Consider the following 72,089-nt stretch of genomic DNA (forward strand, 5'->3'; position numbering starts at 1 on the left):
ACACTCTCATGCAAGGTTTCTCATAAAACTAGGTGAGATAATGCAGAGAACTAGGCGAGAAAGTGCATGATCACTTGTTTCTTGTGCGAAATTCCAAATCAGCACAAAAATTGCTTTCACTCCGGAGGCCATAACTTTCACATTTGGACTCCAATTGACTTTTTTTGAAAAGCATTGGAAAGACATCGAAGAGACCTAAAACATTATGGAGCTCAAAGAGTCCAAGAACTAAGAGTAGGGTCACCACTCAAGATAAAATACAAAGGCACAAACAAACATTTTCAGTTACTAAGACAAGCAATAGACAAAACGGCCAAGCAAACCAAAGAGTACACATGCCCAAAATGACATAAGGCATGAAATGAAAGATAATTCACACATTGAAACCAATATTGCTCCTCTTTCACAATTTCATTAGTTAATTATAACACAAGCATTAATTCACAATGAAATTGAAAGGCTTCAAAGTAAGGGTCCAAGAGTAACTTACCATAAACAAGTATATATCTTTTTGAATTTATTTTAAGAATAACATTAAGATTAATCATCATTTACACAATCTAGTTAAATTAACAACTTTGCATCTATTACAACCACACTAGCATGTTCTTATGATATTATCCCTTGTACATACTACTAGAGGTTCGAGATGAACATCATAGAGTCACAACACACAACTAGGCAACATTAAAACATGTAGAATAGTCACCATGAAACATAATCAAAAGGCCCAAATGGGGGAATTTTCAGCTTCAATAGTAAATATCAAAAAGTGCACATTTCAACAATAAGTCAAATGTGACAACTATCACAAAGAGAGTGATAGAGAAATTTGATGACTATTCCAAGAAAGGAAAATACTAAAAACCAATGCTAACCCAACAACATGAGGAAAATACCTATAGCCAAATGAAATAAGGCATAAATCAAATCATGTCACATGTGATGATTGAGAATAGTCACACAAAAGGGATAAATCACCACCCAATGCTAAGGAATACATCATCCGAGCAGTGCTAAAGAACACAGTCACACACATCAATTAGTAACCATCAATAACCTCATGCATATGTAGACTGCATTAATTTTCTTAATTATTTTCCATGCAATGCAACATTTAGATATCCATCAATTTTAATACATTTTCCATAAGCTTATGAATCAATCAGATTGAGTACTTAAGTCATTAACCCAAAGGATCTAATGCAAAACCTACTTCTTTGCAATGATTCCCAATAAACACTCATTTCTCAATGAAAGGAACCATTTCATTACTATAATGACAAAATACATAATCACAAATAAGATTCATTTATTTACTTACAAATAGGACAAAATAGGGAAACAATGCACCTTACTCCAAAAGGAGAAATAAAAAGAGGCACTCCAGCCAACACATGGACACCAATCAGTGACTCCATTCAATAGGGTCACACATGCAACCAACCAAAAAAGGGTACACCGATTCCACTTACAAAACTAGGAAGTCTCACTTCCTTCTCCACATACTACTCTAGTTTTATCTACGAGACAAGAAAGTCCATCACAATAGATACCAAAGAAACAAAACTCTTGAGCTCTCACCAAGACACTCACACTCACTCAATCACAACATCAACCATATGGACAACATATACACAAAGATCCCAATTTTTGAACATGAGATCGGATACCAGATGTAATGCCTCACCCAAGATCCTTAGAACAATGATGAAATATTAGCCAAGATTAAAAAATAATAATTACAAGTATAAGTGCACACAACACCATCATACATGGATCAAAAAGATTGCAATGGAAGACTTAACCACCATCTTGACAACCAATGAATCTCCAAACACCACTACCCAAACTGACACAACCAACTAAAGGATGAAAAACTACTATGACAATAGAACATAAAATCTTTGAACTGCAGAAGCAAGGAAACACTAGCAAACCCAAATGGTACTTTAAACACCAAATGCATTTCTTGAAAACTAGTAGGGATACCCCTATTTTTCATGCAAGGACAATAGCCTAAAATAATCTTATGCGAGGAAGTGCAACACTACCTATGAGGATCTACCTTTCGCATGAGGAAATTCATCAAAGGGTGCAAGGAAGTACTTGGCCCAGCAATCAAAGTACCCCAAAACTGGTGTGGGCTTTCATGCGAGAAAGTGCCAAAAGCCACATGAGAAAACCCAACACACCACGCAAGCTTTTGCATTCTCAAGTGAGAATGTACAATTTTGCGCAAGAACCCAAGATAGTATGCTAGAAACCAAAAAGTGAAAAAGTAAGGATTGAAATTCCTTCACACCGAGGAGTACGAGATCCATATATCGAGGAAAGAAACTCAATCAAATAACTGTAAGATGGAAATCCAAAATTTGAATCTAAACATTTAAACATAGTTGTGAAGGGAAATAACCAAAAGCAACATCACAATGTACAGAAGCAACATTGCAATGAACTAAAAAAATGAACTAAGTGCGTGGTTCCTCCCAACCATAATAGCATCATGAGACCTCAAAGGCCCTAGCCATCCCCTATGTATAACAACTCAAACTACCAACTAGATAGTCATAGTTGCCTTATAAAGACGTAACTACTAAAGTGTAATAACATCATAAGAACATGGAATCTAACATGCTAAACCAAAAGCAATAGATACTCCAACTAAGTAGATAACATCATCTATTGTATGTTGAATATTGAACATCATAAGAAGGGAATGCACCAATAAATTAACATCATCTAAATAAGATATACAAGCATTCTAGTGAAAGCATAAATCACAAGAAAGCATACTCCAGAACCTGAAGTACTAAGTGAAAACATTCAACAATGGTTGCTCTGAGATAATAGACTGTCTCTATACATCGGTCCCCTACAGTGGTATAGGTAGCTATGCCTCCCAACCCTGTGGAACCCTTAGGTCCACTCCCATTGTGCTGATGGAGATAATGATCCAACCATAAACATAGATAAAGAAAAGATCTATGGCTAACACTCATGCCAAATAGTAATGATGATTGAAACCAAGATCATGAAATAATGCAAGTACAACAGGTCCTAGTTAGACAATCAATGCGCTACTAAGTAGGGGCTAACATCATGAAGAGTCACTTGGCATCCAAAAGCCCAAGCCATTTTTGGCAGCAACACTCCCCAACAAAAGGCACACAATCTGGGAACCACATTGCCCAACAGAACATGCAAAAATTCCATTTTTAATTATCTTAAATTTATTACCACCCAATATTTTAATTTAGTTATCACTTATATAAACTTCTTCTGCCAACCAATGAGAAATAGTCACCAAGTTGTGAGATAGAAGCCCCTCCATGTGCTACCCTACCCTACCCATGCTCATCCAACGATGAGTGCCCATAGGCATGTATATTCCCAACCCAACCCCAAGTGATCATAACTTCCGACAAGTCCACGAAAGATCGAGCCTCACGAGTCACCCAACAAAGGTACATGTACGTACTTGTGTATGGTGCACCACCATCACAAAGATCATAACACAAGGACCGAATGAGAACACAAGCAAAATATCACTCAACCAAAAACAAGCTCAGGAGGACAGATTCTACATGAATCCCAAGAACAGTAAAACCATACATCATGAACTTGCTCAACCAACCTCAATCTTGGAGTATGCATTCTATATGAATCCCACTGATGCAACAAGACCAAACATCATGAACTCACTCAACCAACCTCAATCTAGGAGCACAGATTCTACATGAATCCTAGTGTCCACGAACACAATAAGAAGGGTCCAAAGAAACAACAATACTAGGTATAAAATCACTAAACCAAACACAATATCAGGAGTATAGATGTGACATACATCCCACTGCAAACATAAAGATGTAATAATGATCTAACTGGCTAGGTCCATGACCAACATCATGCTAAGAAAACCTAAGAAAATAGGGTGACACACAAAACAAGGTAAAAACCCCAAAACTTGAAAACATCAAAATTAAAACCTACTTGATCTTAGGGCACAAAAGCCACAAAATCCAATAAAATTTGGGTTTTGACACCATATACAAAAATGGCCAGCATAATGATGCAAAACCCCAAACCCTCATCCCAAAAATTGGGAAGATGTTCATACTCGACCAATTGTGTAGAACCATCAAATAAAAATGAAGGGAAGCAATAGTTCTCAACCTCTAGACAAATAGCTACCAAAAACATATACATAATTTGAGCTAAAACAAGAAAATTGGAGAGCCCTACTTGACAAAAAAAGGGGCTAAAATGAAAATCAACCTGATAAAATAATAATCCCATGAAAGATATCAAAAACTACAACAAAGCAAGGTCTCCCCGAGCTAGATCCAATGAGACTAAACTTGCAAAGATCCCACACTCGAAGCTCTCCCACTGAACATAAATGCAATCCTTCAGAGAATGATTTCAAAAAAAAGCTCTCAATTTTGTATTTTGCAAAAGTGAGAAGTCTAAAATTAAATTCCTTTTTGGATACCTATTTACTTGTTGAGTGAATAATGGATTAGGGTAACTAACTAGGTAACCTTGTTAAACCCTGAATCGACCCAAACAAAAATAGGCTATTCCAAGTAATTGGAATTCATCTAGGGAAAAGCTGCAAGAAAATTAAAATCAATTAAAATAAAACCCAAAAACCCTTAAACCAAAAATCACAGAAACCTTAACAACTTTGTGACAATGCAAAACTCTAAATGCACAAACACGTTCACTAGTCTAATCACATAATGCAAATGAGTCTAAATTTATTAAATTATTGGAAGGTTTAATTAAAAAATTAAATAAGATACATCAACCACACAGGGATGACATTTGTAAAACATGAATAGTTGAATCACTAACTCCATGTGACATTGCCAGGGATATAAATCCTACACACTAAAACACATGATCAAGTGCAACTGCATATAATAACTTACCCGGAGAAATAGATACATTAAATAAACTAATTTAACCATTTATTCAATTATATTGAAATAATCTATTTACATCACTCATGCCTGCATATAGCATAACGAAGCAAGAATAAAGTAAATAACTATAGCATTAAATCCATCACATAACATAATCAGAGGTATGTCCAAATATTGTATAACCAAATATCATCATAAAACACACTGTCATCTCAAAATGGCATCAACATGTAATATGATCAACTGAACAACATAGTAGTCTAACATCTATGATACTAAAATCAAAGTATAACATCCAACCCTTAGGTCATCTCAAATGTAAAACATAACATGAGTAACAAGTATCTCTCAGATCAAAATATAACAAGTTAAATATTCGCAACACATAACTAATGAATCCAACATGGACAATCCATTTCTAATTATTTAAGAATTTAATAATGGTTGTATAAACAAGATGAAAAGGTACTTAAAAAACATAAGCAAACAAAATCATAAACATGACTAACCACTGCTACAGGACTCTTGTCTAGTGTAGTAGGATAATAGTACACAGTGCAATCTTTGCACACATCTTAGGGTGATCACGAAACGACATCATGATACCACATTGATCCTAGTAACCACTGGCATAAATGTTAGTGAACCATCTAACATGTATCATAATCTTGCAAATCAACCATAAGCATAATGAAAGCAACTGATACAGTAACATAAATCTAGTCACTTCAAGGGTGTAAACCACTCATGGTCCCAATCATGATCCCTTCTCAAGGAGAGATCAAGAAGGTTGCATCCATCGGGATGACTTACATAAGTCAAATGTGAGAGGCACTACAAGAAGGCCTCCTTTTATAAAAAAAATTAAATCAAAGTTGAAAGGGATGATTGCACACTATGAGAAAATGATAATATTGTACATTTGCCCCCAGGTTGAAATCAACCTTGATCTCGACCCCGGGGTGTTGAATTCCAAGCAATGTTCCCAAATCTAAGAAATATTACACAAATTGGGGTAAACACAATGTAATATGTAGGAAAAATTGTCAAAAATACATTTAAAGCATGATTTTTGTGATCAAAAGAATAAATAGGAAGACATGCATATAAATGGATGCTAAATTAGAGTTTGGAGCAAAATAATAGGAAGAAAAAGGACCATGATTTAATTTATTAAATGTAATAAAGGGTCCTAATGTACCAAGCCATACTAAGGAGGGATAAATAATTTTACAAAGAAAGTGTACAATTTTTTAAGACGATAAAATTGGAATCTAATAATTTTTCAATTAAAAAATTAGAATTTAAACACATTTTAACATATTAGTGAGTGCAAATATAAAAGTATGCACAATTATATTGGATAAGAAACTCAGTGTAATCATAAACAAAACACAACATCATCCTATATCTTAACATGATCTAAACATAAGCATAAAATAATATATTTTAAGTTTCAAGATGAAGTAACTGAGGATGGGTGACAAAAGAGATTATAGGAAATTTTGTCAAAAGAAAGCATAGTAAGATAATTAATTACCTAATCGTTAACCTTTCCACTTAGTTTATCAAGAACAATCTTTGAAGGCTTACTTGTCATTCAAGCAATGACACGAAACAAAGTATACGTGTCTATATTCCATTCAAGGGACATATTTTTTAGTTTCACTCCTTGTTATTATTATAGAAGCTTGTATATTTATATTAACTCCATTAAAGAGAAACAAATGAGAATTTATTTCTAAGGCAAAAAAGAGAAAGTAAGAGCATTTCTAGATTTGGCAACTTGGAGTTTTTGGATAAATCTAATTAGGTTTCTAAAATGAGTGGTGACATGGTGTGGATTAAGCCATCTAGGATTGAAGACTATGCAAGAAAACCTTGTACCTATATGGCTTTGTATGAGGGGGGCTTGGTTCCTTTCATGGAAGCTATGGCACGGTATGATGATAATGTATTGTCATAGTTTGTTGATTCCTGGATGGATAGATGGGTCACCATTAATGACATCTCCTTCCATGTGAATGAAAAGATCATTGCTATGCCTACTAGTTTTTTCTATAAATGGTTAGAATGGTAGAAGGTTATGAAGGTCACTGGTGAGATGAGCCTAAACAAGTTCTTCAAAAAAGATGAAGAACTTGTGAGATTTAGGATGGGTTTAGCCATGAAGACCTCTCATCCCCATAGAATGAGGTATGTTTTGTTCTCATAAAGTATCTAATTCTAGAAGGTAGATTTGGTATTTGTTACTACTACCATTTACCACTCCTAAATCATTTTAAGCATTATGATGAAGCTTCTATTCCATTGTTTTTTTATGTGGTCTTGAAGTTACTATGTTTGAGGTTAGGGATAAATAGAAAAAGGAAAAAGTTATACTATTTTGCATTAGGGTCTTATACTTTGCCTCTATAATTTTCACTTGGCCTTTTCTCCACCATGTTGCATTGCATGGTTAATGACTAGTCCCATAGATTCCTACTAGCAATGGTGGGGGTTATTTTGCAGCCCCCATTTCCTAGCCATCCCCTTCTTGCACCCTCCTAGAAACTCTAAAAAGAAGTATACGATTTCATATGGGACCCAAAACAAGCAAAAGCCAAAAATGGAAAATATGGAGGAAATTGACCTTGTTGATTCTGAGGATGAAAATGATGGTGGTCAAAGGAGATTAGGTAGGTTGGTTAAAAGGAGGACCAAAAATAAACATAAGACCTATAGAAATTTGGAGATGAATGAGGAGATAGGGTTGGAAGCTAGTGAGAAGGCAAGGAATGATAAAAAGAGAATGGGGAAGGAGGAAGAGGATGCAAAAGTGGGTATGAAGGAAAATGACTCTTCTTCAAAGGAGGTTAAAACTAAGAAAGAGAAGAAAGTCAGTTAAGACACTACTCATGTGTTTGCTAGCTTTGCTATGAATATAATGGACTTCAACTCTAATGTTATTCCTTCACTTTGGAAAGCTAAGGATACCTCATCAATGATGACTACCTCCCCTCTAAGGATGAAGAAAAAAGAAAAGTTTATGTTTTCCACTGACCCTTTTGTGATGCAGGTGCTAGCATTGGAGATGGCTAAAGGAAATTATGCTAGGAGCTAGGAGTTGTTTGGTTTTTGTGGTTTGAAATTCCATTCACATGATATTTAAACCAAGACATTTTTAGATAGATACCCACAAAATCTCAACTACCCAAAAGATAATGAATATGAAGCTTTTAGGTCAAAGAAAATATGACAAAATTTCACAAGAAACACTTTGGTGTCCCTGCACTCCTAATTCCATCATTGGTCGACCTTAACCATAATTTCTTACCCATAAGAAAAAATCATGGCCCCTTCACTTCACGCCTAGGGGATTATGAAAAATTTAGCAACTTTTAGATATATAAAACTATTTTTAAATATACCAACACTAGTAACAAAGGTTGTAGAGTCATTTCTATAAATAAACAAAATTTGGAAACAATTTTGGTGGAGTTGATCCAACTGTGTAAAACTAAGTGAGGAAGACCCCTGATTTAGTCTACAAACTATAATTCATAATAAATTTTTTCCAAAATTGGGTTTGCAATGACCACCTAGGTAAGCGAAGGGTTTTAAAGAAACACCCACAATGAAAGGATTTCTAGGGTGTAGGTTGACCTAGTCAACCACTTCTATGCTTCAACCATGAATAATCCTTGTATGTATATGCATAAAATTGATAGAACTTGAGATGCTATAGTGATCATAGCTGGGATACAATAGTAAATAACTATACAATTTATTCATTATTTTGTAGTTGAGTATTTCTTATAGATTCACCATTTTTCTTTCTTATTATATATATTCATTACTGGCGCTATTGTCTCATTAATACCATTCATTTTGGAATGCAAAATTATTGTCATGTACATTTCATTATTAATTTATATTATCATAGCTCTTTCTATTGATTCATATCCTATATATATTCTAAATTTTATTGGCACATGCACCAAGATTGTGTGCAAAAAAGTGGAAACTGTGAAAAAAATTCAAAAGTGCACATAACACAACTGTTGTTATGTGTAGTTTTGATCAAATTTCAATGAGTCTTGGCTTGTTATTGAGATGAGAAAAAAAGTTTAAAAAATTTGAACTTTGAAATAACATGACAACATTATTAAGAACTAGAACTATTGCTTCTATTTCTCAATAACCCCATTGGGTTATGAAGAACCAAAAGCAATGATAGTTGGATATATAGAGAGAGGGTGGGTGAAGGAGATGCAAGGGAGGAGAGAGAGAGAGAGAGAGAGAGAGAGAGAGAGAGAGAGAGAGAGAGAGAGAGAGAGAGATCAAATTGCTCTATGGATAATTCCATAACACTTGTCACTTCTCTATCTGGAAATTTTGTTTTTGAGTACATGTGCATTGGAGACCTTCTGTCACTACTTGAACTACTAGTTAATGGTGAGTATTCATCATCATTATCATCATCATCTAACATAGACTCACATGCCTATCTTACTTCTTTCTTTGGTTTCTTTCCACTTTCTAGCTCTTTAGTGTGAGGCCTCACCCCAACCCATCATAGCATAGTGATACATTACTATTGTTTTGATATTCATGACTCAAGATGTCGAGACATTATCTGATGCTTAGAACATACTATACTATTTCATGTTGTGTGATTTTACTTTTAGATATATTTGATGTTTGTCATTTAATGTTTCATGTATATGTATGTTGATGAAATCAGTAAATGTAGGATTGAGACTTTGATTTAAGAGATTTTAAATGGTTAAGAATTAAGTAGGATGAAGAAACCCTTATTGATGTATGTTTCAATTTATGTGAATTTCTGATATGTATACATATATGTACATGTGATTTTACGGGACTACTGATGTGTGCAATGAGTGTGCAGATATTTTAGCCAAAAAATCCTACGGAGGGACATTATTGATCTCTATGTGATAATTTTGGAAACCTTGTTGTTCGTAATTCTAGTATTGTATTGTGAGATGTATGTATGTATCTCTCAGTGTTCAGTGAATGTTAGTGTTCGTAACTATGTTCTTTTAGTGTTGCTTGACACTCATAAATTGTTTATGTTCTTCAGTGTGCTAATTAGGGTTAGTTGTGTAACCTTTGGACCCAAGTTGATTTAAGTTAGTGTCAGTTTTCTATTTGGTTCTTAATCGAGGTTAGTCATCCCTTAATTTGGATTAGTGCTTAATTTGCATTGTTAGAGTTGTTAGATGGTCTTATTTTATTCCTAGCTTTTGTTTGGCTCTAAACCTATTTTCTAAGGCTTAAAATATGAAATAATTATACCCAAAGGGTATGGGTATGGGTTAGGGGTCTTTTCCAACCCCTAAGCCCCTTTTATTGACTTTTGAGGCCACTCAAAAAGTCTCATTTTGCCTTTGTGCGAAAATTCAATATGACCATCATGAGTTACCTCACCTCCATTTAGTGTTTAACCATAGTGTGGGTTGAGTTAGGAGCTTCTAGATTTGTAGGTGGGTGGGTGAAGTTATTGATCCCTTTGGTGGTTGAGTTTGAGGCTTATTTAGAGGCCCTTCTTGGACTAGTGGAGATTGTTACCCAATCTCTACATTTAGAGAGGAGTCTTGGAAGATTGGAGAAGGAAGGGAAAAGCTCTACTCAAAATTGTTCATTGCCATTACCTCTTTGTGAAGGTAGGAATTCTCATCTTCCTTGTGCAAATTTTCATGTTTGTTTCATGCTTATGCTACCTTGTTGTTATGTGAATGTTTGTATGATTGTGGGTATGTTGGGAAGATTTGAAAATCATGTTATTTTGGATGATTTCCTTTCATGTTTATGTTTGCAATTTTGAGATTTTTTTTGCAAGGGTGTTTTGGTATCACTCACCCTTGGATAGGGAAAAAGTGACCAATTTTGGGAAAGGTTTGTTTAGTTGGACTCCAACCAGTGTAGAGTCTCTTCTCAGGATGAGAAGAGGGAGAGAGGGTAGGGTGTTATGGGCCCCTACCCGTTAGCACAAACCTCGTATGAGTATGGCATGTTTAAATGGAAGAACAGAAGTTCTTGGTTAATAGCCCCAATTGGGCATCTGATTTGGTGTTGTGCTTGACTTCTCCTATTGGAAGAATCCACCTTTCCCTAGTTTTGATTCATTGTGAATCATATTGTGAAAACCTTGTATGAATATGCATGTTTGAATTGTTCTTGGTCATGCTTTTGGTCACCTAATCAGATTCTATTCCCTCCATGGTTCTTGAATGTGTTGTAGAAATCATTATGAATCCCTTGATGAGGGTCATGAAGAAAATTCAATTAAATTTTTGAAATTGGGATTGATATCCTATGTAATTTGTATTTCAAACTTTGTTGTAATTGCAACGAAGCTGGGTTTTCTTCCTGGTTCTTTCCCAGCTGAGCCTTTGAATCAGGTTTGCCAATAAAATTGGTGTTTGAGTATAATTGGTTATCATGTGATTTAATCATGATTTAAATTTAGATGGATGCATATGAAGAATAGGATGGAATTGATGTTGATTTAATTTGGCAAAATTTCAAGTTTTCTTATATGTTGAAAACGAAAATTTTGATCATGTATGTAGTTTCAGTTTTCTTGATTACTAGAATCAAAAAATTATTGCATTAGTAAAAAAAATGAATAATTCAAATACTTGGTATGTTAAGGTTGTAACAAGTCTTTATAGATTTTCATTAAAAAGAAATTAATGACAAAGGTCGAATTATTCCAATTTAAGTCATATAGGAGATCAATTGATTTTGGTGTCATTGTGACTCAATCTATGGTATAAATGTTTTAAATCTATTAAAAAAAAACCTTAACATATAGACCAAAAAAATATATACATATACCTTGCCTTGTAATCTATACTAAGAAAATTTTTCAAAAAAATGCACTCCCAGGAGCAAAATTGCTTAGTGGAATTTGTATGGGAGACCATTTTAATTTGAAATGGAACAACAGAGAATATTCCTTTAATTATCCTTTTTTTTAAAATTTTGAAATTAAACAAAATAGAAGAAGACATAAATATACATGATAAAATTATAAAGGAAATTTAAAAAAAATAAAATATCTTATAACATCTTATCCTAAATATCTCCTCACCTATAAAACTTTTTGAGTTTATTGCTTACCCATTGGCCTTGGTGGACGTTAGTTTAGATTGGATTTAAAAAGGAAGCTATGTCCAATCATAATCAAGGTTGTCTTGATGGGAGGGTGACATCACCCTGCCACCCTATCCCATCCCCATCTTCCTCACCATATCTAGCACTCAATTTGGAAAGGAAAGCATTTTTGTGGGGTGAGTTTGCAAGTTGCCATAAATCTTGAATATAGCTGTCACCATCTTTCATTCCTTTTTCCCCTTGTCTCTGCTTATGTGCTCCACTTCTTGGGATACGTTCCTCCATCTTGGGTCGCGTGGGTAGATGTAAGGATGCTGTCATGTCAGTGACATGACATGATTTAAGGACTTTGGTTGAGTTTTGTTTGTGTTAGTAAAGTTTGCCAAGGAAAATCTGCTTTCAAACTTTTTCCCTCCATTTAGTCAGCGTACCTTTGTAATGTGTTGAGTGGAGGGGCACTAAATTGTGTGGGGCCCTAGGGAGAGGTGTAGGGGTCAAGTAGCTAGGGTTTTTAGGAATCCTAGGTTAGATTTAGGATAAGTTAAATATAGGTTAGCATGGTTGTTAGTTAGTTAGATTTTTATTTAGTTTAAAATTAGTTTAGATGGGTTATTTTTTTTAAAGTATTAAATTTAGTTAGTTTCTTTTTATTATTTAAGTTTATTAGTATTTATAGCGTTAGTTAAATTAATGGTTATAATAGGAAATTGATTAGTCTTAATTTAAGTATATAGATATAAGTTAGTATTACTGAAATTGTTGATAGTATGTAATTTAGAATCAAGGCTAGTTAAATCGATATTTATTTTTGGAAGGCTTTTAATCTTGAAATGTAATTAGTAGATTTAATTTAGGTAAGTAAAGTTTAAATAATTAAAGATAGTTTGATTTCAACTCATTCAAATTTAGATAGTATGGGTGTAATCGTTCTTTTAGATTTGTTTTCTTTTAATTAAATTTTAAATGTATTTAGTTTTAGTATTGAAGTTAGTCTGAAATTATGAGTATTAATTGAATTGAGATTTAAGGTTATTGTCTATTTAAAATAAGTTTAAATGTAGATGTTATTTGCGGAGATGTTTCGTTAAACTAATTTTGAAGTCATCTACATCATTATTTAAAGAACTTTTACTATACTGTTGTATAAGGAATGTAAGAACATAATTTTATCGATATAAATCTAATAACGAAAGTTTCAAAACCTTAACGATGTATTTATCCTCTAGAGTTTTAAACTTAAGATGTATCGTAGTGAACCTTCACTTCTCTTGCAGGAGATCAGATTTAAAACTTAGACCATTTTAATTCTTAATTTAAAAAAATAAAATAATATTGTGTGTTTTTGCCCTCGTAGTTTGGGCATGACATTTAGGTCATTATCTATAACTTCTGTCATGGTTCCAAGAAGCTCTTCCCACTTTTTTTGATTAACTAGGTGGGATTTGTCTCTTAATCCTATGTAATTGTTTAATAGTTTTATTCTTAACAAAATTCATAACCAGATTCTCCATAGCTAGTTTTCTTCTTGATCACTACAATATTGTATCCTCAACTGAACATTTTGTAATCAATAAAAAATATAATAACAATTTTATCTTGGCCAATCCTTTAGACATATGATTGAGCGTATAGATCCACAAAATATTTGAAATCTAGATTTGGTAGAAGAATAGTATTAGATCCCCAATTTTAAAATTTCATCACCTAGTAAATTTTCAAGTTTGAATGGCACCATTTGATAGTTTTTGTTGGCACCAAGAACTTTTGAAACAATAAGTGTTTTAAGGAAAGAAAACCCCCATCATCCTCATAAGATGAAGGCCTAGACTACTTTCTGGTTGTTATTTATCCAATGATTTTGAAGGGAATAATATTCTTACCAACTTAATCTTCAAAGAACTAGGTGAGCCTTCTTTCATGTTTTCAAATGCTTGCCTAAAAATTTGCAATCTATTGTCACATCCATCCACAAAATGTGGCAAAAAATACCATGTTGACGTAGATTGCCCAAATAATGTCCTAAAATTATACAATGTCATAGATGGACTAGAAATTTTCCTTCTTGATATATGATGTCTTCTTGGAAAAATCTTGAAAGGAAACTCTCATCTTCTTTAAAAATTTGGAGCTTGTTATGTTGGAGCATATCATTGATTGCATCGGTATCAAATCCTATGATACACCCAAACTTTAACATCTCACATAAACTTGCAAAAAGATCTAGATATTATGATAATAGACCTCTTGAAACTACCCCAAAAAATTTAGTTTCCTAGCGCATCTTTTCCTTTTGGTTGTGTGGATCAAATTTTAGTATCATAATCCTCTTGATGTCTTAAATTCCCAATGTACATGGGAATGTACAATCACTGTGATGTGCTCTATCTTATCATCTTCAATTATTATAGTTAGAGTGCACGTAATTGCAAAGGTTTTATCAACTTCACAAGCTATAGACTCCAAAAGAACTCTAACAATTTGATGCCTTCTATCTATCGATAATTTGAATGATGCATAGGCAAGATATGCAAGGATGATCATAAAAAAACCTTTTTTTAACAGAACTTCTCCTACTTGAAGCATGTGTAAATAGACGATGATTGAAACAAACACCTCATTTTTCTCTATTACTTGTGATAGTTTTTGAGCTCCAAGAGTGTCAAACATTGACAACCTCCATTGATTCTTGAGATTGTTGCAGAGACTTTAAAGACCTAGTTAACATTCAACTTGGTTGCTATTAACACATGATATGAATGTGAGCCTAATGTTAGATGATGATGATGAATACTCACCATCTACTAGTAGCTAAAGTAATGACAGAAGGTCTTCAATGCACATGTACTTAGAAACAATATTTTAAGGGATCTTATGATGTTTCCTAAGATTTTTGAGACTGGGAAGACCTAGTTAACATTCACCTTGGTTTCACTAAAGAATGATACCTGATACCCATGGTAATACGTTCCTGAGCCCCCCCTCACATATCCATAGGTGAAACTATGGATTCCAAGGATCACCCAGCCTCATGAAACAAGAAAGAAAATATCCCATAGTAGAAGTAGCATACAGACCTGTCTAGCGATCATACTGTGTTGAAGATGGCTTCTGATGTTGTTGCATCAACTAAAGACCATGATGCAACATTTACTTCATTAAACATACATTCTTCTTGAACACATATTTAAGCTTTGGGACATAAATAATCCATAAACATGTAGGAATTTGATTTTAGACACATGTAATATCATTTCAAAGATTTTTCTTTGGGAAGATGACATCTACAACTACTAGATTGTCATGGAAAACTTGTGATGAAGATGACACCTACAAATACTAGACTGTCAAACTTATGATGAAGATGACACCTACAACTACTAGATTGTCATGGAAAAATTGTGATGAAGATGACACTTGCAAATACTAGACTGTCATGGAAAAATTGTGATGAAGATGACACCTCCAACTACTAGTCTATCATGGAAAACTTGTGATGAAGATGGCACATGCAACTATTGGATTGTCATGGAAAACTTGTGATGAAGATGACACCTACAACTACTGGACTGTCATGGAAAAATTGTGATGAAGATGAAACCTACAACTACTAGATTGTCATGGAAAGATTGTGATGAAGATGACACCTCCAACTACTAGTTTTTCATGGAAAACTTTTGATGAAGATGGGACTTGAAACTAGTAGATTGTCATGGAAAACTTGTGATGAAGATGACACCTGCAACTACTAGACTGTCATGAAAAACTTGTTATGAAGATAACACCTCCAACTACTAGAACACCATGAATTCACCAGAGTGCTTATCAATATATTTAATTGTTTCAAGAGCTACACTAAATTGGCTATCGATGTTGAGCATCAATTTTTATTTCATCTTTGTAAGAGCTCCAATAATTTTTTTGGCCATTCGAAAAGAATATTGCTGTAGGTTTCCTTATTTGTCATGGTGATGCACCCTTGGCCTAATTTCAAAGCCTTCTTCCTCTTGTTCTTGACATACACACAATAACCCATCACCGAATTTTCCTACATGATAAAAATAAATGAGAAAGTTGAGTAAAATGAATCAACATACTTTAGAGCCTTCATAGTGTTGGTAAACAAATTGTCCTTTTAAATAAATTCTCAAAATACCCAAATCTGAAAGAACAATTAGATGCCAACAGTTGGATAATCTATCATGAGATTGATAGATTTCCTCTGAATTGAAAGGTATAGCTCGCTTATGAAATGATATGCAATGAATTTTTTTTATTCTTAATTCTTACTACAGGGTATGTTCTTAACCAGAGAACAATAGAGGAAAACTGAGTTCCACCCAGGCAAGTGAAATCTCAGGCAAAAATTAGATGCAAAATGTTGTGCTGTGATCTTCACACTCTTATGAATTTCTCACAAAGCAATCATGATAGATGCAACTATGAAATGCAATGCAAGCTTAACTATGCAGATGAAACAACTAATAGATACTTGTTGTGTTTGAACCCTCACAATCTTATGACTTCTGACGCACAACAAAATATCACAATGATTAAGAAGAAATAGGATGGAATGCATACAAACGAAACACTTAACAAAAATATTTCCCACAACTAGTTTCAACTCTCTGATTGATTTACCAGTTCCATTAAAATGAAATAACAAAATGAAACTCTATTCACTTAATTACTTCAACTTAACATTTATGGAAATATAACATACAGAAGAAGAAAGCGAATAGTAAAGAAATGGCACAAAACTCAGTTGTCTCTGCAACAAGATTCACACCAAAAATTTGACGACCCTTCATTAATCATTTAGCCTTATACATATAGAGATGAGAGATGACCGTTATAATAGGAATACCAATCGTTTCATCTCCTCAGAAGACAAATGACAAGAAGTTCATTTATCATTTACAAAATCAAAAGAAAATGAAAAAGAGACATTATTTTGACCTCTTCCCCTTTTCCATTTTCACTCTATATGTCTTGGCAGCAACTATAATAGGAATTAGCTCATCATTGCTAGACACATGTACATTTGTGAATCTTAAGAGCCATTTTGAATGCTCTCGAGCTAATTCCTTTATAGAATTCATCTGACTTTTTAATTCTTCAGCTGCCACATGTATGCATCCGCTCAATGTTTGTAAATATGTTATTCTATTTTGACTATTAGGAATGATGCTTGACAAGTTACTCAAATATACAGAGAAGTTATTTTTCATCACTTCTATTCCAATCAAAGCCTTTCCTTGACCACTAGTTTGCAGTTCAGAATGCAGTCCTTTCATCAACTCGAAAGCTCTGTCCTGAGTCTTCTTTACTTTATCTTCCATTTTCTTAAGCCCCTTTTCTACTTCTTGAATCATTTCCTGTTTGAATTGCATACCTTGAAGCCATTCAAACAGGGGTTCATTACCTTTCTTCAGAATCTTCGCTTCAACTGCTTCTTTTGCCTTCATCTAAACCTGCAAGCATAGCTGGTCCTTAAGTGGCTGACATTGATACATCAGGTCAAACATGGGTCTCAAAACTTCATACAATTTGTTTGAGGTAGTATCCTTTGAGAATCTCCATCGAGTAAGGATCTAGACTACCCAAATGAACTATGACCATAAGGAAAACCCACCTGGCTATACAATATGTGAGAAGGGGGAAGGATGGAAACCCGATGGAGAAAATCATCACCTAAAGAGGGAAGACTTATTGACTTGACAGGACCAAATATGATGGAACATCTACTTTGCCAAATTACTACGGGACTAAAAAGTGGGGCAACAGCTGGCTCTGACCGGGGACTTGGGTAGAGAATACCCAAGTGAGGGACCCAAAATCTCTGGTTTCACAAAAGGAAATAAAAGGCGGCAACGCAACAAAACTTAAAGCAAAACAAAGAAGAAAGGAAAGGAAAAGCATAAAAGGGAAAGACTAACTAAAGCACACACAAACATTAAACCTACTATATTACAATATAGGGGTTACTTGTTTTCAATTCAAAATTTGATAGAGCTTCAAATCTTGACCATTGTAGGTCAGGGGTAGTACTTCACCATCTTCATAGGCCAATTTGAAGGAATTATTTTCAAATGCTTGATGAATTGTGAAAGGACCTTTCCATAGAGTGTCAAACTTTTTATGCATTCCTTTAGGAGCATTTCTCTTATCCCAGAGCAATATGTTGTCTCCCACAATAAATTTCCATGGTCTTGTTCTTTTATCAAATATTTCTTTCACTCGCCTCTAATGTTGCGTAATATGGTCAACAATTTCTTCTCTTTCCTCTTCAAGTTTACTTAAATACAACATTCTCTTTTCCAGGCCATCTTTATAAATATCATCTTCAATCATTGTTCTTAGTTTGTTTGTGGCCAGCTCTAGAGGTAGAGGTAAACTTGCTTCAGTTCCATACACCAATTCGAAGGGAGATACACTAATTGCTCTCTTGGGTGTCACCCTATCCGCCCAAAGTGCTTCAAAATTTTTCTTGTGCCAGTTCTTCTGATTATCTAAAACGAGCTTCTTAATGATATTTAATAAGTTTTTGTTGCTAGACTCAGCCTGGCCATTCCCTTGAGGAAAATAATCTGATGAATGACCAACACTTATTCCATACTTAAAACATAAATCCGTATTTTCAATTGAAGAAAAATAGGAAGCATTATCCGTTACTAATTTGATAGGAACCCCAAACCTAACTAAAATATTCTCCTTTATGAATTCACATACAACTTCAGAAGTGGTGTTCTTTGTAGCTTTGGCCTCCACCCACTTAGTGAAGTAGTCAGTCATAGTTATTATGTATTGATGACCAGCACTGGATACTAGATTGATAGGACCAATAAAATCAAGGCCCCATTGCTGAAAAGGTCCTTCAATTACAACAGGCCTCAATAGTAGGGCTGCTAGCTGAGGATGCCCAGAGAACATTTTACATTTTTCACACTTTGAAACCCAAGCATGTGCATCTTTAAACATTTCGAGCCAATAGTGACATTGTCTTAATATCTTAAAAGTTGTGATTGAAGAAGAAAAATGTCCACCACAAGCCTCATCATGAAAGGTCTTCAACAGCTTTTGTTGTTGTTGTTTATCCATGAATCTAAGAAAGGTGCCATCAATAGCTCTTTTGAAAAGTCTACCATCCCAGATTACATATTTGGTTGCCTTCAGTTTAAGGTCTCTCCTTTGTTTTGTATTGAGGCCTTCGGGACATTCCCCATATGTTAAGAAATAGGAGATGTTTTCAAACCATGGGTCATAGAGACTTATAGCTAACACTAGTTTTTCACTTGGTTCCTCTGACTCACCAGCAATTTTATTTTTTGCAATTGCTTTACATAAAGCATTCCCTCTTACCAGCTCAGTAGGCTTAATCTCTATGTCATATTCTTGTATCTTTGCCATCCATGCTCCCCTGACATTGCAACCTATATCTTGTTGAGTCAATACACTCTTAAGTGCTATGTTTGGGACAAAAACTATTGAACGTGAATGCAAGATATAGAACCAACATTTTTTAAGGGCTTTAACCACTGAAAAAGCATGTTTTTCGATCTAGGAATATTTTAGTTCATGATTCTTTAGGGGAATGCTCATGAAAGCAACGGGAGCTTGTATTCCTTCTTCATTTTCCTGTACAAGGATAGCTGACAATGTATGTTCAGAAGCATAGCAATAAATAATAAAGTCTCTTTTATAACTTGGATGACACAATACAGGGGCACTGGGAATAGCAGTTTTTATATCTTGGAATGCTTGTTTTCCCACCTCAATCCATTTGAAGTTTGAATTTCCTTTCATCATATCCACTATGTGTTTAGTGGTTTTCACGAAATTAGGTGCGAATCTTCTGAGAAAATTCACCTGACCAAAGAAAGATTTAACCCCTGTTTTACTTGAGGGCAGGCTTAATCTCTGAATAGCTTTCACTCTTTCAAGGTCAATCTTAATACCTTCCTAAGAAACTATATGACCAAGGAGTTTTCCTTTTGTCACACAGAAAACTGACTTCTTAGGATTAAGGGATATCCTATGTTCTCTGCATCTGTGTAACACCTTCCTTAGATCTTCCATATGATTTTTCCTTTTCTTTGAAAACACAGTGAGATCATCTAAATATATAAGTATGATCTGATCTTTCATATCTGCAAAGGTTTTACTCATACATCTTTCAAAAGTTGCTCCAACATTGATCAACCCAAAAGGCATCCTATGATATGTGAATGTACCCCAAGAAGTAGTAAACGTTGTTTTATGTTGATCTTTCTCTTCCACTTCAACCTGGTTATAACCCAAAAAACCATCAAGCATAGACATCATTTCTGAGCCTGCTACCGTTTGCAGTAAATAGTCCATATTAGGACGAGAAAAATTATCTTTTAGAGACGCTTGGTTCAAATTGTAGAAATCAACACATATCCTTATCTCTATATTCTTCTTCCTGAAGGGCACTATATTAGCTATCCAAGTGGAGTGATGGATGGGGTATATTATTCTTGTTTTCAACATTTTATCTACCTCCCAAAAAATGGCATCTGCAACCTTGGGGTTATAATTCCTTTGTTTTTGTCTAGATGGGACTACATCTGGCTTAAGTGGGATTTGATGTTTTACTTTCCCATCTCTGTAACTCTTCAAGTCTTCATAACTCCATGCAAAGACATTTTTGTATTCTTCAAATAGTTTCTTTGCAACTTCTCTTTCTTCAGGAGTACAACATTTTCCAAGATTAATCATTTTAGGATCATCAACCTCTCCAATGTTCACTCCTTCGTATTCACCTGTAGTAGGTCCTTTTTCTATTCTCTTTTGTTTTATATAGGCATCATGTCTATTGAACAGTTTTTCTAAAGCCACAAAATATGGGGGAATGATATTACCTTTCAATTGAACTTCACCGTTTTGATGATGTTTTGTATTTTCATGTTCAAAGCTGAGCTCGTCATTCTCAAGGAACAACTGCAAACTTTTATCATCACTGAAGACTTGCCATGATTCCATGTTATCTGGGACAGCAGACCGATACACAATTTCAATCTGATACTTTTTGTCTTTGAAATCTGGATGAGGAAGTAATAGAGAAGCTGAGACCGCTAATGAATCAGCTTTAGCATTCATTTCTCTCGATACGGCTTCAATAGAAAAAGCCTCTAGACCTTCAATTTCGTCCCATACTCTGTTTCTATAATTTTTCAATTTGTGATTTTTAACAGAGTATTGTCTTTTTACCTGTTTCACAATAAGCTCTGCATCACCTCGAGCTTTTAAAATCTTTACTCCTCTGTCCTTTGCTGACATGATTCCTAGAAGTAAGGCCTCATATTCCGCAGTGTTATTTGTATTCCCAAACTCTAATTTGAAAGCTAAAGCTCAATTTCTCCTTCTGGGGATATGAATACCACACCCGCTCCAGATCCTGCAGAAGCACAACTTCCATCAAATTCCAATGTCCAAATGCCTAACACATCTTTACTTTCATCAGAAACCTTCACAATCTGCTCTTTATTTGTTTGTTCATCTAGGTCTCTTTCAGTAAAGAGCATGTAATTACCAAATTCAAGCTCTTGGTACAAAATCTGGGCTTTAGGATCGTCTGACTTTAAAACTGTGAATTTAGCCTTTTCTTCAGGTTCCAATTTGATTTTCTTGTTTCCAATGGTTATCACAGCTTGATACCAGTCTAGCTTTATTTCACCTCCTAATTCTCGACAGAAACTTCTACTCAATAATAGTCCATAACTAGCTGGGATATCAACTACCAGGATAGTCAATAAGAGCTTCTTCTCGGGATGTGCAGCTAAGGCTACTTGAGCATCTTTAATTTTCCCAACTAAGGGAACTTGTTTGGCATCCATGGAGTAACACCTACCATGTACCTTAGTGAGATTAAGTCCTAAGGCTTTTGCTATAGACTGAGGCATAATGTTATCTAAGGCACCTGAATCTATTATGCAGTTACTTAGCTTGCACCCATTGATATACAATGAGATATAAAAAGGTTCAGGTTTTTGTACCGAAAACGTTGCTAAGATGGTAGAATCTTCCTGATTGAATAGGTCAGGTGTTAAGGTCTCCTCTTCTTTCTCAATTGTCACATTATGATTAAGATTTGGGACATTATTTTTACATCTATCTACTAGCTTTTTTAACTCATCAGGGTGAGATTTCAAATAATCGATAGTAGAAATTTGAACCTTTGATTCTTTACAGAATTGAATAAAATCAAAAGATGTCTTGTCTTTACCCATTAAAGCAGGGGACGTCCCTTGATCAGTATGTGCCTTGCTCAAAGAAGCATTGGAATTATCTTTGTGAGGGTGAGTAGAGGACTGATTCTTCATCCTTTGCTCACGTGTCAGCACCGTGTATGAAGTCCCATACATGGTTGCATAACACTCAACCTTAGATTCATAATCTGATTCATATTCTAAAAATAAATTTCCAGAGTCACCATTTGAGTATGGATCAGGCTCTAAACTAGGACTTGCACTATTCAATTCCTCAGTGGATAAGCTGTGGGTCTATCAGTAGCGAGAATTCTACTATTAACCTTATTAAACTTAGCCACAAAATCCCTCATGCTTATAGCTGGTTGCTTCTTAATCAAAGTTAATTGTGTCAGTAAGGCATGTTCATCTTCTACAGTTTTGAACCTTGCCTCAAATTCGGTTCTCATCGAGTCCCAGTCAGTTATGGAATTATCAGGTAAATGGTAGAACCAGTCTGCTGCATTCTCCGTAAGGGTCTCTATGAATAATCTCACAACAACATCTTCATGTCCCACCCCTAATATATGGGTAGCTACAAAGAAGGCTTTAATGTGTTTATCCGTAGTAACTTTCCCGTTACCCGAGAATTTAGGAAAATTCTTCCTTGAACCCGACGGAAGTGGGTGATAAGCATTTAATGCTAATGGTCCTGTTGCTGCGGCCCATGGAGCAACCATGATTGTTTTGGCAACGAACGGAGGAAAATTAACAACAGAGGGAGTGGTGATTCCGTGTAAGGCCAATACCTGACAGGTAGACTGAGAAGCACTAGTGTTCTAATTCCGAACAGGGGAAGGTGGTCTACTTTGACTCTTCTATTCACCTTTTCGCTTTGGAACTTCTAGGATGGGAAAGCCAAGTTCTGTAAGCTTATCAAAAATGGGGTCTTGCCCACCTTGTTCCTTGGTACTTCTTAAGAACCTTTCTAGGATGCTGGGTTTAGTTTATCTCTGAGCCTATTGTCTGAGTTGTCTTTCTGCTCATCAGATCTCTCTCCTTTGAACAGCTCGTTCCAAGTCTTCAGCTGTTCTTTCTTCTTCCTCTAATACCTGGCTAGCGTTCTAATAGTGTTCAATATTTCTTTTGTGTCTCCAAAAAAAAGTATTCAGGGATGAAATAATGTCCTCTTGGTCGTCTTGAAAACCAAGGTTAGGTTGGAGCACTAGAACTATGTTTTCGTGAGGTAGTACCATTTTTCCTCATGACATAGGTTTTTCTGATCAAGCAACTATTCATTTCCCTAGCAGAGTTGCCAAAAATCTGTTGGTAAACAGATTGTCCTTTTAAATAAATTCTCAAAATGCCCAAATCTAAAAGAACAATTAGATGCCAACAGTTGGATAATCTATCATGAGATTGATAGATTTCCTTTGAATTGAAAGGTACAACTCCCTTATGAAATGATATGCAATGAATTTGTTTTATTTCTAATTCTTACTGCAAGGTATGTTCTTAACTGAAGAACAGTAGAGGAAAACTAAGTTCCACCCAGGCAAGTGAAATCTCAGGCGGAAATTAGATGCAAAATGTTGTGCTGTGATCTTCACACTCTTATGAATTTCTCACAAAGCAATCATGATAGATGCAAATATGAAATGCAATGCAAGCTTAACTATGCAGATGAAATAACTAACAGATACTTGTTGTGTTTGAACCCTCACAATCTTATGAGTTCTGACGCACAACAGAATATCACAATGATTAAGAAGAAATAGGATGGAATGCATACAAACGAAACACTTAATGGAAATATTTTCCACAACTAGTTTCAACTCTCTGATTGATTTACCAGTTCCATTAAAATAAAATAACAAAATGAAACTCTATTCACTTAATTACTTCAACTTAACATTTATGGAAATATAACATACAGAAGAAGAAAGCAGACAGTAAAGAAATGGCAAAAAACTCAGTTGTCTTTGCAACATGATTCACACCAAAAATTTGCCAACCCTTCATTAATCATTTAGCCTTATACATATAGAGATGAGAGATGACCATTACAATAGGAATACCAATCAGTTCATCTCCTCAGAAGACAAATGACAAGAAGTTCATTTATCATTTACAAAATCAAAAGAAAATGAAAAAGTGACATTATTTTGACCTCTTCCCCTTTTCCATTTTTGCTCTATATGCCCTGGTAGCAACTATAATAGGAATTAGCTCATCATTGCTAGACATGTGTACATTTGTGAATCTTAAGAGCCATTTTGAATGCTCTCGAGCTAATTCCTTTATAGAATTCATCTGACTTTTTAATTCTTCAGCTACCACATGGATGTATCCGCTCAGTGTCTGTAAATCTGTTATTCTGTTTTGACTATTAGGAGTGATGCTTGACAGGTTACTCAAATATACAGAGAAGTTATTTATCATCACTTCTATTCCAATCAAAGCCTTTCCTTGACCACTAGTCTGTGGTTCAGAATGCAGTCCTTTCATCAACTCGAAAGCTCTATCCTGAGTCTTCTTTACTTTATCTTCCATTTCCTTAAGCCCCTTTTCTTCTTCTTGAATCATCTCCTGTTTGAATTGCATACCTTGAAGCCATTCAAACAGGGGTTCATTACCTTTCTTCAGAATCTTCGCTTCAACTGCTTCTTTTGCCTTCATCTAAACCTGCAGGCATAGCTGGTCCTTGAGTGGCTGACATTGATACATCGGGTCAAACATGGGTCTCAAAACTTCATACAATTTGTTTGAGGTAGTATCCTTTGAGAATCTCCATCGAGTAAGGATCTAGACTACCCAAATGAACTATGACCATGAGGAAAACCCACCCGACTATACAATATGCGAGAAGGGTGAAGGATGGAAACCCGCTGGAGAAAATCATCACCTAAAGAGGGAAGACTTATTGACTTGACAGGACCAAATATGACGGAACATCTACTTTTCAAAATTACTACGGGACTAAAAAGTGGGGCAACACACAAGAAGTCTCTATCATTTCTTTACAAGATAATTTATCTTTTGGTTCAACCACAAGAATCTCTCCTCTATCCTGACCTTACATTGTATTATTTCATTACAATTAGGTCTGCCCTATAAGGGTCACCATTTGGATGAATAACAAACTGAATGATTCCAAGACCCATAGTTCGAGTTCCAGAAGCTAACAGTTCCTTGATAGAATTGGCATTTGAATCTTTGTATAAAACCCATTGTGCATTGTAGACACCTAAAATCCCTTAGAAAATAAAATATTTTTATTTTCTGGAAAAGTCCCTGATGACATCATCATTTATTAATTAATTAATTAATTTATTTTTATGCCATTAAATCCCCTTGTCTTTATTAAAAATATTTAATTAAGGAATCCCTCCCAAAAATGTTTAAATCTTATTTAAACATTATTTCCTTATTTATTAATTATTTAATTAATAAATTGACCAAAAATATCAAAATAAATATTTAATTTATTTTTTTTCCAAAACTTGGCCAATTTCCTTAAGATCACTAACCTCTTCCAAAATCTTCTAATCCTTCTTTAATTTCGATTAAAGGCTAATCCCATCATTTTCTACCCCTAATCCTAACTCAAAATATTTAACTAAGGTTAAATATTAATTCTCATATTTATTAAAAATATTTTAATAAATATCTCCTCAAACCAAACCTATGAGATAAATAAACTTTATTTATCCTAACCCTAAGCCTATCCCTAAACCCCCTTTTTAGCCTAACCCACCCCATCCACCCATACTAATCAAGCTTAGCCACTAACTCACCCACCCTCATTAAATGCCATCCATTTGCATATCTCTAACATCCCTAGTCTAAATCCTAAATCACCTCTAATCTCCCCCCAACCTTGTCACATTCCCTAAGCAAGCTTAAGACTTTCCTAAACCAAGAAAAGTCAACAATCTCAACTCCCTTCAAAATATTCCAACCACCCAATCATGAATGCTCTTACAAGGCCATAAAGACTCTTACAACCCCATTCATTGCTCTTACAAGCCATTTATGAAGGGTCTTTATGAAGATATTATCCCTTGAGCCTCCTTTGTTGACTCATCCTTGCCCTTTCCTCCATCCTCTCACTCTGTGACATGTGTCACTCCCTGATTGGCTATAAGGAAGCACAATCCATGTGCTCTCCTCTCATGCAATTGTAGCCCTCCATGAGCTTTTCCCCATCCTTGCATCTTAGCCCTCAAACCCTCAAGCCCTTAGCTTATAAATTGGATCCCCTCCCAAGCCATTTCAACACAATCCTTTTAGCTAAAGTTATAATGCTAGTTTGAGAACAAGTTTTACATCTCCATCCATTATCCATATCCAAAATCCAAGAATCTCCATTGAAGCAAGTTTGAGTACCCATCTTGAGCATACATCCCCAAAACACAAGCTTTAATTAGACATAGCAAACCAACAAAGAGCTAATTCCTATTGGAAGAGTCCATTCATTTGGCTCACATTCCTAATTAGGGGTTCCTCTTTTGTCTATCTTATATGTTATATTAGTCTTGTTAATTAATGCTTTGTTTCTTTAAATAGATTAGTGTTTCTTGCTAACATATTAGTATATACATTTTGGCATGCCCGGTGGGACCTCACTATGGGTCATTCATTCATCCATTTCACCCTATGTTTTGTTGTTGTAAACTAACCATCTAACATTTTGTTTTTTTTTGAGTGAGTTGTAAGGTGTTTTCCTTATTTTTGCAAGTTGAAGGGCACACTTGGGAAGAAGACATACCCTCTAAAACTCAAAAATAATCAAAAAAATGAATTTTTTTAAGAAAAACTCGCACATTTCAATTTTGTTCACGCAGTGTTGTCTCTGCAGATTGGCGTCTACGCCTACAAATTGTCGTCTGTGCCTGATACTTTGTCATCTCCGCAACCAAACTGACATCTCTGTAGTTTGGCATCTCTGCCTGGTCTCCTGTTGTCGACGTCAGCACCAAAACTATCATCTCCGCAGTTCAACACCTCCGTTGGATACTCTGTCGTCTCTGCCGTCGCCTCTAATCTTTTGTCGTCTCCGTTGCTACCAAACTGAACTGTCATCTCCGTAGTTCAGTGTCTTTGCCTGGTTTCCTATTTTCTACATCACCAAACTGAATTTTCATCTCCACCTCTTTCTCTATCGTCTCCACAGATTGGCATCTCTGTAGTTTAGCATCTCCACAGTTTGGCGTCTGCGCTTGATGAACTGTCGTATTTGCCTGTTATTGTTGCATTTCTGTTTTAGCATCTCTGTTCCTACACTTTTTATTTTAAAAAAATAAAATAAAAAAATAAAGAAAAAAATAAGAGTATAAACCAAATTTTAACTTTTGGTGGTTCCATAGAGTAGAGGTTTTTCTAAGCATTTTTACACCTAGAAAAAAGAACAAAAAAAGTTGATTTTATTTTCCTCATAGTTAAGCTTCAAATTTTTGAGATTTTTGGATTACTAATCAAATTTTCTTTTGTAGCTTTGCAGATTGGAGCATCTATGAAACCTCTAATCATGTTTCTTGCAAGTTCTCCTGACATGGTTTAATGCGCTTGAAAAATGAACTTGCATGCTTAAACACATTTTTCTTTGAATGAATGTTGCTCAAACACAATCTTGAATGCCATGGATTAAAATCAAAGTTTTTCTTGGAATACATGCTTAAAACAAACAAACACAATCTTGAATGCAAAAGGGTCAATTAATCATTACAATACATCACATTTCATTTGTTGGGGCATAAAAAAAATCCACATTTTAGAAATTTTTTAAGTTACAAAAACTAATTAAAGATGCTTTGAGTGAGTTTTTAGTTGGACTCACCCTCTTTAATCACCCATCAATTTGACCATTGGTTGCAATCTCAATGCCATCTATGGGGATGGGTCTACCTAAGCGGGTGTTGAGTGCTCCACGCAAATCAAACTCCACTCACTTAGGTTTTTAGCGGTTTTTCTAAGTTAGAAAATCTTTTGAATGAGCATTAGTCTCGCTAACACTTCATTTGGGCATAAAAAATTGAACAAATCTTAACGTGGAGGGCCTCTGGGTGCGCGCTTGACAATCGAGTTTCACACATCTTTGTTTTGGGCTTAGAACAAAATCACACCAACTCTTGAATGCCTTAAAGAAAATTAATCGATACTTGACGTGGAGGGCCTGCGGGCGCGCGGATTTACTTTCTTGTTGACTCTAACTCTTCTTCTTGTTTGCATTCTTCGATCAATTTTGCTTTGTTGGCACATTTCAAAGTCGAAATTGAACATTTGCATCTTAAACATGAGTGCTGGCAAAGTCTAGATCAGCACACATAAGAGTTAGTTGGTAAAAGAACAAACGTGTTTTTTTTTAGCCCAAGATAATCCAAGTCTTCTCTCCCCTTGTCATCTTTTGAGGCCATCTTGGGTGCATAAGATTAGGATCCAAAATCTTGTTTAAGTTTTAGGAGGCCTACTTGGAGATTTCATCACCCCTTGGACGACCTCAACTCCAATGTTTCGGTGGAGTATTAAAATCAGGAGGTGAATCCAAAGAAACCTCTCTTGAAATCAAGATTTTGTCACTCGGGCTAAGCCTCAAGGAACTTTATACCCTTGAGAAGTGAAAGAGGAGAAGTGGGTTACCACTCCTCTCGGCTGTGTGACATCTTTTTGGTTTCATCTACGGATTTGGGCCTCACGTACCTTGGGTATATCGAGGACTCACTAGCTAAACCAACTGTCAGCCTTGCAGACAACCATCTAGGGTGTTAATGTGTTTGAAGTGACTGATTGAAACATTTGTAAAACATACACACTCCTCGGCGCAAGTATCACATTTTGAGAATCAAAAACTTCTATCTGGTTGTTCCTATCTATTGCTTGATTTTTTTTACTTGTTGAATGAATGTTAGCCAAACTTGGTCAATCCTAGCTTAGGGCATACTTAGCATAGTCACTACCTGTTTCAAAAGTTGAACAAGTCGAAGCAAAACAATTGAGATCTCTCAAAGCCAACCAGATTCAGGAATTCATGTCAGAACAACCCAAACCCAAACAAAAGTTTCACAAAGCCAAACTCAAGCCATCTCAGACATATCAAGAACTTTCATCCAAGAGAAAGGAAATAACATGAAGCCCTCGAATTGCCAAACTCTAGAAAGCAGAAGACAAAGTTGTCGACGAAGCCCTTCAAGACACCTGATTAGATCGCACTATCCAACTTAACCAACATCCAGGAGTTAACCCTACTTATGCCTTACCAACTAGGCATGATTTCTATGATTAGACCCCCTTGTTTCTCCACATCTTCTTTCATAAGATTCACTTTAGAGTCATCCTTGTAGGCAAGCCAGCCATCCTTGGTCATCCCCTTAAGCATTTTAGCTCATCCATCTCATTTAGAACCAAACCATCTAGCTAGCAATCCAAAAAAAATTCACATCCAAACCTTCAAAATTGTTGTCACCTTGCCAAGAGTCTGCCATTCCTAACATCTTCCAAATCCACTAGCCTCACCAAGGTTATCCCTTTGACAGAGCTTTGTCTAGGGTAATCTAGCTTTGTCACTTGTTATCCCTAATCACCTTGAGCTAAAGGTTGGGATCCAGAAGTGGTCAATCTCGTGTTTTTCCTAAAGGATCATTAGTCTATCCTTAAGTTGACACAATCACCACCAAGCTTGCACATAGGAAAGCATACCTTTCATACTTTGACAACATATCTTTGAAGTTAGAATCCACAACCCAATCCTCCTTAGGTTTTTTCATATAGAAATATTTTGTAGAGAAAAGCCTTCCCCTTTTGCATCCATCAACATTTTTGCATCTCATCCCTAGGAAACATTTTGCATTTTCATGCCACCTGTCACTCGCTTAGCCAAGAAGAAGGAAACAATGGAGCCCTATCATTTGGATCAAACAGTATTGCTCCCCTTGAGCAGTCAACCATCCTTCAGCCTAGAGAACACCATACCATCACCTACTGACATTGAAGCTTTCATGAACCAATCAGGAAATGTAGTATCGGTGAACACCATTATAGACAAAAACAAGGAAACAATCATGGCTAACTTTTGAAGGGACAACATTGGAGCCTTCAACTTTGGAAGACCTCCTCCCCTATCAGAGCCATCTCACCCATTGTTTGGAGAACTCCCACCACCCATAGGCTCTTATGATTTGAATTATCCTCAATATGTGCCAAAAGAAGAGCCTCAACCCACCCCATATGATCCAACAGACCCAAACATACCAGCCTCCACTCAAGTTGAAATCTCCCTTCCACAAGCCAATCCAGCCACCACCACTCCACCATTGGTCCATACCACTCCATCCCAAACCTCCTTTGCACAAAACACCTCATCATTCACTCCCTTCACCATTGCTGTTGCTGCTCTCCAACCCAACCTTCCAAATCCACCCATCTCCCAAATCAGTGCTAGCATCTTTGGCCAACCTCAGCAATATACAACTGGGATGCCACCCATGAGGCCAAGTAATCAATATTTCATCACCCCCAGCTTGTTTACCTCAGCTCAAAACACAATTCCATCATTTCCACTAGGTCCTTGGAGCTCAGTGCCATCAACTACAAATCCACAAGCTACTACCCTCACTCCACAAAGCTATCAAACCCCACAAGCTATTACCAATGTTCTGCCAAGCTCTCAAGTGACCCAAGCTCCTGCCACCACTCTACCAAGCTTTCAAATCCAGCCATCGAGCTATCAAACCCCATCAATTCCATTTACAAGATTTCAATTCCCACCACCTCCACCACCAACTAATCCATTACCTCCTATTACCAACTATTTTTCTATGCCACTTCTAGGTGGAAATCCATCACCACCAACCACCAATTACTTGGCCTCTTTTGCCATGCAGATACCTTCCCAAATGGGGGCACAACCCACATATATTGGTCAAACTCCTCAAATTCAAAGTCAAGTTCCACAAGCTCCCCGATCCTTTCCCCAAGCTTCACACCCATCTTATACCTTACCTCCACATAGCAATCCATTTATCCCATAGCCAGCTTATGTTCCTCAATCCCAACCTCAAATCCAATATCAACAGCAAGCCTCACAACACATGCAACAAAATGTGCCCCCTCTACCTCAGCAACCCATCATCCACAATTCAGTTTTCGAAGCCATGTACAATCCCTACCAGCCCATACCTCAAAGCCATCCATCTTCCATTGCCCCATCTAGCACATACCTACCTCAGGGCACTCCTACATTGGGGACACCCCAGCCATCACCTATTAATTCAGAATGGGAAGCCATGAAGATAGCTTTGAAGAAAATCCAAGAGGGAAATGATCCAAAGACCTTCAAATTTGGGAATGTGTGTCCTTACCTATTTGACAGAGCCATTACTATGACTCCATTCTCCAAGCATTTTGAGACACCCAAGTTTGACAAATTCAGAGGAAAAGGAGACCCTGTCACACATATCAAAGAATTTTACATGCACTGCCAAGAAGTGGCATATGATGACGTCTTCCTCTTGCGTCTCTTTCCCAAAAGCTTGGCTAGACCAACTTTTGAATGGTTTTATAGAATACCATATGGCATAATTAAAAACTTTGCTGAATTGTCTGAGGCATTTGTAGCCCAATATGCCCATCGTGTTGAAATAGAACTATCAATAGTTGATGTTGTCCACACTAAGAAAAAAGGTGGCGAAAGCCTTCTCGGATATCTACAAAGATGGCAAACCCTTGCCACCCACATATATTGCACCTTGCCAAAGCGCCATTTGGTGAAAATGTTTATTGATAATGCCCATCCCAACTTGGCTCACCACATGACCATGAACTATTTGTAGACCTACAAAGATATCAAAGAAAAAGAATGATCCTTCAACAAGGACTCATTAAAGATGGTGTGGTCAAGAAGAAGCCAACCAAAATCAAACACATTCAAATGAAAAGTCTAGGTATTGGAATAAAAAAAAGCACGTTGCAACAGATGGGGTTATCGATACAAGACATGTGAATATTGTTGGTCCTTCACAAAACTTGTCCAACCTACCTTATCAACCAAACAATCAACAAGCTATCAACTACCAACAGCAGAATAACCAAAGATATCAAAACCATAATCCAAGACCCAACTTTCAAGGGTCTAGCAATCAAGCTAATGCCATCAATGTAGCTGCAGGGAAAAAGCCCAGATTCCAACCCGCACCTAGAAATTATACACCCCTTGGTGAACCTTTGGATGTCATTTTTGAGAAATTGACTAAGGAAAACCTCATCAAATTTCCTCCTACCCAGAAAATTGACCCAAGCCAATCCAAAGCTACATGGTACAAAGACAATGAGTACTACAAATTTCATAGGGTAAAAGGTCACACCACCATCAGATGTATGAAACTGAAAGATTATGTGCAGGACCTCATTGATCGAAAAGAAATCACCGTTGGTGCCCAAACCTCTTCCAATGCAGGCTTACAGATCTATCAAAATGCTTTTCCTCCTCACAACAACCAAAATCCTAGAAAAGCACCTATCCAAACCAACAACAACAACACCAACAACTGCTAGCCAAAACAATAGCATGGGAAGAACAATGACCACACTTATCCTATATAGACTATGGTAGCCTCATAGGTTGTATATCTGAGAAAGAGCCTTCTGTCAATGTTATCAATATCCAAGGACCAAACAATGAGTGTGCAGTCACCACTTGAAGAGCACGATTTAACATTGTAGGCCCACCTATTTCACCAGCACCATCAGCTCCATCAAAAAGGCAGTACAATATCTTGGAACACCTCGGGAACATGCCAGCCCAAATCTCCATTTTAGACCTTCGCATCACTAGTCTTGTGTACAAGAACATCCTTGACAGTGCTCTTATAGAATCTCGTGTCCCTTTAGATATCAACGCTACTAATTTTTGTAATCTCATTGGACACCTATCCTTCTCATGTACCCTATCATTCAAACCCATTGACATACTTGTGGTCGAGTTAGATCACACCCTTCTGCTTTGCATAGCCATCATGGTATCCAATTTTTTCGTAAAAAGAGTAACGATAGATAATGGATCAGCCTTGAATATTTGCAACCTAAAATTCATAAAACAAGCTGGGTATACTGAGGCAAATATCATCAGTGAGGTTATCACCATCAAAGCTTATGATAACTTGGAAAGAACCACATAAGGAATTATTTTGCTACCGATCAAGGTTGGGCTAGTCATCCAAGAAACACTTTGCCATGTTATTGATCTAAACCTACCATTCAACATCCTCCTCGGTCGCCCATGGATTCATGCCATGAAAGCCATTCCATCCACTTACCATCAGTGCGTCAAATTTTTGAATTAGGGCACTGAGGTAACCATCCATGCTGATCCAGAACCCTTTGCTTATTGCAATGTGGTTGAAGCTTCATATGCAAACCATTGCCTTGGAATTGATATCGACACAACCATCGCCAGCTCATCCCACACTTGTAATGACCCAAAAACCATCCTCGCCTCCACCCTATCTACAGTGAAGATCAATAACAAAGGTTGTGGAGAGTATAGTTTGTCAGATGCATTTGCTGTTGGGGCACTCCCACTTGATCCACATGCCCATGGATGACCAACATATCATAAAGCTAAGGAGATTCCACCTCCTTGATACAAACAGTTTGGCCCAACAACCTTTGTATCCTCGAAAATCCCTCTTTATGAGGAGCTCACTCCAGGTATCAACAATTGGTTACATAAGGATGCACCTCCAAGAAATCAAGCATGCCTTGATCACTTCAGCCAAAAGTATCCCCAAGAACATAAGCTCATCACAGAAAAATGGAACTATCAAGGTGGTGGTCTAGGACCAGAAGAAAGAGGCATCCAATGCCCCATCGATGCACACAAGTGGGAATCGAAGTCAGGTCTTGGCTTTGGCATACCCACAACTGGGGGCACCAGTATGGATGGTCACGCTTTTTCAAACATTCACTGCGACCTTGTTGAAATCAAAGACATTCCTGAGGAAGTTGAAAAGAGAGCCTACAACGATATCCTAGACCAAATCTTCCTTAGAGACTCCGTTCTCCAAGAACTATCCATCCATTTCATTGACCTACCACTCGCCCATCCACAACTCATAGATTGGGACCAACCAAGCATCATACACATTGATGAGTTCACATCAGAGGAAGCACTTCTAAGATTCATGGGAGCTGAAACACATCACAAGCAAACAAAGCCAGATTCTGCCTATATTTACAAGCTAGATCCCAAGGTGTATTTTGGAGAAAATCCCCAACCTAGTTCCGATACACGCAAAACTGGAACTAAGGTGAATTCGAGACTAGCTAAAGTAGCGAAGAGAACCTGTCAGTAAGAAAATCTAGAGCCACAAGTAGAACATGAGGATTTAGCATTTCCTCCTCAAGATAATCAACCAGAGGTGTCTTCTATTCTAATTGAGGATACTAGAGAAGTCAACATCGGTTCTTCAGAGATCCCCAAACTTGTTCACATTGCCGCATCCCTATCACAAGACCAAGCTGACCTCCTCTGTGAGGTCTTAAGAGAGAACATTGGCCAATTTGCATGGTCATATCAGGACATGCTAGGACTTGATCCAAAGCTTGTAGTTCATCATCTTGCAGTCGATCCAAAGATCAAGCTTGTCAAACAAAAGCTTAGAAAAATGCACCCCAAGGTGGCATTACTGGTCAAAGCTGAATTAGAAACAATGTTAGCTGCTAAGGTTATTTGACCTATTGACTACTCAGAGTGGATCTCCAACATGGTCCCCATCACTAAACCTTTTGGTGACATCAAAATCTACATTGATTTCAGAGATCTTAACAAAGCTTGTCCAAAAGATGATTTTCCCTTGCCCAACATAGATATGATTGTGGATCTTACAGCTGGACATGAAATTTTGTCCCTCATGGCTGGATTTTCTGTGTACAATCAAATCAAGATTGTAGAAGAGGATCAACATAAGATAACATTCACTACCCCTTGGGGAACCTTTTGTTACAACATGATGCCTTTTGGCCTAAAGAATGCTGGGGCTACCTATCAAAGAGCTATGACAACCATTTTCCATGATCTTATCCATAACATTTTGGAGGATTATGTGGATGATATCTTGGTTAAATCTCACATCTTCATGGATCATCTTGCTGACTTGGAGAAAGTCTTTGATAGGTTAGCCAAATATCATCTCATGTTGAATCCCAAGAAATGTGTCTTTGGAGTCACATCTGGCAAGCTTCTAGGCTTTATAGTTTCTAAACGAGGTATAGAGATTGACCCCAAGAAGGTCAAAGCTATCTTAGACATGCCTCCTCCCCAGACATTGTGACAGCTTCACACTCTTCAGGGAAAGCTTCAATCCGTTCGACTCTTCATCTCCCAGCTTGTAGATAAGTGCATGCCATTTGCACATTTACTAAAGAAGGATGAAAACTTCAAGTGGGATCCTTTATGTCAACACAGCTTCGATCAGCTCAAGCAGTATCTCGCCAATCCCCCTATCTTGGTTCTTGTTGTCACATAGGTTTGCAACCTTGTCCAAGGCCTATGCGCGAGGACAACCTAGTGAAACATGGAAACAACCTCCAAGCTGTGGGACTTGAACTACGAGGTTGAGTCTCTAGAGAAGGCCGGCTTCCTCTTACTGTCAGGGCGCACCTATCTACTCTCAGAAGGGAAAGGGAGAGAGAGAGTGTCAAAGAAAATCTACCTAGTCTAATCTAAGGCAGTGATGCACCAAAACAAAGTGTTCAGACTCATTCCTGCCCATATATATGCTACAAAACCAGAATAACATACGAAAGTCATACAAATCCAGACTTATATCGATTAGTAATCACATACAGATCAGAAGAAACCAACTGAATGACACTAGGAAAAGGAGATTTCACTTATGTATTATTCGATAGGCCAAAGATAGATACAGTATGCAGATTGTTGATCTCAACAATACACCAATGGGAGGCAAAGTGATGCACATTCACACTGATGGCTAAAAGAGATGATACAGGCTATTACATGGCTCAGAGATAAAGGGGTTTTACACTACAAGTCTGCAAGCAGTAGCAGAGAAAAATCAGGAAGAATTGACCCTCAGAACAAATCATGAAATTGCCTTTATAGATCAGGCACAACTAAAGATTTTTGCGTTACATTCACTTCTTACCTACTGGCATTAACTTCTTGTCATGAGAATTCAATCGAGGATCTGGATTGAAATCCTAGCCTGCATACCGAGAAATCTCATTTCTTCTGAGAAGAGCCCAGAGAAGATAGAAACGGTGCCACAACATTCCCTGACATGGTAGATGGATCGACCGGATGGGTGGAGTGTCCTTATGTCCTGCATTCATTCTTGGTAGGTCAGAAATGATCGCGAAGATCAGATTGCAAGATATGTCGATCGCCTCTGCATCTCGGTTCATGAATCAAATTGGCCTATTAGCCGACCCGATTTCTTATATGCCGACTGGGCCACGCGGGCCAATCGTAATCCTTTGTCTTGCCACCTGGAGAGTCCTTTCGCGATTGACCGCCTTCATCAAACTAACCGCACCACCTTATCACCTAACCGCTGGCTGTCAGCTAATTGCCACGTTGAAAACCAAAATGCGAGGACACATGTCTTCCGAGCGCTAACTCGCTATTGTAAAATCCGCGCAGTTCCTCCATGGCGAGATAGCGCCGACCCTAGATTCCTCTAGATCTGATGGTGGAGAATCCACCCCTTAATGCGCTGATTGTATCAGGAAATTTGGCCCCTCAAAATATCTGTGTTCTGACTCGGCACACGTGGTTGTTTCTGATTCGCCATGGACTCTCTTTCCTGTGACTGGGCCCCATCCGAATCAGTGCCACCTCAATGATGCATCCAGCGAGACTTGACCCCAGCAACACGTGTCAGTCGGGCGCGATGTTGCCATGGTAAAAATCTCACAACTTCACTAAGGTGACATGGCGCCTACCGTTGATCTCTTCAAATCTGACGGTGGATAACCTGACCTTTTGTAACCCTCCATTCCTATTGATTCGTCGGGCTTGCCAACACGTGGCGTCCCCCTGTTGGTTCATCAGTCACCCCACCCTATCTGCTTCTGACAGCATGAAACATAGCCCTGCCAGAACACGTGGCACACGGGCGCTATGTCACCGATGCTAAAGTTTGGGCAGCTTCTGATGGCGAGATAGCGCCAACCGTAGATCTTTGCAGATCTGATGATCAGAGCGACATCGTACTTCACTCGTCGTCCCTCCTGAAACTACTGGGCCCGCTGGTTTCTGTGTCTTGACATATACACATGGCATCATCTGGTTGGTCAACCCGAGACTTGATCCATGGAACGGCCACGCGTCGGGTGGGCGCTATGTCACCATGATAATATCTGCGCATCTCTACCATAGCGAGATGGCGCCATCCATTGATGCAATCAAATCTGACGGTGGAGATCGCAAACCTTGACTGTGCCAACCGTACTGATAGAGACTCCAGCCTGGTTACATGTGGCGGTTCCTCACTGGCCCAGCGGAACACCACTAGGCAATCTTGCGACTTGGCCTCACAGGGTGACCACGTGTCGACCAGGCGCCATGTCGCTATGGGAAAATTGAGGTTAAATTTCCATAGCGCCATAGCGCCCAACCGATGACATGTCCCTATCTGTGCATGGTTCTTTTTGATTCGCTGCCGTGACACAGGCTCCTCCAACTGGGCAGATGAGGTACGTAATGGGGCCCAATATTTTGTCTAAAGTTCTTGCCGTTTATTTTCTCCGGCCTGCCAAACTTTATCCGACTGTCACAATATTTTCTCGGCAACGTGACCCGCCCGCCGACGTGAGCATCTCCGCCGGGCGCTATGTCGCCATGGAGATTTTTCGGTTGGTGTGCGATAGCGCCATAGTGCCTGCGGCACCAGAAAAATTTTTGACCCGCCCTCCGTTGTAGCCTCCTGCCGGGCCCACCAAACACATGTCATTCGGGTGCGATGTCGCCGATACTATCTTCCGTGCAACTTTCAATGATGAGATCGCGCCTACCGTCGATCCATCTAAAATCTGACGGTCAGAGAACCTTGGCGAGTCGGGGCATTAAAATAAAATTTTTTTGGCTAACCGTTGAATAGGCCGCGGATTTGAATTTAAATCTTTTGGCGGTAAAACCAGAGGTAACACTTCTGGCAACTCGCAGGGGGCATGAGCCTGCTTGATGCATGACCAGTGCTTGAGAATGATCCATTGGGCTATGGAGTCGAAGGAGGGCCAGGAGGCACAAAGCTGAGAGCTGCAAGAACCCTAACCCTAAAAGAGGAAATCAAAACATTAAAAACCCTTAAGGTTCTAGCTCTGCTTCTAAAATTGGAAACAAAAAATAGGACCTCCTCAGCAGCATGAGACATGTCAAACATGACTCACGAAGAGAGCCATGTGCTCGTGCACTTATTGCAAAACAGAAACAACCAGGAAGCAACTGGATTAACTATGTACATGGATTCACAACCCTTTAGAAATAGGGCTTCAGATAGATCCCATTGACTGGAATGGGTAGAACTTCACCACTTGGCCTGCTTAGCTGGAATGCGTTGGCCTGTTTGCAACTGGAAATTAGATAAGGGCCACTCCATAATGGGTCAAATTTGGAGTGCCTTCCTGGTTTTGCTCTGTCTGAGTCCCACTTGAGAACTAAATCTCCCTCTCTGAAGATTCTGGCCCTTGCCTTCTTGTCAAAATTCCTCTTCATCTGTTGCTGGTGAATCTCTAGAGTTTTCATGGCTTTGTTTCTCTTTTCTTCCAACTCAATTAGTTCTGCCATTCTTACTGACATGGCATCATCTTCAACCAGTTCCAGCTGATGAGCCAACTCCAAGGATGGGAACTCCAATGAGATTGGGAGTCTAGCTTCCCTACCATATACTAGCACAAAAGGTGAAATCCCAGTAGATCTCTTGGGTGTTATCCTATCAGCCCATAGAGCAGTCCTTAATTTCTTGTGCCAGGTCCTCTGATTGTCTTCTATTGTCCTCTTCATAATTCTAATCAGATTCTTGTTGGAAGATTCAACCAAACCATTACCCTGAGGATAGTAGTTCGATGATGTGCTCAGGTAGATATTGTGATTCATGGCCCACCCACAAATTTGGGTTCCAACAAAAGACTTGGCATTATCTGAGATAATAGTAGAAGGAGCACCAAATCTAGATACAATTCCATCAGGGAATTCAACAATCGATGGCTCTGTGGCATCCTTCAAGTCAACTACCTTTGTCCACGTAGTGAAATAATCAGTAGCAGCCAAGATCCATTTATGACCTGCACTAGATGGAGGATTAATGGGGCCTATAAAATCCAACCCCCACTGAGTGAAGGGCTGATCCACCTGAATAGGATGAAGAGGAAGAGCTGCAAGTCTCTGTTTGCCTGAGAAAAAAGCACATTTCTCACATTTCCTCACATACCTGTAACAATCATGGAACAGAGATGGCCAATAATATCTAGCCCTCATGATTTTCATAGCGGTTGTTCTGGCAAAGAAGTGGCCTCCATCAGGGCCATCATGGAGTTCTCTAATCACCCTTTCAGCCTGATTCACTTCAACACACCTCAACAGGGTCCCATTAAAATCCCTCCTGAATAGGATATTGTCAATCACAACATAGGGAATGGATTGTAGTCTATAGTGTCTTCTTTTAGTTCTGTCCAATCCCTGAGGGTATCCATTCCCTAATAAGAAATTCTTCATGTCATTTATCCAGCTCCTTGGACCATCAGCATACCTTTCCTCCTGTTGCTCTGCTATCACCATGGCAACTTCTTCATCTGAGTTCTGATCTGATAACATTTCTTTACATAATCCTCTTCCTCTTACCAATTTGGTAATCTGAATGTCAACATCATATTCCATTACCCTAGTGATCCATCTAGCTCTCTTCTCACTGACATCTTTGTTTAACAGGAAGTCTTTTACACTTGCATGGGGTACCAACAAATGGATCCTATTATGGGATAAGAGGTACCTGAACTTCTTCAAGGCTCTAATGACTGCAAGGGCTTTTTTCTCAACAAAGCTATACTTATCTTCATATTCCTTAAGCCCTTCACTAAAGAAGGCTATGGGCTGCTCCTCATTCCTATCATTTGTTTGGGTCAAGACAACAAAGATACTTGACTCACCACCTAAAGTGTAGAGGATGAAATCTTTCTCAAATTTTGGGTTCATGAGGGTAGGGGCCGATGCTATGGCTGCCTTGATCTTTTCAAAACTCTCCTTCCCCTCCTTGGTCCATGAGAAGACCATATCTTTCTTGAGCATGGCTATAAGGGGTTTCACCATGGTGGCAAGATTAGGAATAAACCTTCTTACAAAATTTATCCTACCAAGGAAACTTTGTAGCCCTTTCTTGTGTTTAGGGAGAGGAAGGGCAAGTATTGCTTTTGTCCTTTCTGGATCAACGGTCAATCCATCCTTAGATACAATGTGTCCCAATAGTTTTCCCTGGTTTGTAGCAAAGACACATTTGGATGGGTTGAGAGATACCCCAAACTCTCTACATCTTCGAAATACCTGTCTCAAATGATCACGGTGATCCTCCACATTCTTGGAATACACAGTTATATCATCGAGGTATACCAAGAAAAACTTGCCAATTAATCTTCTAAAAGCTACCTCCATTGCCTTTTGGAATGTGGCACCTGCATTTGTTAATCCAAATGGAATTTTGCAATAAGCATAGGTGCCCCATTTAGTAGTAAATGCTGTCTTGTATCTATCAGACTCTTTAACTAGCACTTGGTTATAACCAGAAAATCCATCAAGAAAAGAGAATCTCCTTGACCCACTGACCTTGGACAAAATTTGCTCCATAGAAGGGAGAGGATGGTGATCTTTAAGGGAAGCCTGATTGAGATCCCTAAAGTCCACACACAATCTGATTTCTCCATTCTTCTTCCTCACAGGGACAAGGTTAGCTACCCATGATGAGTGTTTGATAGGAAAAATTATGTTAGCCTCAATCAGTTTGGATAGTTCTTTCCTCATTAAAGGTTCAATCTTGGGATTCATTGGCCTCTATTTTTGCCTTACTGGTTTGACCCTATCAACTAAACCTATGGTATGCTGAAACAAACTATGGTCAAACCCTTTTCAATCATCATATGTCCAAGCAAATACATCACTAAATTCTTGACATAGATGAATGAAATCTTCTTGCTCAGCTTTAGAACATACCTTCCCCATGTTAAGATATTTTCCACCAGCAATAGTAACTGGGGCATGGTCATCCTTTTCTGCAGCTAGATTCATCCCTTTGCCTCTTGTTTGATCATCAGGATTAAAGACGCTCTCCAAGGTAATGAGACCCTTGGACAGCTTGTTGGAACTGAGATGAATGATCTGATCACCATATTGATCTTGTAGTCTTAGCTGACTTCTCTCTGAAAATTCTGCTTCATTCTGCAAGAAGCTCACGATTTTCTCATCAGACTCGAACACTTGCCAGTGAGTATTATTATCAGGAACAGTAGGCCTCACCACTACCCTTATTTGTTGTTTCTTTTCTTCCTCAAGATTCCCTGGCACATCATAAGACGCACCCACTGCTGCAAGTCTATCAACATGTTTATTTTCTTTCCTAGGAATGCTCTAAATGTTAAATGCATTGAAACCTTCGAGCAAATCCCAGACTCTATGTTTATAAGACTTGAGCAGGCCATTTTTGGTGATATTCTGATTTCTCACTTGGTTCACTACTAACTCACTGTCCCCATATACTTTCAAGGCTTGAATTCCCCTCTTTTGGGCAAGTAGGAGACCTTGGATCAAGGATTCATACTCGGCCACATTATTGGTACAACTGAATTGGAACCTAAAGGAGAAGTAGTATCTTATTTGTGTAGGAGAGATCAACATAACACCAGCCCCTGATCCATTTTTATTCCTTGAGCCATCAAAGTACATTCTCCATACTCCACTTATGTCGTCATTAGTCCTAACAAGGTCAGGAACTTGAACCTCCTTCTCTATTATGCAATATGTACTAAGGCCTGTCTCAAGGGTTTCCGACATAGGTTCAAGCTGACATGTATTTTCCCACTCATCCAAGAAGAAATCAGGAATCCCTGCAATGGAAGTGACAGGCTCGTTTACTATGTTATTTTCGTTCACCTCTAGGATAGGGCAATTCATATTGATGAAGTTGGGAGTGTAGGGTTCAGTGTGGTGAAGGGCTTGAGGTTCCACTCTTATTGAAGCATTGGCCCCATATCTGGTCTTAAATGACATGTAAGACCAATCAGCAGATATGAATCCACCAATTTGAGCAGTGAAGTCTCTCGAAAGACAGATGGCAAAATAGGGCTTAACCTCAGCCACAGATATGTCTTGAATCACAGTACAACCAGGGCATGCATGTAGGGCCATTTCCACACTTCTAAGGATGCCTACAATTTTGACAGTACTCCCATCTAGTTGTAACACATCCCTAACAATGGGCTCATATTTCATCCCTAAAGCATCAGCAACACACCTAGGCATTACTGAGCTGCTAGCCCCTGAATCTATCATGCAATTATGGACTAATTTGCCCCCTATAATCAGAGAAACATAAAATGGAGGAGGTCTAACCTTTTTATTCGCCTCCACATCTCCTGCTGGTTGTACTAAACTAGTGGCACTTTCCATGGTAGATGACTGATCCTTGGGCTCAATCCTTTCCAATTCTTGCTGCAGCATCTTCCTCTGCATTGGTATGGTAGCAACATCATCCCACATGGAAATGTTTACATTGGTCTTCTTCATTTGCCCTACCACACTCAATGGTGCACTAGGAATTTTGGTAGAAACTTTGGGGGTTGCACTTATAAGAGGTTGAGATGGGGCAACAAAAGGATCACTTGCATCCTCATTTCTTGGACGTTGCTTTTGCTGTTGTGAAGTGTTTGTCTGCTCATTTAATGTTTGTGTTTTAGGTATAACACTTGAAGTTGAGGCCTACTTAGGAGAAGGAGGAGCAACATGTTCCATAGCTCTCTTCTTGCTTCTTGTGTTATGAACAACGGAGTCCTGGTTTATATTACAATGTCCCTCCATCTGGTGATTCATAAAAGAGCAATCACCCTGCCTCTGAACATATGAGGCTTCCTTGGGATGAGCTTCTTTGTGTGATTGCTTTACTGTGGACTCCTGGACAGTTAGGGCCAAATAAGATTCTACTTTCTGACACAAGCAGTAGGTATAAGAATAGTTACATGAGGGACAAAAATCTTGGTCTTGGGCCAAGTTATTTTGATGGACTATAGCTCTATTCTGATTTGAGCTTGAAGCAGAAGCATGACTATTCTGCCTATTCTGATCAAAAGAGCTATTCCACTGATTAGGAGGCCTACCACTACTTGGAGCCTGATATTGCAATTGGGGAGGCTTGCCACCTTGAGCCTGCTGTCTTTCTAAGGCCACCACCTTGTTACTCATCTTTTGTATTAGAGAAAAATTATCCTCTAGTCTCTTCCCTTGGTCCTTCAACTCCCTCCCCTGCTCTTGTAATTTTTTATCCAGGGTCTTTTCTCTTTTATCTGCGTTCAATACTAGACCTTGGAGCATTTCCTTGAGTTCATCTATTCCGTTTGAGGATGTGGAAGCTTGGGGAACTGGAGTAAGGGCTTGCGATGTAGAGATTGTAGGGAGAGGGGCTATTGCTGGTTGGTGGTTGGGAACATCAGGGAAGAAAGGCATAGGAGGCCTTGGGGCCAACTTTCCTCCTTGTATTAGAATGTTCTCAGCTTTTATGGCTGTCTCATAAGCATTAGGTAATATATCTCCTCCCATAGTTTGGATTGTAGTGGCAATATCACTGTTGAAAGCTCTAAGGTAATGCAAGAAGGCATTACCAGGGGTAGGTTTCACTATAGTAGGTATTCTATCCCATGTCTTTTGGAATCTGTAATTAAAATCAGTCATACATTCATGGGGAGCTCTTTTTATTGTAGTCAGCTGCTCTAATAGTGACAAATGGTCACTCTTATCCTCAAAATGTTTGCATAATCCTACTCCTAGTCCATCCCAATCAGTTATGGAACCATGAGCTAAGACTCTATACCACTATAATGCTTTTCCTTTTAAAGATGAGGCTAGAAGTCTGACAGCAACATCATCCTCCGTAATACCATGAATATTGCAGACATTCGCTACCTCTTGGATATGCTCTAGGGGGGAAATAGAAGTTTCACCAGTAAAATCAGGTATGCTTTTTAGTGCAGCTACTAGTATATCATGTCTTTGGGCTAACAATAGAGGACTTCCACCATTAAAGGTGGCAAAAGGATGAACTCTTGGTTGTGCCATATAAACAAGTGTTCTATTGATGAGTGCTGATGGCAATCTAAGCTGAGTTCAGACAGTAGGAGGAGTAGAGACAGATCTCACGGGTATGTTGATTGTTACTCCACCTCTAACTGGTGATAATGAAGCTCTAGCCCTCCTTCTTCTAGGACTTGAAAGTGAGAGTTCTTGATATTGAAAATTACCTCTAGAAGACACCCTTATTTCAGCTCTGGGCATGAATTTCTGCAACTTTGGACTGAAACCAGATTTGTTGATGCTCAGAGTCGCCAAGTACTTGATGAATCAGCCTCTTGAAGGCTTGAACACTGAAGCCAACACTACTTCTTCAGCATTAATCTCAAAAACTCTTTCTTCTTTTGACACCAGTAGACATGAAATCTTCTGATATAGGTCCCACCGAGCGTGCCAAAAACTATTGTCACATAGGTTTGCACCCTTGTCCAAGGCCTATGCGCGAGGACAACCTAGTGAAACATGGAAACAACCTCCAAGCTGTGGGGCTTGAACTACGAGGTTGAGTTTTCGGAGAAGGCCGGCTTCCTCTTACTGTCAGGGCGCACCTATCTACTCTCAGAAGGGAAAGGGAGAGAGAGAGCGTTAAAGAAAATGTACCTAGTCTAATCTAAGGCGGTGATGCACCAAAACAGAGTGTTCAGACTCATTCCTGCCCATATATATGCTACAAAACTAGAATAACATACGAAAGTCATACACATCCAGACTTATATCGATCAGTAATCACATACAGATCAGAAGAAACCAACCGAATGACACTAGGAAAAGGAGATTTCACTTATGTATTATTCGATAGGCCAAAGATAGATACAGTATGCAGATTGTTGATCTCAACAATACACCAATGGGAGGCAAAGTGATGCACATTCACACTGATGGCTGAAAGAGATGATACAGGCTATTACATGGCTCAGAGATAAAGGGGTTTTACACTGCAAGTCTGCAAGTAGTAGCAGAGAAAAATCAGGAAGAATCGACCCTCAGAAAAAATCACGAAACTGCCTTTATAGATCAGGCACAACTGAAGATTTTTGCGTTACATTCACTTCTTACCTACGGGCATTAACTTCCTGTCATGAGAATCCGATCGGGGATCTGGATTAAAATCCTAGCCTGCATATCGAGAAATCTCATTTCTTCTGAGAAGAGCCTGGAGAAGATAGAAACAGCGCCACAACATTCCCTGACATGGTAGATGGATCGACCGGATGGGTGGAGTGTCCTTATGTCCTGCATTCATTCTTGGTAGGTTGGAAATGATCGCGAAGATCAGATCGCAAGATACGTCGATTGCCTCTACATCTCGGTTCATGAATCAAACTGGCCTATTAGCTGACCCAATTTCTTATATGCCGACTGGGCCACGCGGGCCAATCGTAATCCTTTGTCTTACCACCTGGAGAGTCCTTCCGCGGTTGACCACCTTCATCGAACTAACCGTGCCACCTTATCACCTAACCGCTAGCCGTCAGCTAATTGCCACGTTGAAAACCGAAATGCGAGGACATGTGTCTTTCGAGTGCTAACTCGCTATTGTAAAATCTGTGCAGTTCCTCCATGGCGAGATAGTGCCGACCCTAGATTCCTGCAAATCTGATGGTGGAGAATCCACCCCTTAATGCGCTGATTGTATCAGGAAATTTGGCCCCTCAACATATCTGTGTTCTGACTCGGCACACGTGGTTGTTTCTGATTCGCCGTGGACTCTCTTTCCTGTGACTGGGCCCCATCTGAATTGGTGCCACCTCAATGATGCATCCGGCGAGACCTGACCCCACTGACACGTGTCAGTCAGGCGCGCTATCACCATGGTAAAAATCTTGCAACTTCACTAAGGCAACATGGCTCCTACCATTGATCTCTTCAAATCTGACGGTGGAGAACTTGACCTTCTGTAACCCTCCGTTCCTATTGATTTGCCGGGCCCGCCAACACGTGGCGTCCCCCTGTTGGTTCGTCAGTCACCCCACCCTATCTGCTTCTGACGACATGAAATGCAGCCTTGCCAGGACACGTGGTGCACGGGCGCTATGTTGCCGATGCTAAAGTCCGGGCAGCTCCTGATGGCGAGATAGCGCCAACCGTAGATCTTTGTAGATTTGACAATCAAAGTGACATCGTACTTCACTCGCCATCCCTCCTAAAACTACTGGGCCCGCTGGTTGCCATGTCCTGACATATACACATGGCATCATCCGGTTGGTGAACCCGAGACTTGATCCATGGAACTGCCACGGGGCGGGTGGGCGCTATGTCGCCATGATAATATCTGCGCATCTCCGCCATAGCGAGATGGTGCCATCCGTTGATGCAATCAAATCTGATGGTGGAGATTGCAAACCTTGACTGTACCAACTGTACTGATAGAGACTCCAGCCTTGTTACACGTGGCGGTTTCTTACTGGCCCAGCAGAACACCACTAGGCAATCTTGCGACTTGGCCTCACAGGGTGACCACGTGTCAACCAGGCGCCATGTCGCTATGGGAAAATTGAGGTTAAATTTCCATAGTGACATAGCGCCCAACCGATGATGTGTCCCTATCTGTGCATGGTTCTTTTTGATTCGCTGCCATGACACGGGCTCCTCCAACTGGGCAGATGAGGTACGTAATGGGGCCCAATATTTTGTCTAAAGTTCTCGCCATTTATTTTCTCTGGCCCGCCAAACTTTATCCGACTGTCGCAATATTTTCTCGGCAACGTGACCTGCCCGTCGACGTGAGCATCTCCGCCGGGCGCTATGTCACCATGGAGATTTTTTGATTGGCGTGCGATAGCGCCATAGCGCCTGTGGCACCGAAAAACTTTTCGACCCACCCTCCGTTGTAGCCTCCCGCTGGGCCCACCAAACACATATCGTTCGGGCGCGATGTCGCCGATACTATCTCCCGTGCAAATTTTGATGACGAGATCGCGCCTACCATCGATCCATCTAAAATCTGATGGTCACAGAACCTTGGCGAGTTGGGGCATTAAAATAACACTTTTTTGGCTAACCGTTGAACAGGCTGCAGATTTGAATTTAAATCTTTTGGCGGTAAAATCAGAGGTAACAGTTCCACCAGTTCCTGGTCATGCCTGGATCTTGTACATGTCAGCAATGCTTATTGCTCTAGGGGCACTTCTAGCACATCACGATGACTATGACAGAGAAAGAGCCATCTACTACATCAGTAGAACCCTAGTTGGTTATGAACTCAATTATACTCCTATAGAAAAAGCTTGTTTGGCTGTCATCTTCTCAACTCAAAAGCTTTACCATTACATGTTAAGTCATACCATCCAACTAGTCTCCAAGATAGACGCTCTCAAGTATATGCTCTCCAGAATAGCACTTACAGGCCATTTGGCCAAATGGGTTATGCTCCTTAGCGAATTTGACATCCAGTATGTGGACAGAAAGGCAATCAAAGGGCAAGCTATAGTAGATCACCTAGCTGATGCACCTCTAATAGATGCATATCCTTTGATCACAGAATTTCTAGATGAGCATATCTGTCTAATTGAAGAACAACTGCCATGGAAACTTTATTTTGATGGGTCATACACATCTCATGGATTAGGGGCAGGAATATTGTTGGTCACACCTCAAGGAGATTACATTCCAAAAGCCTTCAAGCTACAATTCCCTAGCACCAAAAATATAGCTTAATATGAGGCTCTCATAGAAGGATTAAAGGTAGCTACAGAATGGAACATCAATGAGTTACAAATCTTTGGCAATTCTCAGCTCATCATCAAGCAAGCCCTAAATGAATATCAAACCAAAGATGAAAAGCTATTACCCTACAAAGAGCTAGTTGATCAGCTAACCCAGTATTTTACAAAGCTTCAGTTTACACAAGTGCCTTGAATGCAGAACAAAGCAGCAGATGCTATGGCTACTATCGGCTCGCTCTTGGAAATTCCTCAAGAAGCTACACAGTATGAGTTTTTAGTTGAGAAGCTCCTTACACCTGCCTATGCGAATGATGACTTAAACTGTGTTTGTATCTTGGGTGGTCCCCAATCCCCTTGGTACCATGAGATTTATGCTTACCTTAATGATGGTATCATATCCCCTCACCTCACATGTACGCAATGCCAAAACCTCATCCAAAAATCATTCCGCTATGTTATCATAGCCAATACCCTATATCGTCGGGGTTATCACGATACTCTCTCAATGTTTAGATGAAAATGAGGCCATGATGGCATTAAAAGAAGTACACTCTGGCCTTTGCAGTGCCCACATGAGTGGTATTGTCCTAGCACAAAAAATCCTTAGAGAAGGATACTATTGGCCTACCATTGAAGAAGACTCCAGTGACTTTGTCAGAAAATGTCTCCCATGTCAGCAGCACACAAATCTCATGTACGCTCCCGCATAGGATCTACAGCCTATTACACCACCTTGGCCTTTCACTTGTTGGGGCCTTGATCTAGTTGGAACTATCACACCTCTCTCATTTGATGGAAATAAATGGATAATAACAACTTAGACTATTTCACTAAATGGGTAGAAGCAGTCCCCCTAGTCTCAGCTACAGGAGTTTAGGTCTCCAAGTTAATCTTGTACCACATTGTTTGCCGCTTCGGCATCCCATCCACCATCTTCACCGACCATGGAGTAACATTGAAAATCTCAACATGGAAGAATTATGCACTTTCCTCCCCATCCATCACCGCTTTTCTAGCCCATATTTCCCACAAGGTAACGGCCAAGCAGAGGCAACTAACAAAACTCTCCTCAAAATCCTAAAGAAAGTTGTTAATGATTCTGGCCACGATTGGCACCTACAAATAAATCTAGCCCTATGGGCCTATCGAACCTCCTTCCGTACATCTACAGGCACAACTCCATACTCCCTAGTCTATGGTGCTAAAGCGGTACTACCCATCGAGGTTGAAGTTTCCTCGTTGCGCATATCTTTGCAAGGGCAAATATCAGATGACAAATATAGAGTAGCCAGACTCACCCAACTAGATCTCTTAGATGAGAAGTGGCAACAAGCCTATTATCATCTCACAGTCTATCAAACTCATCTCAAAAGGAATTTCAATAAGAAGGTGCTTCCACGACACTTTCAGCCGGCGACATGGTCCTCAAAGAAAATATGAAAGTCCAAGCTGATCGAGAAAAGAAAGGCAAGTTTGAACCTACCTGGCTTGGTCCTTATGTTGTCATTGCCTCCTTTGGCTCTGAAGCCTATCAGCTATCTACACTGGAAGAAGAACTCTTGAATGATCATACTAACATCATTCATCTCAAGAAGTTCTATGCTTGAAAATCCTTAGTATACCTAGCTTTTGCAAAATACAAAAAAATAGTAAAGAGAAATCAGTGTCCAATGGTGAAAACTTGGCAATTCAAGCGCCTTGGATAGGTACCTTGGTGAAAACCTAGTAATTTAGGTGCCTTGTGTACTAAGACTAATCCATTATCTATCACTATCCTATCCCTCATCCATTCACCCACCATCCCATAAAACACCTGCTTGTTCCCTTGGTGTTCCAACCAAATATCCAAAATCTAATTAAGCTTGTAAATACCTCCTGTACAGCTTGTAAATCTTTTACCTTAGCTTGTAACTCTTGTACCAAAGCTTGTATTATACCTTGTTAATCTTGTACCATACCTTGTATATCCAAATCTTGTACCATATTCCAGCTTGTAAATAATCTTGTATCCTAGCTTGTATCCTATCACATGCACATAAAGAACCCTATTTTTACTTACGCTTTTCACAAACCATCTACCTATCCACCTATCAACTATTATAGACATCCCACCCTTCACAAACATTTCCATCTCACAAAACCAAAACATGAACAACCTTGTACACTTGGTCTGTCAGCTTATACATACTCTTTAGCTTAGTACCATTGTATCTATCTAGCTTTCATGTCAGTTCCTCCTTGATCAGCATCTTGCACACATCACACAACCCTTGGTTAGCTATTCCAATGCATCCTTTAGCTAGATCTCCTATCACCATAGTGTTATCCTTCTTAGTTCAGCTTGCCAGACACATCACTCATCCAGATCCATCAGCTTAGGTGCTCTCCGATAGATCCTTGTAGGATATAGCTTTCTTGATGTCTGATCTTGGTCCGTTGGTACCTCATCTCACCCATCTCATTGGCAAATGATTCTCTTTTGAATTTTTTTTTTCTTTTGATTTGGAATCTTCCCTTTTGGGTCTTGAAGTATCTTTTCCAAACAATCTTTTGTTCCCTCCTCAAGGTTGCCACGATCTTCCATATCATGGTATATTGCGAATGGGGCAATCTAAGCGTAAGGTCTTGATCAAGTCTTTTGTTTGTTTTTCTTTTATGTTTGTGGGTTACCCAGTGTTGGTTCCACTCTGATTCTTTCGAGATTCATGTGTGATGTTGGGGGCAATCTTGCATGTTTGTTTTGAGTCAGTTCGTCAGTCCTCTGGAGAGTTGGTGAAAAGGCCTTGATGTTCTTAGTAACCTTGGCAATTAACCAACAGTCCTATAGCAAATCTAGTGCTCAACTACATGGTGGTACTTCTCTTTGAAGTATCCCCCTGCTCAAAAAAGCTTCAATGGAATCCCTTCATCTCCATTATCCCCCATCCATATCCAGCATCTGTCTCTCCTACCCTAGCTTATGCATCAGTATCTCTTTGAATCAATCTTCACTTTTAGCTTTAGGGATCCACAATCCTAGTCTTAGGGATTCACCAATCCAATCAATCCACCAAGCCTCATCTTTCGAGATCCACAATCCTAGTCCTAGGGATCTCCGAAACCCATCTTTTGCCGATCTAACTCTTTGAAATTCTATTGCATCAGCTTTATAATCCCCTCATCCATCTTCCTATCCTAGATTCCTTTTTATAGCACTCTACTCCTTCATCCTCCACCTTCCTTGAAGTCTTAAACTTGCTTCCTCTTGTGCCTTTGACCTCCCTTTATCATTCTCCTGTAGTGAGAGTTTGAGCTAATTTAGCCCTTTCTCTTTGCTAATCTGAGTCTCCTTGCTTATCCTAAATTCTTGTACTTTTCAAGAAGCCGTCGAGCCTCGCTTTCTCTTCCCACCGCCTTCTTGAGGGGGCATCTCGCAGTCCATTCTCTCCTCTTCTGCTCTAGCCTTGGGCATCTTATTTTTTTATCTTTGATGCCATGCCACTTACGATATCACATCAAAGAGGGGCAAAATGTAGACACCTAAAATCCATTAGAAAATAAAGTATTTTTATTTTTTGAAAAAGTCCCTGATGACATCATCATTTATTAATTAATTAATTTATTTTTATGCCATTAAATCCCCTTGTCTTAATTAAAAAAATTTAATTAAAGAATCCCTCCCAAAAATGTTTAAATCTTATTTAAACATTATTTCCTTATTTATTAATTATTTAATTAATAAATTGACCAAAAATCTCAAAATAAATATTTAATTTATTTTTTGCCCAAAACTTGGCCAATTTCCTTAAGATCACTAACCTCTTCCAAAATCTTCTAATCCTTCTTTAATTTTGATTAAAGGCTAATCCCATCATTTTCTACCCCTAATCCCAACTCAAAATATTTAACTAAGGTTGAATATTAATTCTCATATTTATTAAAAATGTTTTAATAAATATCTCCTCAAACCAAACCTATGAGATAAATAAACTTTATTTATCCTAACCCTAAGCCTATCCCTAAACCCCCCTTTTTAGCCTAATCCAGCCCATCCACCCATACTAACCAAGCTTAGCCACTAACTCACCCACCCTCATTAAATGCCATCCACTTGCATATCTCTAACATCCCTAATCTAAATCCTAAATCACCTCTAATCCCCCCTAACCTTGTCACATTCCCTAAGCAAGCTTAAGACTTTCCTAAACCAAGCAAAGTCAACAATCTCAACTCCCTCCAAAATATCCCAACCACCCAACCATGAATGCTCTTACAAGGCCATAAAGACTCTTACAAGCCCATTCATTGCTCTTACAAGCCATTTATGAAGGGTCTTTATGAAGATATTAACCCTTGAGCCTCCTTTATTGACTCATCCTTGCCCTTTCCTGCATCCTCACCCTGTGACATGTGTCACTCCCTGATTGGTTGTAAAGAAGCACAATCCATGTGCTCTCCTCTCATGCAATCTGAGCCCTCCATGAGCTTTTCCCCATCCTTGCATCTTAGCTGTCAAACCCTCAAGCCCTTAGCCTATAAATTGGATCCCCTCCCAAGCCATTCCAACACAATCCTTTAACCTAAAGTTATAATGCTAGTTTGAGAACAAGTTTTACATCTCCATCCATTATCCACATCCAAAATCCAAGAATCTCCATTGAAGCAAGTTTGAGTACCCATCTTGAGCATACATCCCTAAAACACAAGCTTTAATTAGACATAGCAAACCAACAAAGAGCTAATTCCTATTGAGAGAGTCCATTCATTTGGCTCACATTCCTAATTAGGGGTTCCTCTTTTGTCTATCTTATATGTTATATTAGTCTTGTTAGTTAATGCTTTGTTTCTTTAAATAGATTAGTGTTTCTTGCTAACATATTAGTATATATATGCATCATCTCTCTACCACACTCTTTCTTTGTATAAAACCCATCGCGCATCGTCTCTCTGAACAATTTTTTGATGAAATTAATCCATTTTAAGGTAGTTTCTTAATTAATTGGACCTAATTAGGCCTATTAGGCCTCTGAACAATATACTATACTTTTACATAGATATAAAACAATCAGTTATGCCTAGTAAATTTATATTAGACATAACATGATCACATTATGTTTAGTATGACAATTTAGTCATACAAAGAATAGCATGATCACATTTTCTAACAAAAAAATGTGATTGCAATTAGGCTTGGTAATAGGCCTATTTAACTACCCAAAGAATTGTGTTGATGTTTTCCCTCCATTTTTTGTTGCTTTAGACTTTTCAACTTCTAAGATCAATTCTCATCTTTGACTTCATTAGGTTTGCAAATAGTGAAGTGGGTATCTCTAAAATTACCATCATAATCTCACACATTTTCTTAACTTTCTAACCATATTTTTGATTTTTTTTTGGACAAGATTAGCATTGTGAAGATGATTTTTCTATATCGGTGTCTTGATAGTCCTCTTAGACATATGTCTACCATTTTTTCAATAATTTTTGATTTAATTAACCAAATGGAACATAAATTACATAATATTGTTCTACACTTGATTCTATACACTTTTTTTTTATTTTAAAAGTGTTGATTTTAGATTATTTTGATGCAAATTATGCCAACACACAAAGAGTTACCATAATTTCAAGATGGACTCACTTCAAAAAATTGTAGAAAAAAACTACTCATTAGAAAATTATGAAAAAAATACACAACTTCTAGATCTCACTCTTACGTATTATCCTACCATAGGGTTCTTCAAAATACTAAATATAAGTACATGTTTTGTTGACCACACGAAAATATCTATGTTATATTTTTCAGCAAAAAATAGGAACAGTTTTTTTGTGCACATGGGGTTTGACCCTCTTAATCTTATCCATTTAAAAAAAACCATAGTAGTTTAGAAACTAGATTCAGAGTAATACAATTTTTGTGTTTTACACATTTCCTCATTTTGAGTGCATGACCCTCAAATGGGTCTTCGAAGATTAGGTTTACTTGATTTCAGGAAAAAGTCTCCACTTATACCCCCCCTTTTGCACACCATCTTAGTGCACTTACCCTTATGATTAATACTAAATTGTAAATACCGTGGTTAATAATGCCCAAAATAAATCACTTCAAAATTTTCTTCTAAAATAAAAGTAATCCTCTTTTTAGGGGATTATATTTCCAAATATCTTTGTTCATATCAATTATAAATGAGCCCATTTATCATTGTATTTCTATGTTAAAAAATTAAACCATTTTGACATGTTGTCTCAAATCTTGTGGGAATGATAGATCTAACTGTAAGTTTTTGTCTTCATCAAGTAAATTTCAAGACCAATGTTAGTGTAGTGAAATCATTCCCCAGTTTGTACAATCCACAAATTCTGATAACAATAATCTCACAACCAATACCAAATTTAAAGGTTCCTAAGTTCTATGCACATCAAACTCAATACCTTTTTGGCATTTTTTTCTTATCATAGAAGCTCCCCTTTTGCATTGTACTACAAACAAAGCCACTATTTTATCTTTTAGAGAGAACACAAAAATCAATACATCCAAAAGATTTTTAGCTGTAGGATTCAATTTTACATGGCTTGCAATAATATCTACTACATGCATATAATCAAGATCCTTATATGTTAGGTTGGATGTTTCCCTATAGGCTAGAGATGTCTATATATAACTCATAAAAGGATGGTGAGAGAGAATCTCAAACCTAAAAAGGGGTTGTATTGGGAAATAAATGATATGAATAAATCATGGATTCATTTCACCTAATCCGACCCCCCCTCCCCCCCGCCCTCCCAATATATATTACAACACACAATTTTCATCAGATCAACATTCATTGTTTCAAAAGCCATCCAAGTTATAACTGGTTGAACATTGCTTGTATTTATGACTAAATAAGGAAAAGAAAACTAGATGACCAAGCTCTCCCACCAAGATCTAAGACAATAAAACATAATATATTTCCACAATTTAAGTTTGTACCCCAAATAAAAGTTGTTGAAAAATCTAAAATTCAAAAATAACAACTTAAATTAAAATTATATTAATGGCCAACAAATTCATAATTGTACATGAAATTGAAATTATGGATAAAACCCAAAAGTCCTAAGTGTACTTGAAACTAAAATTATATACAGGCCTAGATAGTTGGAATTGTATGTAAGATTGAAATTATATCTATGACCAAAACAGAAAAAACGTAGTTGAAATTGTATGCAAGATTGAAATTATATCTATGACCAAAATAGAAAAACGTGCCCAATTTTAAAAATCATAAAATTTACCAAAAAAAAATAATTATAAACAAAATTATGAATGGAATTCCATCCACAAATTCAATTTTAAATCTACAAAACATGTAAATCCAAAATCTTACTTAAATTTTCAATGACACGCTAAAGTTAAAAGGTCTTTTACTCTAAAAAAATAACAATAGCATTACTACTCTAAATTCCATAGTGTACAATGCCCTATATTTATGTTAAGAGTAACAATTTAGTAGAGTATGAAAGACCACCACGCCACTTAATTTTGACTTTAGATTTCTATTCGTTGTTTTCAAGAACTATGGTAAATGTTTTTGGAGAGTTTGCAAGTTTTCCTTATGCGTCATTTTGCATCACCTATGTTGCAATGCTTAAATGTTTTTGCCATTGCCATAGTAAGGAACTTAAATGTTTTGTGTATTTTATTCCTTGCTTCGAAAGACATTGCCATAGGTTGTTAAAAACGCTATAAACTATAGTTTTATTTCTATTTTCTTTGGAAAAAAAAAAAATCAAATATTTTGAAACACCATGCTGATAACAAAGCCACAACCCAAGAAAACCTTGTGTGATTTTATACTTTAATTTCTTCCAACTTAAAAATTGTGCTTGAAGATTAGGGAGAAAAGTTGTAACTTAACATTATAGGGATTCCTTATCATTCACATTTATCTATTTTATAATTTCCCTTACATTTCAACATATACTTGCATACCCCATTGATGTGATCACAAGCTAAAGTAAAACAAGTAGTTTTCTAATGCTAAAGAATAGTTTGTCTCTTATTTTTAATTTTGTCAAACAAAATTAGGAGAAATATTTTTTCTTCTCTCAACATTAATGAGATTTGACGCATTTGGGAATAGAGAAGTTGGCTTTAATGTGGTAGTCCTTATTTTATTTTGTTTTCTATTACTTTCTAACTTGTTATTAAACTTCAATTTTTGTTTTTTGATTGATAATGGGTCAGAGTTGAGATCAACATGGGGCTCAAGTAGACTCGAACCTAAAATTTCCAAATGAGAGGCTTAATACCTAATATTGGTTTGTTTGGTGTTCCCCATTAAACTCAATTTTTTTAAAATAAAAATATTGAGATTCTATTTTACAATATGTCATGTACATTGGATAATTTATCTACAATAGGACATTAATTGTAAATCATAGTAATAAATGCAAACCATATTAGATGTCATATTACTTATTACATTTGAGTCACGTGTTACTCTGGTGTTGATGTATTAGCACATACTCTCTCTCTCTCTCTCACACACACACACACACACACACACATCCACATATTCTCTCTCTCTCTCCCTCTCTCTCTCTCTCTCTCTCTCTCTCTCTCTCTCCTAATACATTTTGACTCATTTTTTAATGAAAATTGGTCAAGTTTTTGACTCATGTTGGTCAAATTTTGGACACACTATTTTGTCATTATTTTTGTTGTAAAAAATTTGACCAATATTTGCTTTGGTCAAAATTTTGACCAAATTGTCGATGATCACTATATGTTATAGCGATAAGCTCCTTTATCGCTCACTGAAAACACTCATCACCATGACTTATAACGATATCTCCTTTTCAATCATCAAAAACACTCATCATCATGACTTATAGCTATATCTCCTCCTTTTCGATAGAAGAGTTTGCTATATTCTATAGCGATATCTCCTCCTTTTTGATAGAAGAGTTCGCTATTATCTATAGCAATATCTCCTCCTTTTCGATCACTGAAAACACTCATTGAAATGACTTATAGCGATATCTCCTCCTTTTCAATAGAAGAGTTTGCTATATTCTATAGCAATATCTCCTCCTTTTCGATCACCGAAAACACTCATACCCATGACTTATAGAGAAACAACATCTCTATTGCTCTTTACTGTAATGATTATATTTGTTTTCCATTTTTCGATGATCACTATATGTTATAGCAATAAGCCTCCTTTATCGCTCATCATTATATATTATTTTTGTAGTTTCTTCGCATAGCGATAAAAGGGATCGCTATATGTCATAGTATATTCCTCATTGCTCATCGCTCTGTCAAGATTAAACCTTCTCCATATAGCGATAGAAGAGTTTGCTATATTCTATAACGATATCTCCTCATTTTCGATCATCAAAAACACTCATCGCCATGACTTATAGCAATATAAAATCTCTACCACTCATTGCTATAATGATTATATTTGTTTTTCATTTGCCAATGATTGCTATATGTTATAGTGATAAGCCTCCTTTATCGCTCCTCGCTATATTATTTTTGCAATTTTTTCGCATAGCGATAAAAGGGATCGCTATATGTCATAGCGATATACTTTCCTCATCGCTCATCGCTATGTCAAGATTAGGCCTTCTCCATATAGTGATAGAAGAGTTTGCTATATTCTATAGCTATATCTCCTCCTTTTCAATCACCTAAAACACTCATCACCATGACTTATAGTGATACAACATCTCTATCGCTCATCGCTGAAATGATTATATTTATTTTTTGTTTGTTGATGATCGCTATATGTTATAGCAATAAGCCTCTTTTATCACTCATCGCTATATTATTTTTGTAGTTTCTTTGCATAGCAATAAAAGGGATCACTATATGTCATAGCGATATACTTTCCTCATCGCTCATCTCTATGTCAAGATTAGGCCTTCTCCATATAGCGATAGAAGAGTTTGCTATATTCTATACGATATCTCCTCCTTTTTGATCATCGAAAATACTCATTGCCATGAATTATAGCAATACAACATCTCTATCACTCATTGTTGTAATGATTATATTTGTTTTCTGTTTGTCGATGATCTCTATATGTTATAGCGATAAGCCTCATTTATCGCTTATTGCTATATTGTTTTTGTAGTTTCTTCACATAGTGGTAAAAGAGATTGCTATAAGTCATAGAGATATACTTTCCTCATCCCTCATCTCTATGTCAAGATTAGGCCTTCTTCGTATAGCGATATAAGAATTTTCTATATTCTAGAGCGATATCTCCTCCTTTTTTATCACCAAAAACACTCATCGCCATGACGTATAGTGATACAACATCTCTATCACTCATCATTTTAATGATTATATTTCTTTTCTATTTGTGGATAATCACTATATGTTATAGTGATAAGCCTCCTTTATTGCTCATCGCTATTGCTATAGTGTATCCTGACTCATGGAGCCTAATCACTGTAACTATAGCAGTATATGAAACATCGAATGAAGAAACAACATTTCTATTGATTGAGGTTTCTGATGTGCATGTGCAAAATGAATTTCATTAATGGTTAAATGAAATGTTAAATGATGGATTCCAATGCTTATTCGATGGTTCGAGTGAGGCGGGAAGTCGAAGAAATATACAAAGAAGTCAAAGCAAGGTTTCACAACATTTGTTGATTTTTTGGTGGAATTAGTGTGGCCAATGCTTACACAATTTCTAACCACAATGTCCAGGTGAGTTATGCATCCACCCCTTAAGATATAACAATAAACCTAAACCCAACATTTCATATGAACCCACCAATGTTTTTTCAAATGAGGGTTACAATGTTCGCACCTTGGGCACTTCAGTTAAGGTGACCTGTACAAGGCAACGACGATGCGAAACACAACTACTTGTGTGTTCACTAGTTCACTTAATGTTATCAAGCAAGAGTCCATTGAAACATATTGAGGAGGAAAGACAAAGAAATCATATATATATATATATATATATATATAAAAGCTAGCAGATTGGAGGAGAATTATCAATTACATATATATATATATATATATATATATATATATATATATATATATAAAAGCTAGCAGATTGGAGGAGAATTATCAATTTATTGATCTTCAACGAGGAATTCCTAGTAAGCGGGAGTCATCAGCTCGCGTTGACTACGTCCCTGCCCTTTGTACACACCGCCCGTCGCTCCTACCGATTGAATGATCCGGTGAAGTGTTCGGATCGCGGCGATGACGGCGGTTCCTGTCGGCGACGTCGCGAGAAGTTCACTGAACCTTATCATTTAGAGGAAGGAGAAGTCGTAACAAGGTTACCGTAGGTGAACTTGCGGTAGGATCATTGTCAATTCGAGACCCTGAATCGTGTAGGGGATTATCGGTCTCTCGCCCGTATTTAGCCTTGGACGGAATTTACCACCCGATTAGGGCTGCATTCCCAAACAACCCGACTCGCTGACAGCGCCTCGTGGTGCGACAGGGTCCGGGCCCGACGGGGCTCTCACCCTCTCCGGCGCCCCCTTCCAGGGGACTTGGGCCTGGTCCGTCGCTAAGGACGCTTCTACAGACTACAATTCGACAGGCGCGGCCGTCGATTTTCATGCTGGGCTCTTTCCGGTTCGCTCGCCGTTACTAGGGGAATCCTGGTAAGTTTCTTTTCCTCTGCTTATTGATATGCTTAAACTCAGCGGGTACTCACGCCTGACTTGGGGACGCGGTAGAGATGCAGCAATGCCCGCACTGCGGCGGGCCGCTGAGCCCAGAATAAGGTTCCTCGCGAGGAATCGTTCGATCGGCACAAACCAACGCCGGCCTTTGCGAGCCACCGCTCGTCGCGACGGTTCTTTTTTCTTTTTTTTGTCAAGTCCCAAAGTTTTGAACTCGAATAGAGTCGGATGCCCCGACTCGAGTCATCTCCAAATTTTTCGCACGACTCATGTCACCGTGCTCGACTTGATTCTAAGTGCCCCGAGCCGTGTACATGATCCAAAAGCGGTTAACTTTTTCTTTTTGGTTAACGCCCAAAGTTTTCAACCCGACCCGCCTAGGCAACCTCGACTCGAAGCGCCTCGAGCCTTAATGGCCTCCAATGTTTTTGCACGACTCATGCCACCGTCGACTTTTCGCTCGAATCATGTCACCCATATATATATATATATATATATATATATATATATATATATATAAGCTAGCAGATTGGAGGAGAATTATCAATTACATATTTGAAGAATTCAAATAGGAAACGCTTCAAAATGTAGCACACATTCACTAAAGAGTATACATGACCCATCTATGACCAGAATAAGCACACACTAGTACTATGATATTATATCAGATAAATCATCAGTAGGCCACGAAGGAATATATAGGTTTAACTAGAAAACAATAATTGGATAAGTATTATCTTATACACATCAAAATATATCCAGAACAACAATTTCATACTCTTGTCAACTCTCAATATTGAACTAGTGCTTAAAATAGATTACCTTAAATCATATTAGACTTGGGTATGGATAATATTATGTATTACCTTCCTCTATCAACGTATAAGGTGTTCATTAATAAATTCGAGTGTAAAGGAGTTCAAATTCGAATAAAACCAAGGGTGTAGAGTTGGGTATGGATAATATTATCTATTACCTTCCTTTATCAATGTATAAGGTGTTCATTAGTAAATTCTAGTGTAAAGGATTTTAAATTTGAATAAAACCAAGGGTGAACTAGCAAATTTCTATAGCCACCTATATAATTTAATATAACCTTGTTAAAAAGGAAATGTCACCTTGCAAAAAATAACTATGGGGAATAACCTAATAAAATAATCTGATTGGTTTTTACTATTGGATTGACTACTTTTCACAATATTCACCCAAGAATTAATGTATAATGTGTCAAAGTCATAACTATCTTTCACAATGGAAGATGAATTGAGTTTATAGAATGAGGAAAAAATCCAACAGAGTGCACCCAAATAAAATCTCGAATCCACTACATTGCTATAACTTAAACATACTGAAATAGTAGGAGGAGTAAACTATGAAGAAAGAAAATGAAAAACAATACAAAACTTACTGATATTTGGAGCCCACAACAAAATGGAATTGGTTGAGTGAATTGAAAAAGAGATCACGATTGAAAACTACTTTGTCATGTTTAACTAGAGGTAGGGGAGAAGAAGGTCATGTTTCCTGAGGCAAACAACTAGCTCTAATAGGTAATCTAGCCACTACTTTAGGATCTACGAAACATTCAGTAGCACCAGTATCAACTAGAATAGAAACAATAATACCAAAAAGTGTACTAGTTAGCTAAATAGGTGTAGCTTGAAAGTTTGCTTGCGATAATCAATTGTAGCATGTATGTGATGCTGTGATGGAATTTTCTTCCTGTCAGACCACTGCGGGCATTTAGTAGCAAAGTGATTACCACCACAGACAAAGCATCTATTTCTAGGATCCCTCCTATCATCATTTCTATTCTGATCATTCCTATTATTCTGATTCCTTTTGTTTTTCTCATTTCCATTCCTATTGTTTTTGTTATTTTGGTTCCTATTACCATTCCAATTCCCTTTGTTCTTGTTCGTGTCAAAACCCTCCTATCCTTTTTCCATATTTTTGATTTGTTGTTTCTTCCTATTTCCCTTATACCTGTCATCTTGGTACCCCTTGTTATCTTGATATCCTTTGTTATCCTAGAACTTCCTCTTAAAATTCTAGCTAATGGATTTAGATGAGGTCGCATCCTTTAGTCTTTGCTCCTACTTAAGAGCCTTATGCAGTACAAAGTCCATCATTTTAGGTTCCTGCATCTCAACGTCACTATAAAACTCAGGTTTTAAACCCATCACAAATTTTTGGGTTTTGAATAATTCATCATGTTGGTATTGCAAAACATATTTCACTAAATGACAAAAGCATTCATGATATTGTGTGACGTTCATGTTCCCTTGAACCATTTTATAAAATTCTACTAATTTCTTATCATAATAGAGTTGTGGTAGCCATCACTTGTGGAAATGTTGAAGAAACTCTTTACAAGTTACCTCTCCATGCTAAAATTTCTTTTTAGTCATGACATTCTCCCACCATGACCTGCCTCATCCATGGGCTGAAAAGTAGCCCAAATTGCTCAAGACTTCCTAGCATAGATCTACAGAAGAAAATACTTTTCCATTTTTGTAATCCATGCCTCAACATCTTCCCTAGAAGCTCTACCATAAAAAGTAGGTGGTGTGACCTTCTTGAGGTCCTTGCTCAAATCACCCACAATCTGCACCCTATCTATGTTATTCATAGCCATTTGACAGTTAGCTTCTACTTTTTGCTCTTCCTCTGACCTCCTAAGTGCCTCAACCAATTGATCATCCTAAAATTTATTCCTACATTCCTCTTCCTATTGGTGTAGGGCTTCTAGGCACTGATCCTCTGCACATTTCCTTGTCTCCTCATCAACATGTCTACATTGAACATTCTGTTCCAAGGTATCCATCTTTTGTCCTTGCTATTGCAACAAGACCCCTTGCTGAGTCAGGAGCGCCACAATCTAATCCAATCTTTGATTAGGTTCATCACCTTGTGGACCATTACTAGATTCACTTCTATGGTTAGCTCTTGTGGCCATGGTGATAATTCAAACACCTAGATACATTTGCGCAAATTAGCATAGAAGCCCCAAGGCCTAGGTTTTTAACCTTAGGCTCTGATACCATATGTAAAGACCAAAAAATTGCAACATTATGCCACCTCAACCACAAAATGATAAATGCAGAAAGTCAATGATGCACATCAGCAATGGAGTTGAAAAGTCAAGACATTTCATTAGATAACTAAAAAAGATTACGTAGTTTGATACAACTCCAATTACAATGTTGTTTAGAAAAATAATGATGCTCAAAAGATAAGTCATATAAGTCTTCAATACATCCACTCAATGAAATGTTGACATTACTGAATATGTCACACAGGTACATTTATATAATTTCATATACATCATGAAGAAAGAATGAGTGATCATCCATAAAAAAAAAGTTTACAGCTTCCAAGTGTTTTCTGTCCTACTTTTGAGTGTTTTGTTCCTTAGCCAATGAATGACATCCATCTACTATTTAATGGGGGTGTGGCCTAGGTGATTTTACCATGCCAACCACGGAGTTAAATTACTCCCCCTGGGGTTCTTCCTGACATGAAGAACACCCCGACACTAGCACAAGAATGTTAGCTTCCTAGAACAAGATGAATTAGATGGATTGGGTGCGGTTGTGAAACTTACTACAAACATCCATGTGTTAAGTAGCCTAATCATAGATATATGGCAAGGAAACAAAAGAACATTCTACACATCAACACATATGCAAAAAGTAAAGAGAACATATCTACCCATATGTACAAATCAACATATCTAATCCATGCTTCAATGAAAGTATGCATATCTACCCATACAAAATGTCAAAGATAATAGTTTTTCAATTGAAATAATAAAAGATGGCTTGGCCAAGCACTAAATTTTCCAACATGATGCATGGAGAGTCAAATCATAATGAATCCTACCACGCAACACTCAACAAGTTGAGAGAAGCAAACAAAATGCATCCATCCCCACCCTCCCAATTCCATATACACCAATCCATAAGGAAATAAATCAGTCTTACTTAAAAATTAACAAATTCACAATATGTTTCCACTAGTAACCAGCGCCACTCAGTATTCATAAAGTGAAACAAAATTACCACCATTTCCACCCAAGATTTAATTCACAAAATTGAAATCCATACTTAAAACTTTAAAAAAAATTGTTGAATCTCTTTTGATAGTAACTAGCTATATGGTGTTTTTTAACTCATTTCATATCCATTCGTGTTAACAATATTCAAAAACTACCATAGGAAGGTACAAAATAAAAGAGCACTATGTTTAGAATTACATGTTTGTACATCTTAAGCTAGCAAAAGTGTTATAACCTCAAGCATTCTATACTGACATTTATCATTTAACAAAGTACAATGAGTTATTTCCTAGCTAAATCCTTGATACACTATAAACACTAAGGACTCATATCATATTTAGAGGTTTAAGAAGACCAAGAACAACAATGCTACTATTTCGTTGTTTTAAAAGTTTAGAAATTTTGGTTACTTCAGCATAAAATATAAACAGTCCATCATTATTGTCACATAATCATAGTCTTAAGTTCTACCCAAACTATGGAACTTTACATCATGTGCACCATCAACAAAAAACATTGGAAAAGAAGTTTCTACAAGATTGACAACATTGGTTCTAGCATTGCGTGTGGCTACAGTTTTGGAACAACGCATCTACAATCTTCTCTGCAAAATTCAGACCATTTACAGAGCTTGAATTTGTAGTCCAAAATATAATAGAACGAGGTCTAAATAACACTAATTATAATGACATAGATAATGAGTTACAACATCTGGTTCTTGGGAAAACAAATGGGTATATCAAGTGTGAGGATTTGTGAGAAAAATAATATGGAATGAAAGCAAAAATGATAGCATGGTACCTGAAGAGAATCATGGCACTAAGAGTGTTTCCAACATTATGAGATATTAATAATTATGCATGCCATGATACTACTTTAGGAGGTTCTTTGTTTTGTTGGGAAAAACATATGAATGCAATTTCTAGTCAAACTAAAACAATTAAGAACTGCCATAAAGCTTTTCATGTTTCAAATCTTCAATAAAAAAAAATGAAATCAGAAAAACTCGTATTGCATTGGTGTGATGATTTTTTTTGTGATGGTGAGTGTTTCTTTAAAAAGGTTGTCGGTATTCTGAGTAATGGAGGGTTTTTTTTTAATACAACATGCTCTTAGCATTTGGATTGAGGGGGTGTTGTTGGCTAGCACACATAATTAGAGGGCATTAAAAACTAGAGGTTTTGATGTTGAATTCTAAGAAAAGAAAATTATAATCCCCTTGAAAATGAATCACAACCCTACTGAACAGCCACAATAAATTTGTGTGTTTCCTAATTTAAAAAAAAACCTTAAATACTAATCTCTGTGCCCATTGACAAATAATAAAACTAAACCACAACAACCTAGTTACAAATTTCATCATTTTTTTGAATTAAGGCTAAGAAAAACATAGGAAGAATAATATTTTAAACAAATGGCAACAACTGAGGAACTTGAAAAGAATGTTCTACCCTTGCAATTTATTCAACTTGAGTGCTACCCTCTCCAACATAGTTGTCTCTCTCCCAATTGATTTCTCCTCCCCTGCTTTTATTATTTTTTCCCCTCCATTATACCTCTGTCATGGAAGAAACTGCCCCCAAACTTTTTGGAAAATGGGCATTTACTACCCTTGAATATAACAGCTGTAAGATGACCTCCTTCCCCAATAATATCCAAAAACCAACTCAGTTAAAAACACAAATTTTCAAGGAATTAAGATAAAGTTGCCATAAAATAAATTATCACGTCTAATAATTCTTTAAAAAAAAATCTTCTAAGACATAAAACTATGAGGCACAATTATTTTCTTTTCAAAAATTAGAACCCCACTCATGCCATCAAATTTCATTTTAATATCTTATTACCATTTATGTATTAAGAAATTAAATAAAAATAAAATGCATCAACATTATTTCACACTAGACTAAGTGGTGTGTGATATGCCATAGGGATTATCCATCTATCCCCTTCTAAGAGGCTAACTTTCTCTACCTCAACCACACCCTCGCCTTCGACACTTGCAGACATTCAAACACTTGCAAACATAAAGTAGTTAGTATTTGTCAATCAATAATAAAACATCATATGTGAATGTCATAACTATAATGCTTACGCGTGTAGGAGTTGATGAAATCCAACTCCGTAGTCACCAAGATCACCTACATGCAAAAGAAATCAAGAAGGAAGAGGTGGAGCTTGGAAAAACCTTAAACGAACATGAGAGAGAGATAATGCAAAACAATAAAATTGTATTTACAATAGAATGCAATGCAAAAATACAAAGAGAGAGACCAAATATAAAAGCCTCATGGAATCTTGTAGAACAAGCTAGAAGGTGGTAGAAGATAAGGTTGACAACTAAGAACTCTTCCACAAAAAGGTGGAACATGCTAGAAGGGAAAAAACTCCCATGTTGTCAACAACTCATCACTACATGCATTAAATACTAAATATTAAATAAATGCATTAACCTAAGTAAGCTTAAGTAAATAGAATAAATAATAAATAATAAATTATTTACTCTAACACCCCCCCTTAAGTGCAACTTAGGGGAATTCCTTAAGCTCACAAAACTAAGATGAAATGCAAAATGGGTCTCGGCAACAAGGCCATGCTAAGTATCCATTTAAAATGCAAAGAGATACAACCTTTGAAAATAGGTAAAGAAAGAAAACCACATGGGAAAAACCCTCCCCCAAAAAGAGGTAAGAACCTAGTGAAGAACTGAAGAAGCCTCCAACTAGGGGAACATCCCCTAAAATAGGAACAAGGAGTGATCGTGAAGAGCATCACTGAAGCATGAAGAAACTGCAAAGTCTACCATTTGAAAGAAAGCTGTTGATTTGAAGAACCTCCATGGAAGAAGATGACATGAACCGAGTGTGTCTATATGGTACATAATCCATCTCACCGAAATGCATAGGTAGCCAGCCATTGCAATCACCTTGTATATAGGATCACCCAATGAATACATAGTTCACACTATCAAACCATCAACCCATGGATGTATTAGAACAATGAACAACAACATAACCACCCCTTAATGCAGATGGGGTGAGATGACAAGCAATTGAGAAGGTGGGCCAAAAATCTCTTGTAGACGAACCAAGAACAACGAGAGAGGAAGAAGTAAAAACACTTATAAAGACACAGTCACAACAATGCTACATGGGAAAACAAAAGGAAGACGGCCTAAAATAGAAAACAACTATCCCTCCCATGGTGCTTTATAAAAAAAAGTGTAAGTACAACTAACTCAAAAATAACGTTCATGAACTCGAAATGCAAAAGTGACACATTATCTCAGTGTGTATACAAAAGAGCTTACAAATGATGTTTACAATGATCAAAATAGGGAAAAATATGACACAAAAGATAGGACAACCGTAAACAAAAGAAACCATGCCAAGGAAACGATCCTCGGACCTAAAACACCCAAGATATCCACCATATAGAAAAAATGTCAAAAACATGATAGAAAGAGCATGGGCCAAAATTTAAGAAAAAGGACTACGCTTCTAGAAAGGCGACGAAACCAGCTTTCCAAAAATATAATGTTTTCAAAAAACTGACATGGGACGCAAAAGATATGCATGCCAAAGTCAAAAATAGAACTTCAAACTTGAACTAAAAAAAGGGCAAAAAAACTACATCAAAACTTGAAAATACCTACACCAACGTCTCTGTCTCGGAACGAGCTTTTTGGCACTTCCTTTGGATCAGAAAAATACCTTCATATGCTCAAGTTACGACCAAAAAATTGAAGGTAGGTCAAAATAACCCTGAAGGAGAGGTAGGAAGGTGCTGATGCAGTACTGACATCATGCTGACATTGGTAGATCACAACATTAAATTTGATAGCTTGGAGGCTGTTGTCGCAAAAAAGAATGCCACGTGGCATGCCACGTGACAGTCCACATGGTAGCCACATTGCAAGTATGGATGATGTGGCAGGGAGGCTCCAATACCATGTAGGAGTTGATGAAATCCAACTCCGCAATCACCAAGATCACCTACATGCAAAATAACTTGTCGAAGGAAAACCAAGAATGAAGAGGTGGAGCTTGGAAAAACCCTAAATGGACATGAGAGAGAGATAATGCAAAACAATGAAATTGAATTTACAATGGAATACAATGTGAAATACAAAGAGAGAGCCTGAATATAAAGGCCTCATGGAAGCTTGTAGAACAAGCTTGAAGGTGGTAGAAGATAAGGTTGACAACTAAGCACTCTTCCACAAAAAGATGGAACATGCTAGAAGGGAACAAACTCCCGTGTTGTCAACAACTCATCACTACATGCATTAAATACTAAATATTAAATAAATGCATTAACCTAAGTAAGCTTAAGTAAATAGGATAAATAAATAATAATTAATTATTTACTCTAACAATGCATACATCAAAATATGAACATAAATCACGCCTACATAATATCATCAACATGATCATAAAATGACTTAACCATTCGTTTAACATAACTTAAAAATCCTTAAATAACATTAATTTTCCAAATAGTTAACATATCATGAGATGATTAATCTAATCCATAAATTAATCTAGCAAGTTTAAAATAGTTGACCTAGTCAAAATAACAACATTGCCACCTAATTTCCATGTAGGCACAAACAAAGAAGTCATATGACCACAATTAATGGAGGACTTGGAGAAGTTGAGGATGAGATTGTTACAGATGGAAGAAGCGGAGGAGTGACTCTGATCATAATTGGGGGATGTGGAGGTGGAGTTGGTCCTTCAGGTGTGGGATTATAATCAACACATCATTTTTCTTAAACATCAATTGGCTCAAATGCAAGATATTCTTGAACAATTTCAATGAAATTGTTGGTAAAGATTTTGCTACTGAATCTGTTTGTGTAGAATGAAGAATGAAATTGCTTATGCAGAATGAAGAATGAATTTGTAAATTTTGTATGTAGAAAAAGGAATAAATGAAGCAAAGGCACTATTTTGTAAATCCTGATGAATTTCTTTTGAAGATCTATATTGAAAGGAAACAAAAAAACTTAAAATAAAGGAAAGGAAGGATTTCAATGATATGGATTATTAGCTTTAGTGTTAGATCAATGGAAGTGTCTGTCATCAAATCATTATTCTTATTGTTGCCTGTTTCTTTTTTGTTCATGAAAAGTCTTTATAGACCTATTTGTCTGTTGATCTAGCATGCAATCAATACCTCTACCATAAATTTTTATCAAATGATTTTACAAAATATGATCCAAAATTTATGTTGTGAAAACACAGTAGCTATTTGATGTGGTGTCTTCAACATCAAATTATGTTGAAATGAAATAACAAAAGTTTAATAATAATGTGAAGCTCAAATAGTCTAGAATGAATCTTACAATAGCAATCCTTTTTCTAGTTGTTTCCTACATTTTTCAAGAATAAAAAGCCTTTACATATGAGCTGGTTGATTTCCAAAATAACTCTTTATATTTGATAAATCAAATTATGTGTAGTCTTTTGCTATTTAAATTTTGATTTCCTACATTGATTTGCTACTGTTTTGTTGAATCTATAAAAAACTTAGGTTGTTGTTTTAATTTTGATTCATATGCATGAAATTTTTAGTTGATTTAACTGTTTGATCAAATTTTTTTTGTCAATAGATTATCAAATTCAAGCTTTTCTGTGTAAATTGTCAAAATAACAACTACAATGTCGACTACAACTAAGATTAACATTCAAACTGTCTGTTCAAATTGTCAAAATAACAGGTAGGATGTCGATTATAAACTTTTCATAAAGCTCATCCTAAGTCCACAAATGCCTTTTTGGATAAAGATAATTAGATGGAAAAGGTCGATATCTTTATTTTTGTGTGAATGTGTCGTTGGAAAGAACTATACATATTGGCAACAACAGTTAATTCAACATAGGTGAAAAATTGGAAAGAACGTAATATTCATTCATTTTTGTTATCATTGTGTATTATCTGTCAAGTTCTATTTGAATCTATTTTAGTTCTTTAAGTGATATTTGAATGCAAAAATTTCAATAGGTAAATGTAATTGTTTTCTTGATGATACTATATGATATGTACTATGTGATATGTCTTTAAATGGTGATTAATGTATCATCGTCATGATGAGTTGTCATAGTGAAATTTGATGTTATTTATATTCATGATTTATTTATATTACTTACTTCATACTTACATGTGTATGGTGTGTCTATTTGTTTTATATTTTTGTCTGATGAGGTTAAGGGAGGGAGTAGTAGTCACTTCCTAGTCAGGATCTACATGATGTACTGCTCACTGCCATTGCTTGTTTAACTTAGATATGTATAGATGTGTACATTCACTTGCCTTTTATATAGGTTATAAGTGTAATAACCCTAAAATGGTCCTATAGACTAGAGACCTTATTTGCTCCTAATCAAGGATCAATTTCTAACAATGTCAATCCAATTATTGACATAATTCATAGAAATCCTCAATCAAGTGATAAATTCTCATCAATTAATTCCTAAATCAAGAATTGATTGGCCTAGTCTATTTAATTAAAGAAAAAGTTTAAATACACTTGGCTAAATTTATTAACAAAAAGGAATTAATAAATTCCACCAAAAGACAAGTCATCTTAAAGGGGACAAATGGACAAGAAGTGGTTACATGGACCAATGAGAGCACATCACATGAATCACTCTAGTTTGAATCCTAACCCTCCTTCAAGTTTGAATATCAACCACTCAATTGACTTCAATTCCTATAATAGAGATGGATTTGAAGCTCAAATGGACCTCTCATTTAGACTTGTGTGGTTATGATGCCACATTCATGGCCCTCTCTCATTTAGATACATTCTCATGCTTCAAACAGGGCCCTCATTCTTAGCTGCATTGATACTATAGTGAATTGATAGTTCATTCTAGATTACAATTACTCATTTGTGTTCATAGTAATTCATGCTAGATCTTAATTATACATTCAATTAATAGTAACTAGATCATCTCTCAATTTGGTTAATGGAATTGGATAAATAGCTCTTGCATTCTCTCCTTTACACAAGAATCTCTCATTCTAGTTTTGTATTGTCACTGATTAGGACTCAATTTGAGGGCAACTAAGTAATAGATCACACTCTTTCCTAGACAAGGAGCAATAGGATGATTGCATTAGGGTTTTCTATGTGTTTCTATCAAGACATCTTTCATGTGCTAATGTATAATCTTATAATGTCTTATTGAAGTGTGTTATTTACAAATACACATTCTTGACACACAAGTAGTATTGGGCATCAACTTCTTTGAATTGCCAAGATAAGCGTGTCCTATCACTATAACTCAATGGTAAGAATGAGGAGATAATATTCAGGTCCAATCCTAGCCAAAGCTGAAATACTTGTCTTAAGAAGGAGGACATGTATCTAACTGCCTACCCTTTTTAAACTTGCGAGTCTTTCTTTTCATGTGTTGTTTGACTTTGACTTTGGTAAGTTTTTCTTGTGTTTTATGTGGTTTTGGCTATGTGATTCACTTGGTAAATAATTTAACTATGGCTTTTGGAATAATCTTATCATATTAGAATTATTAAATATTATTTGACTAAAAATAAAATATTAAAATATGATGTTTTTTAATTTATTAGAAATTGATTAAATATGTACTCTAAGTTAAAAATTAATTTAAAACCCTAATTTAAACAATTGGATAAAATAAATTAAAATATTAAAGGTTTAAATTAAAAGTCTAAATTAGAAAGTTGAGTAAAGAGAATTAAAAATATTTGAGAGTAAATATTAATTTATTGTTATTATTATTTAATTAATAATAATTAAGATTAGATTTGTGAATTACAAATAATGAGCTTTAATCATTATTATTAATTAAACTAATATTTTATACTTTTAAAAATGCTTTACATAATAATTCAGTGGAGAAAAAGAAAACAAAAAGAGTATTTTATTTAAAAGATGCATTAAGCATGCAAGAAATAATTAATAAATAAATAAATTTATTTAATAATATTTCATTAAAAGTAATATTCCTTGGAATGTTGGAGGAGGGGAGGAGGCTCTATCCTGGAAAGATTATTGGGAAGGTCTTCCCCCCTGACTATTATAACCTATTTGATAATATCAAAAACACTCTAACACAAATTTGGGGAAAA

Source organism: Cupressus sempervirens, chromosome 1, assembly GCF_028749045.1.
Source record: "Cupressus sempervirens isolate cs-2001-9-10 chromosome 1, ASM2874904v1, whole genome shotgun sequence".
NCBI classification, from domain to species: Eukaryota; Viridiplantae; Streptophyta; class Pinopsida; order Cupressales; family Cupressaceae; genus Cupressus; species Cupressus sempervirens.